This window comes from Haemorhous mexicanus, chromosome 15, assembly GCF_027477595.1.
Source record: "Haemorhous mexicanus isolate bHaeMex1 chromosome 15, bHaeMex1.pri, whole genome shotgun sequence".
Lineage (NCBI taxonomy): Eukaryota > Metazoa > Chordata > Aves > Passeriformes > Fringillidae > Haemorhous > Haemorhous mexicanus.
This window is the reverse complement of record NC_082355.1, coordinates 12,846,322-12,918,410: the sequence shown is the minus strand read 5'-3', so window position 1 is coordinate 12,918,410 and position 72,089 is coordinate 12,846,322. Positions and strand designations below refer to the sequence as shown.

Genomic DNA, 72,089 nt, shown 5'->3' with positions numbered 1-72,089 from the left:
TCTCCAACCTACAAAAAGCCTCATTTCCACTTTAACCTCACAGATATGAGGCACAGCAATAGTACTTTATATTTTGAGTACATGGGCTTCTTTAGTCTAGAAGCTCAGGGGCCAGCTTCAGCAGAGAAGAATAATTGGGAAGGAAGAGATATTTGCTGGTTTCAGTGTTTTTCATTAGCTGGTCACAGAAGGAGCCTTTTCAAAATTTCAATATTTTTGAAACAATGTCATCATATTAATCTAACAGCTTGAAGGAAAGCATCCACTTAAGAGTTTTCTTAAAAGAAAAAAAAATATAGCAAACTACAACACAATCAGTTATTGCTTTTTAAGGGTCTATACAGGCATTCACTGCTTGTCTTGACAAAAGTGCACCTCTACAACTCATATCTCATATTTCTACCTTAGCTATTTACCAGCATCTCAAGTCTCAGCAAAATCCCTATAATTTAATGTTTAAACCCACAACTATTGATAATAATAATAAAAAAATAATTCTCTAAGCATCACTATCAAAAAGAAACAAGGCAATAAAGAAGTCAACCCAGTTTTCTCCATAAGAACATATCCTCAGCCAGAGCTCCACAGGCAAGAACACAGAACAGTTTCTTAAAAAGATAACAGCCAGTCCATAGCACTGAGACAGCAGAGAAAACTACACAGTAATTTCAGAATACATCTTATTTAGGTAACCCTCTTCCAATAAATACTGAAACTTATCATTCATTTCAACACAGATTCCAGGGACCAACACTGACATAAAATCATGGCTGATATAAAATCTATCCAATATTATCTTTGGAAATTTATCTACACACTCATTTGGCACAGGCTGAGACTGGAGCCACACTCAGTTGAAATAATTTGTGATGACATTACGCCCAAATAGGGCCCACTGGAGTAGTCTGTATATAGAAACTACCCATAGTAAGCTCAATATATTTGATGTCAAACCAGTGCCTGCTACACATAATGGAAAAAAAAAAAAAAGTAGTTTAAGAGAAAAGTTTTTATGCAGGAAATTACTTCAATCCCCTTTGCATCTCCTCCCAGGCCCAGAAGAGAGAGTAACACTTCGTTGATAATGAAGAAACCAAGTAAATCAAGCCTAATACAAAACCACTGGCTGTTTGACATTATCTGTAATTAAAGTTAAACTGGAATGGGAGTATGTTTCTTCACACAACTCCCTCTCACTTCCCTTCACCCCAATCAACCAATGCACAGGGCTGAAGTCATCCTCTGGCTGGGGATCTTCACACTGATAAGCTGAAGTCCTAATTACATAAGGTGCTGCAAAGTAGGTGCACTTGCTACCTAGTCCTTGCTCATGATTTGGGAGAAACTGAGCTTGTACAAATAAAAAAGGGAGAGATCACAGAATATTCTGAGTTTGAAGGGTCCCAAAAGGACCATTAAGTCCAAGTCTAAAGTAAGTGGCCCATGTGTCTACCCCACAACCACACTCTAACCAGATGATCAGGAGGTACCTTTCACACCCCTCAATACCCCCATCACAGAACATTAAATATAACTCATTTCTTATGCAGTACCTGTTGTACTTTATGGGATAAGTTACAATGTAAAGGGAAATGGTGTTTGATAGCACTGCAGACTTGCCTTCTTACTCAAACAGCCCATGGAGTAAAACTCTTTCCCAAACCAAGAGAGTTTGGCCTGGCAGCAGTTTCACAGCCACAACCACACCATTGCTATTTTCTCTCTTGAAAGTCAAGTGGATTGATAAAACTAACATCTACTCATTCCACTGGGGATCTTTCACTGACTTTCAGAAGGTATTTCACAGAGTAGCTGCTGTACTAAAAGAGGCCTTGAGAAATGCACTTGAAAGCGAGCAGGAGAGGATGGAGACAGTATTTCCACACTGATAAAACAGACAGGAGAGAGCATGAACACTGTGTCAAGTAGTTCCATTGAACCACCTGCACCTTCAAAATATAGTGGTTAATTTGGGAAAGAAACTTTTTACTGAACTCATTTCTGGAGATGTTGCTTTGCCAGAAAAGTTTGGAGTATGAGTTTCAACAGGTATGTCTGGTGAGGATACTGTTGTGAACAATATCTGCACATTAAAAAATGAATGCAAGCACCTAAAATCAGAGTATTTATGTATCAGAGAAGAAGAAATGTATGTTTATGGCTCCCAAACAAGATGGATGACAAAACATCGAGTTTATTTAATTTGCAGAGGCACTGCAACTAAAGATTGCAAATCCTCAGGTAAAAACCCCAGAAAGAGGCCTGAGGATGTCAGTAGTCCTTGCAGGTGCACTGATCTGCCATTCCCAAATGCAAAGCACAGGTACTACCTGTGAAAGTGACCCCTGCAATGTAGGAATTGGTGATAGATGCAGCACTTTGCTCTTTGCCCACTAGCACCAAGGTAGCTGGTGCAGTGCCTGAGCTGAGTTCCAGACGTGCTATTTTATTGAGATTATGCACATGTCATTGTGCTCTCCAGGTAAAACACAAATGGTATCACAGAGTATCTAACACCTGATGGATTCCCCACTTGGGATCCACACCTCTGCTCACGCAGTATCCTGTGTCACTGCTGCACATTGCCAACAATCATATCTGCTTCATGGGGAAAAAAAACCAAGCCTGTTTTTATTTTAACAATAAACAGCAGGATTTAAGAGATGAGAGATTGAAAAATATTGGCAGTACCAAAATCTACTTTGTAGAAATTGCTGCAACTGTTTGCTTGTATCCTGAGCAACCTTTTTTAACGCCATTGATTTTTTTTTTCCAAAGTACCACTAACAACCTAAGGAATCAAGCACAGAGCTAGGGGTCTGAAGGGTATGACTTGCTTAGGATACATTAGCATCACATCTTCCAGTACATATATCTTCAGTCATACAAAGATTTCTCAATTGGTTGTATGAATTTGTGGGCTATCATACATACTAAGGAAAGTGTGGGCAAGAAATCACAAAGACTTTCAAATATAAAAAAAAAAAGGAAGCATGAAATGAAAGGTCAAAGTGAGAACATAAAATTACAATGTAATCTTAATGCAAAACAAAGTTTTTTGATTTTTAGAAAAAGAGTAACAAAAAAGGACCTAATTTCATGTGCATATAATCACAAGTTTCTGATGATTTTTCTAGAGTTATTACTGCAACTTGCTCTGAATCTCCTACTTATATTGGAACCAGCAGCTTGTAATGAATTGAATTTTCATTTCAGAGATCCCAGGAAGGAAAGAAACAGAATTCTTGCTGCTCAAAGCTTGCAGGCAAGTGACATCAACTCTCCTGTGTCACTTCACTACAGATGGATTCACAGTTCAATAAGCCACAGGCTCTTCATTACCAAGTTCTGCTACCTTAGGCTGGGGATGCACCAGCAAAGTCAGAGCTTTCCCATCCAACCCTGTCTCATCTCAGCCCTTTTCATCCCAACAGACCTTGGGAGATGCCATTTCTGTCAATTTTATCACTCTCTGTTCAATCTCTGTGAACTGGAACAAAAAAATCTCTTGCACTGGAGGCTCTTGGAGGGGCTTCCCCACCTCCAGTGGGTCATTTCCAGGAACTGTCTTCACCTCTCCAAAGCAGAGCCTCATGCTCTGAGGTGGGGAGTGGGTGTGAGCTTACAGGGAACAGGGAGCCTCTGTGGACAGGGGTCATGCAGCAGTATAGACTCTTATTTTAATACATATACACTTCCTGACCATCAACATTATCCAGATTATTTACACACATTATATATATCTATATATATATATATATAGATATAGACTCTTATTTTAATACATATACACTTCCTGACCATCAACATTATCCAGATTATTTACACACATTATATATATATATATATATATATATATATATATATATATATATATATGTATGTATAATGATATACTGAAAGATTTTTTTTCTTATGAAAAAGAGTAATGGGATATTTATGGCTTTAGATTAAGTCAGGCATTATTAAACACATCTGTTAGACATAAAAGGATATTTAAATAGATCTACCAAAAAAGTTGCTGATAACATTGAAGATTAGGAAATAAAAGCTATATAATAAGCCTAGACTGAAAGAAAGAAAAGGATACACAGAGGAAAAACCTTACTAATTTTTTTTTTCCTGCAGTCATTTTTTTCTATTTCATATGTAAAGCATCCTATCTTTCCAACCCTAGACACAGATCTAGTAAAACCACTCAGGTGTGATGCTCTAATTCATAGAGACCTAGGCAGATTTGGTAGATGCAGCACTCCAGCTTAACAGGTAATTGTAGCAAAGATGTTCTCTACTTTCTTTCTCTGATAGTGTTAAACATGTATTGACAGGATGCCTCTCTGTGCTGCTCCATGTTTGGCACTTAGGAGAAGTTCAATTAAGCAACCTTTCATCTCTATTTCCACATAAAACACAGCTTTGCTTTCCTGTGCTAATTGCTAAGCCCAGAGTCCTCACTGCCTCTACGATTCTGAAGCCTGGCTGTTCACTTGGGAGCACTAAGCATGTTCTCTGCTGCAAAGAGCTGGCACAGATAACCTGAATAACTTTTCACACCAGCTTCTTGTCCTCTCCCTGTGGAAGCTTTTGTCCACGCTGGCTGGAACAAAGAGTGTGCCTAATTTACAGGACTCCCTGCACATCTGCATTCAGTGAAGTTAACACACCATACTTAATCCTGAAAGCATGTGGGGACTGTATCTCCTAGCATGAATGAGATTTCAAAACATCCACATTTTATATAAGGATAAAAGCCAAATCATACTTGTAAGCCAATTAAAATGTTGTCTCAGTGCTCAGAGGTTAACATGGTTGGGAGCTTAGAAGTGGATACTTCTAGTAGAAATAATGAGTGGATGGCAGACAAAGAATTAATAAATTATCTTAATCTGTATTTGTTTACAAATATACAATCCCTGCAGATGGTTTTGAACAGAAAGGGGTTTTAGTGGCATAATTTAAGCATACACAAAAGTGATTATCAGCCAACACTTCAATCAGCAGCTTCTTCTTGGACAATTCCCTGCACGTCTTTGTTCCTGCAGAGAGCAGATTATTCTCTGAACAGCTTCATTTATATTGCTCTCTGTATGCTTTTGCTCAGAGTTCCAAAAATATAACTAATAACTAATTCTTCAATCACATTCAAGAAAAGTTTAAAAGTTTTTCCAATATTTTTCCTGACAAAGAGGGAGAAAGAGTTTTGTAGTGTCAAATTTAGCTTAGGTAATGCTGCATGGTAGGCAGCATCCTTGTTAAAGTACCAGCATCTGAAAACAACTGAGGAAATAGAGTTTTTCATTTCCATGTAAGAAAGAGATTCAATAAACATTCCTAGCAATGCAGCTCTGGACAAAGAGGAATCCTGAAAAACTGAGTGAAATCACTTTCTGAAGTTCAGAAATCAGAGAATAAATATATGAAATCCAATATTTTATTATTAATGCAAACAAGAAGGTGTTATTTTAACACCTGAATTAAGGGGCTTGTAACATTCCAGGCTGCCCTGACTTCAATTACAGAAACCATTCAAGTTTCCAAGGTTAGAGTTTTCTGACCCATGGTCACACTAGGAATGGGATTTCAGGAGCTGTACTGAGTACTGGTTTTTAGATTGCTTGGAAAAGCCCTAAAGGATTCCTTTTGCTGCTCCTTTTAAGAGTAGGTAGCTAAAATAAGCTAGGCAGCCTTAACTCAGACATATCAAGAAGCACAAAGAGGATGATGCTACTGAGCATGTTACCAAATAGAGCAAAAAAAGTTTTAAAAAGCACAAAGACCAACTTGTCTGCCACACAAGATGTAGAAAAAGGATGAGTTATGACTAAAAAAGCTTTTTTATTTCCTCCTCCTTAAAAGAGGAGGAAAGTTTCCTGAAGTGGACAAAACATCAAAAACCTCACTAAAGGTATAATTTTGGTCTTTTTCCAATTTTCAGCATTACAACAACAGAAATATTTTATCGTTAAACCAAGTTCAGGACAAAACATAAACTACACCCTTTAGGAAGATAAAGTAAAAAATTAACAACAAAACCCCTCTCCTGTGATCATAGACTCTGACTAAACAAGTCAGGAAGTTAAAATTACAGAATAATCACATTTATGCTCTGAAATGTAAGTTGGTAGATAATTGTTGGAAAGTTCACACCAACAAAACGATGTTAGGAGGGGCCAAAATGCACCACAGCCTTCAACATACCTTACAAATTATTTTTCAGGGGAAGAAGACTGTGACAGTGAAACACAGCTCTGTAGTTGCATTAAGGTTGTAAGAATATTCTTCAGGAGAGCTTCTGCAAGACTGAACCACTATTGCAGTCTGTGAATACAGAAATTAAATAGAAGCTTCATTGCTTCATTGAAGTCATTCAAACCTAACACATTTATCAGCTTTTGGTGACAAAGAAGGAAGTAGTATGATCTAATCTTGACTGCAGACTACTCCAAAATATTCTCATTTCCCTGAAGCACCAGTGGCTTAAACCAATCTTGTCATTATGGCTAAACAGCTTCCATCCATTCAACAACACAAAATAATTTTAGCATTTTTGTATCTTAGCTATCAAGTAGAGTACTACACGGCACAGACAGTAATTTAGCATGGAAAATCCTGCATGAAACAAGTGACTTATTCTTCTTTGAAAAAGGAAATTTTTGTCAGCCTTTCCTCTTGTCATACAAACAACTCCACTAATTTCCACAGGAACAGTAGGAATGGGTTGCATATGGTTTTTTCATTGCCTCTGGCCCCTTTTATGAGTCCGTGTTTTTACAATTCAGTAGCACTGAAGTATTAGCCCATGTTCCTGGTTCTTTAATCATTAGATTGGAAGATGCCACTTTCAACTTTTCTAGCATAATGGTACAGGCTAAGTTTGCTTTCACTTGTATTTCATCTGCATTTAATGCAAGCTTAAACAAAAAAAAAAAAAATTGCAGTACAAGTTCAAATTATTATTAAAGAGCCATCACATTTGCTTACATTCCAGACACCTGAAGCACAAGGGGTTAATTGAAAGACAACAATCCAAAACTGGAGTCTCAGCTTCCCTGTCCCAAACATGCCTTTTTTCATCTCAGTCTCTCTATCATCCTTGCCTCTGCTGTTTGCTATTTAAGGAAGATATTTTCCAAGTGAATATATGGCATAAGTGACTGAATCTGTCAGCAAAGATTGATTAACAGTGGGCAAGGGGAAAGACTCAGATGGCATATGAGATTACAGACTCCAAGGCTATGCCTCTTCTCAAAAAGACACTGCTTAGCTAGAAATGAAACAAATTCTATAACAGTGCTGCTATGGTGGATTGAAAACATTTTCAAGTGGCAGAATCTGCTCAATGTGTAAAATCATTCTTATTTGTCAATTCTCTGCATAGAGCAGGGACTAAAAGATGACTAGCAATTTTTTTTTCCCTCTCAAACAAGGGGATCTATTATATAACATTTGGTCCTGCTCAAAGGTTTACAGACAGTGTAGGAGAAAAAAAAGGAGCTTTGAAAGAAACAAAAACAAAAAAAGAGGAAATTCTAAATTGCTGCCAACTATTTGTTTCCCAATTCCTGTTTAGTCTCTGAAATTTTCTACTTCTCACAGACTGGATAATAAAATTGAAATTGATATCAAATGAACTCTACAAAATGACAGTAGCTATCTATTAGCAGTGTATTTTTAACTGCACTATTTTCCTTTAGCCTGTATTTTAGCAATAACATGCTGTACGTGTTTAATTATTTGTTTTGTTTTAAATCAAGATTATATTAGTTTAATTGATTATCCACACATGTATGCTTGGCAGACTAATTTGTTCTGAGCTCTTTTGGGGAGATACATTTGAGACTCTGTTCTGTGATTTGCATGACTACAGAACTGCCTGGAATCAAAGCTTAGGAAAAATATATCAGAATAACTATACAAAGTTGGCTAATTATCCCAAACCATCAGCATGTAGTTTGGCCACCCTTGGAGCTGGAAGAATACTTAATTTCCCAAGACTGCCACCTCCCATTTCAATACTCCAGTATATTCTCCACCCAGGTAGAAAAAGGATGGAAAGAAGAAATACCAGTTAAGCAAGTTCTGGTAGTTAATTAGAAACCTACCAGTTGAATAATAAATCCCCACATCCTTGAGACCTTTTATTACCATATATTTAATGAGAATAATTGAGTTATTAGAAAATGACTTTTACCTCCTCAGCTTTATTAATGCACTTAGGCATATTTCAATTTTAAAAGTCACTATCCAAAACCAGCATCAAAACAAATCAGCTGCAGAATTTAAATCTAGTGCAGAAATGTATTAGATGGATCATGAGAAGAAAAATGTATCATTAGATTAATTAGGCAATTATCAGAATTCACAGCTGCTCTCTGTGACAACGGATTCAGCGGCTCTGAATTACTAAGAGATACTTCCTATCCACTTTCTACAAATAGAAGTTTATAGAAACATTGGTTTCTTTGATGTTTGTCAGGAAAGCTAATAAAAAAGAGATTGTACACTCAAGCTAGGCTTCTATTTGAGAAGTATGATCAAAAGGTGGTTCTTATATCAGTGCTTCTCTAATACACTGCATTCTGTAATGAATTGAGAATGCTTATGATATCCATTTACTTCAAGGGAACTTCTCTGTTTTAAAGCTTCACTGAAGACAGAATTGGGCCCAATTTGATTTTTATAGCCAGTGTGTTTTTCAAGCCACTTCATTCAACAGAACAGAAGTTTGTATCATGCCTTGTTAACAAGATATCTAAAATATAGTAATGAAATGTGGCAATCTGATCCTCACACTGCAAGGCAGATATAAACTGAGATATCCCAGGTCATCACCTGTTCAATGATCCTACTCAAACATGTTGGTGAAGTTATGGGACAAAAATCCTCAATGTAGAATGAAGTTGTTTATTCAAATCACACTTCTTGAAGCCCACAATAATCTTGAAAAGCTAAGAAACAGAATGGGATTCCTGCTATTCATGTCCATTTGGAAGAATCCTTCAGTTTATCCTCCAACTTTTTACTTCAATTCAAGTTGAATTCATTTTTATCATCTACTTGTATTGAGATAAAAAATACAATCAGTTTTTCAAACAGCAAAAGCATTCCAAGAAAAATCCCTAGGCAAACCCAAACCATCATTTGTGTTTGCTTTCATATGAATTTTCAAATTAACATCTAAATACAAATTCAAATACTTTTATTTTTCATTAAGTGGGATTGATATAAGGGTAAGGATGTTCTGCTCTAGCGCTCTGAGAATAAAATGAATACCCAGAAAAATTATCCAAGCCAAAAAAAAAAGCCCATCATTAATGTATTAGTGAGAGATGAACACAGGATTGACACAGATGAAATGAGGAAAGTTGAGTTGACTAATGGCCAAACAAGGAAACTGAAATATGTCATAGGGAGAAGTCCTTGCCCTGGGAGAACTCAAAAGCTATTTATTAATTTTATGCTAGGCAGAGCCTTTGCAAGCTCTCAGCTTTAGTCAGCATTTTACATAATCTCCTTACTTAAAGCTACACAAGCCTCTCTAGCAAATTCTGAAAGCTGCTTTTAGATCTTGTACAAACAGCACCACCCTCCCAGATTTAAAAATTTCTGCTCTGGGAGGAATGATTCAACTTTCTTGGCCAAATCCCTGTTGAATTTTGGGGATATTCATGAAGGATAAATACAGCTCACAAAGGACAAAGCAAATTTGCTTTTCCAGTTAGTAGGAAGGATTGCTCAAATACCATTAACAGAACAGAGAGGGGGAAGGGATACATTTCTTCAGAGAAATCCTGAAGAAACTTCTTTACAAACTCAGAAAGGCTGAGTTTATAAAGCAAAACCTTCGCAGGACAGTTAGAATATAATTTTGTAATTCCAATAGAAAATAGAGAGTGATTCTACACTTAAATTTATGTTATCTAATTTGACTGAATTCTCTTCCAGAATATGAGACTCAAAAAACATCATGTAAGAACAAGCAAAGAAAAGAAACCCCAAGAACAATAAACACCCAGGGAATATAATTTGTGACAGTTGTAGCAAGATTTAAGCATTACCTGTCATTCTTTAAACTACTATAAATATTTAAATTGCTACAAGTTTGCCACATTATAATCTAGAGAGAAGTGTCTTTCTTTACAGTTACTGCTTCACATGACAGATCTCATGTTCCACTTTTATTTTTTTAATCCTTAGCCTTAGTGTTGATGTAACAGAAACAACATATGCTGCAGTAATTGCTGCTGGCTTTTTTCTCCTGCATCTCTGCCCTTTTTGCCTCTATGCAGGGTATGTCAGAAGACAGTAAAGAACCCACATGACTCCCTGTAATCTTCCAAGATGTTCCTTAGCATGTTCAAAGGCACATGATTTACCTGAACTCATGCAAGCCCTAAACATACTGCCAAAGGAAAGGCAACCAGGAGCAGGGTAGAGGATGCTGTGCTTTCACTGCTCAAGGAAAAACCAATCCCACTGGTTCTTGGACTGAGCTCTACTCTGAACATGGAACTATGCTCTACATGCTCTCTGGTCTGAAATTCCACAAAGACAATGAAAAAGGCCCCTCCTGCTCAGATTTTGGCTAACCGAGCCTGTGTTCAGGTCTGATGGATGCTGGGAGCACCACAGGACCAGACCTGTGGGCAGGAACACCAGGATGAAGGATGCAAACACTCCCTAAACAAGGAGGGCAATCTGTATTAAGAAGCATCAAGGTATCATCACTAGGTTATTTCTACTTTTTAGGCATTTTAGTCTTTAATAGTAATATAGCTACATAGTTAAAATTGCAAACCAACTAATTCACATCTCTTTTCCATTACGGGAAGCAGCATTATTCAGCTTATAACTCAAGAATCCAATATAGCAAAAGGGATTCTTTCTGTTCCCTCTAAGAAATAAAGCACAGCCTCATATTATATGATGGCACTCCATGGAGCATGTTGAGATGGATGAGCAGCTCTAAAACTACTTTTGCTGTCACAGGAAAACTTGTTTTCATCATGGGATAACTAATACCCAAAAACTTTCTCTTGCAAGAGAACACTGGAGTCAAAGCATTTCACACAAGGTAAGCTAAGCAACACGAAAAGAACACATCCAGAGGAATGCAGTTTATCCTGCTGCTCTTTATAGCAGCCCCAGAGGAATCAAAGAACCCTGCTTCTATTTAAGATTTTGCACTGGCAGAGCTGACATCATTTATTTAATAACAAAGTAAAACAAACTATCTGGAGCCCAAGAGGAAAACTGAAGTTAACAAGTACTGCAGACAGCAATAAGCTTTAGAAGCAGAACCAGTATGTTTGCAGCACAGCCACCAAACAGGCAAAAGGTAGAATGGCAAAAGCAACACAGAGAAACAAGCAGCATTATTTGTCAAAACAAAACTTGGATGGATAGCAAGGAGACAAAATGCATTATTGTCTCCTGATTTATGCCACAACATATTTTTTCCACTAGTCACAACTACACAGATATTAAATTATTTGTATTGTCCACAGTGGTTTCCAAATTCCACCCCTAAATCCATTCCACTGAATTTCCAGGACACCTGCCACTGCACACTTGCAGCAGCTGATGAGCGAGGTAAGAGTACTTTCTATTCTCTAGGTTTGTGAAGGGAAATCCTTGAGCACAACAGAACAGTCTATTTCTGGGCTTTGCAGCATTTCCTAGCCATGGCCACATCTCCTGGTTTCTGCACATGCAGCTACAAGCTGTTATCTGCCTCTCACACTACTGAAATGTGTTCCCCTCTACACAATGGGAGCTCAAAACAAGAATGTGCTCATTTGTGCACAGAACTGAGGAGGGGGGGTGAAGTCCAATAACCTGTGAGCACCTGCATTTGGCCATATCAGCATCTTCCTTCTTCCCTCCTTATGCCACCAAGGAGTTCTAATGTTCCATGATACCCTGAAGAGGGTTGGATGGTAACAGAGCACCCAGAGGGTGTATTAGTGGATGAATAAATGTATGAACACCAATGGGAGTCTTACCTGGTAGAATTGATGTTCTGACTTGAAATCTGGGGCAATTTCAGAGCTGCTTTGGGTGGGGTTTTTTAATCAGTCTTTGAACAAGGTCTGAAAAGCTGTCTCTGTTCTTCTAGGAAGTATTCCCCCTGGGAAGAATAGTATAGAGATCTAGCCTCAGAGGTGAAACCATGCTCCCTAATACACTCTCACTCTCTTCTGGTCTACTGAACCAAAAGCAACTTCTGCCTTATAACACTCTATAAAAAGAAAAGTTAAATGTTGCAAACTCCTTTTCTTAACCGACAGCTGGCTGAAAATACAGCTGATGTGGATATAAATATCTTGAAAGGGACAAGGCACTGCAACAAAAGCTGTGCTTCAACCATGGCATAGCAGGAGGACACAATAATTTTTTGTGCTGAGAAAAGCAAAACAGTAGCTGATGACCTGTGCTTGGTGTGTGACACAGGAAAGATCCAAGCTGTCTGGTCCTTTCAAGAAAAGGCTTTAGAAAAGCAATCTACCTTCACATAAAAACCTTCTTTCTTTTTTAATTCCTTATCACATACCTATGAATTCTGATCACAGAGATATAGAAGAGACATTTTTAGGACTGCACATTTCACCACTTTTCATTTCATCACTTTTCCACCTTCTAGCACTCAAATCCCATCTCCTCTTCTTATCCTTATGAAGTGGATTTCTCACTCCTAGAAGTGAAAAGATGCTATTACATAAACCCTGACTAATGCATATCTAGACAAGACCCCCACTTGGAATGAAGAAGTTAAACTATCTCTCTGTATATCTGAAGAAAGCAGATCTACTTTGGAACACTTTCGAGACTCCATGACATAGCCAGTACCAATCTCATTAGCCAGTTAATTCTCTATAACCCCTTGAAAGCTAAATTATGTTTTGGAAAAGAATCACTTCAATTGCCTAAGCTTCAGCCTAGTCAAGTAATTTGCACATCTTGAATTATGAGGGATTAATTCTTTCATCTATCTTATTTTTGGCCAGCTTGAAAAATGGCCTAATCTCTCCACACTTGTTATCACCTTCCATTTCATCCTTCATCACACTGGACATCAGTTCTTCATTCCTGCTGAAGGTTTTTTAGGTGGGAATTCTTCATCATTACCTTCACATTCTCACCCTCACTATCAATTACTTGGATACTTTTTTATTTGATTGCCATCATCAGCCCAATGCACTTCTGCCAGTTACAGAATCCATGACACTCCCTTAAGGACATGGCAACTGGAATATGGCCCTCAGTTGCAACTTTCCTTGGGGATCAATTCTTTCATTGTTTTCTTGTACAGTGTTTTGGGGTTTTTCTCTTTATAATTTTAACAGCATAGTCATACCTTTCCAAAAATCAATATTCAATTTAATCCCTTTCACTGAACATCAGGCCACATGATATAAAAAGAATATTTCTTTTGCTCCTGAAACCCCTCTTTTTAAATCATGTTCACATTCTCTAAAGTAACTTTTCTCCAATTCCTTTCTTGGTTCTCAACTTTTTATATTAATATTTCTTTTTCTTTGGATATCTTATTTTTTTTTTAATAAAAGATTTGCCCACTGACAGCTGAATTGCATTCTGTCCACTTCAAGAACAAATATGTTTATCATACATTGTTAGCCCAGTTCAAAGAAAAAAAATATCAGCTCAGACTCCAAAGTGTTTTCTGTGAAATAACATGAATAATGTCAAAGGAGTTGAAAATTAATATTTTCAGAGAGAATTGATTTGCATACACCAAGCTATTTCTTGGCACATGGCTGAAGCCACCACTTTACTTTAATGAAACTCCCCTGGTGAGGATTTTTATTTATAAAACTATAGTCACAGATGCATATAGAATTTCACAGATCAGTGATTGCCATGTATTCCAAACTAATGAGAATCATCCAGAAATATATATAATTTATATATACACCTAAACAAGCCCCTGAATATATGCAATTGAAGTTTCCATGACCTTGGACACATCAGATTACCATTAACCCTCAGTAGGAAGGAGATGGAATAATTGCCAAATTGTGAAATAATAACACCATGAGTTTTTTATCCACTACAGCTGCAAGGCACAGAACAAATCAGGTTTTGGTGATAAGAATTGACCTTACAAACTAATATCAGAAGAGGTCACAACTCTGTTAAGTCCACCCATAGCTCTCAAATGAAGTGTGGGGGCTGTTGTTTGGGGTTTTTTTTTTTTTTTTTTTTTTTTTTTGTTTTGTTTTTTTGCTTTGCTTCATATCATGAGGTAAATTAGCTAATTTAGAAAAAAAAAGTTATTGCAGAGATGCAACCCAAGGAGATTTCTGCACTGCAGAGCTCTGATTGTCCAACCAGACAATGAGATGTGTGTGCCCTTGACAGAGGCCGCCTGAATGAGCTGCTCACTGCTCCTTCAGAGAGTTTTTTCCCTCTAAAATATCTGCATAAAAGTGTACTATAGTTTAAAGCTCTGTGGAACGTGAAGATCTGGAGACACTGAAGGAAAGATTTTAACCAAGGACATTTACACATCTCACAAAGTTTGGGCCAAATCTGGACTTACAGGAAGAGAGAAGTGACTCTGAATGCTGTACGAGGCAGGAAAGTTCTATCAGGCACAGGAGAGCTCCTCAGTGATGAGCAGGTGGGATGGGTAACCCTGCTCACCAGTGCCGCAATTAGAAACCCACCTAAAACTGATTTATCGGTCCTAAACTGAGGATTACAAGGTTCCTCCTTGCTGGGAGGAGGAACGATGTAACCTGACACTGACAGCACCCTGAGGAAGCAAAACCTCAGCAGCAGCAGCAGATGGGTCAAACTCAGCTCAGAGCGTAGGGAACCAGGGGCTGGCCCCACAACCCTGCATCCCCTGGTGCAAGATATATTAAAGAAGTAGAATAAATAGATAGTACATTTCTAATTAGACCAAACTGCCTGAGAAATGGTGCTGCTCCAGACTATGTCTCACTGCCCCTGTTCAAATTTTTGTGAGACCATGCTGTAAAAGTGATCAATAAATTGGAGTTAAACCCAGCAAGCAAACGAAACCCAGAAAAAAGCAGGAAAGTACTGACAGGAAGAAAGCATAGCACCTCTATTTATATTTTTCTATATTTACCTGTATAATTTCCTAAAATTTATATGCAACTTTTTTAATAGAAAATGTCTATTTCTATTTGTCAATTTTTAGGGTTGTTATCAAACTCTATTAGTGTCTCCCATTAAAAAGGTGCCTTGATAAGTAACTGCAAAAGCAGCAAGCGGTGCAAGAATGACTTAAATCAACTATGCCAATCCCCCTTCAAAATTGCACCAACACTATACAAGTGGAAAAAGTCTTCAAGATGAGTGTTAATAACTTCCAATAATTTTACTGTCAAGACAGATATGCAGAACTTTCCGTATCCTGAAATGCAAAATTTTAAGTCTCGAATTTCCCAGATTTACAGAAATGCACAAGATATTTAGTTGTTGCAAAAAAACCCTCATGTATACATGTACCTGTATATATATGTATAAATCCAGAGTACAAACCCTCAAAATAAAATAAACTAAAGTAAGCACAATATTCCCCCCTTTTCCAAGTTAAAATATACTAATTTGTATTTTCATTTTTCCTGTACTGGGTTTAGAAGTGCATCAAAAACTGAGCTAAACAATCCTGCATTTCTTCCTCAGCTCCCAGCCTCAGTGCTCTCTATGCCACCAGCACAAGTGAAAGGGTGGAGAGCCCAACTGCTGCAGAGTTGACTGGCTCCTTAAAAGTCCTTTTTAGTTTGCATGCCACTTCTCCATTCCCAACATACAGAGGAAACATCACACAATTTCTTTGGATTTATTTAGGAAAATTTTAAATAAAACTCAAAAATCGTGACTTTTTATTTCACCACAAATGCAGCAGTATTCAAAGAAGCTATAAAAAAGCTCTAGATCAGCCCAGGAGTAATTCAGATACAAATCAGCTTTAAATGGGTAAGCCCTCCACGTGACTTTGACCTGGACTAACTTTTCAGCACACAAAATCTTTGCTGAATAAGTAAGAGTGTGCATGAACATCAAGCTTCCAGAATATTCATAATACTCTACACATGAAAATAATAATGAAAAATGCTATGCAATTTAAAGAAAAATAAAACAATATTAAGACTAACATTATTCTAAATACTGCTATTTGATCCAGTAACTAATGTAATGATACAAAAATATAGTTTTAATTAGCAGAAATTCCCATCGTAAAGTTCCCAGGTCAAAACTTAGATAATGCAACATTTTGAATTAATTTTCATATTTCTCAATGGTATTTTAAATTCTTTAAAGAGTGATCTTCAGAGCCAATATTTCTTTGGATATGTTTTACCCCCAAGATGAAGCTTTTCTTACAATGGCAGGCAGAGCCCATACAACAAAAAGGTAAAATAAATACTGTGGAGTTTCATTTGTTTCTCTCATTGTAGTTATAGACATATTAACAAACACAGCTTCTACAGTTTTAAGTCACCTAGACAGCTTGTCAATTAAGTAAAATAGATCCTGTGTGTGTTTATTTAATAAGACCTGTGATCCTTAAACTTTTGAGAGGCATTTATAGCTAACAGCAACAAGAAATCATACGAGGTTATAAACCTCACAAACCAAAACAATAAGATTATTTTATAGCTACAAAATAAAATAAAACAAGTCCACCATAGATACAATTTGGAAATTTATTCCAAAGAAACCATGGGATATTCTGCATTCCACAGTAATCCAAGGGAGAAGGGGCATGTAGTTAAAAAAAAACCCAAACCAGCAGGTGCTGAAAGGAAGAGTATGAAGCTGTACATAACATTCAAAGAACAAGACTCCCTACAAAGAACAATTATCCATGGGAAACACAGTCTCAAATTATAAAAGGCTCCCAAATTATAGCGGTGTGCAGTCTCCAGCAGTACCAAAAATGACAAATAAACGATAAAAGCATCTTACTTGCATTACACAAAGCCTTCAGAATATAATTATTCACACCACAAAATGACAAACAAAAATGACCTTCCTTTTCCTGTTTGTTGTTTCCTCCATTCCTTGGTACATGGTGCCTTTTCTGGCACCTGTAACAAGTCTTTTACTTCAGGCTAGGAGTTTATTATTATTGGCTATTCTATTCTTGTCCCAACAAAATGACCATTCCTACCAGAAATTACAGCTTCTGTGACACACAAGGGCTTCCAGAAAGGCACATTTCCCTGAGAAAGGAAAGTAAAAGAATGGGAAGGGCAAATAGTTAAAATTATGTATGAAACCAGTACCCATTGCAACTGTTACCTAAAATTTCAGGAGTGAGCTCCCTATCACATCATCTTAATGTTTTAATTTTAAATTTTACAGGTAGTCTCCTGCCATACATATTTTTTTTAATAGAAAAAATATGCAAAGAAAAGCCCCTAACCAAAAATTGGGAAGGTGTTCATGGCAGGAAAATCTACCTGGTAAACAGAAAGTTGTAAGCAAGCACTTGATAAGATTATCTTAAGGCTCCACTGAGTGTGTTTTTCTTAGTGATATTTAAACTTCTACAAAAAACCTAAAAATTTTCCATCAGAAGTCAAGATCATTAATTTAAGATTGCTGATTACCTCCTGATAAAATACAATGAGACATCAATGGCACTTTAGAATTCTTTTTCCTGAAACAAAGCAGCGAAACAAGAAACAAGCACAGACAAATAAAAACATGCATAAAGGTTACTTCAGGTTTAACTGCAGCCAGTTTGTATCCTCCTCACTGTTAAATAATGTTGTTATTTTATGCAGACTAAGTTAGTTGTCTGTAGATAAGTTGCTAACTGAAGTGCTTGTACTCAGTCCTTTCTTCAGCAAACACAACCTATGGTGTGCACACTCCTGCCTGTACAGACACCCACTTAGGGTGTGTAACAAGTTCTCACCTTACACAAGACTGTTCTCAAAATTACTTCCCTTTTGGAAGCTGTAAACTTTAAAATCAATCACATATCAATCTATGAAAATAAATACACTCAATACTTCTCCATTTATTCAGAAATTAACTGGTTTGCGGCACGGGGTTACCTTTAAATTCATTCACTTTGTCCAGGCATATATGTGGAAGTAGGAATGCATTGCTACCTTTCATGCAGCATTTTCTAATCTTTCTGTATTATATTACATATTCTCCTCTTGAAAATGTAATCCCTTCAAAGAATTATCGGACTAAGAAAGGCATTTTCCCTTTTTTTCTGCTGTACAATTCTGCTTTCACCAGTTGCAGCAAATGAACTCATTCACACTTTAGTTTCCCCATTAAATGTATGTAAAATACGTCAGCACATACACTTTTTTTCACTTACTTCACTGAAATTGCAATATTGTAGATATAAGTGCAATAATTTTAGCAATTTGATGTAAAAATGTTAAAAATAAGGACTCTTACATTCCCTTAAATGTATTTATTCACACTACTAAAATTGCATCTAGTGCTGTACATTTATATCACAGCATGCTTTGCCATGGTGTTCTGTAAGTAGGCAGATCACACTTTCACTTAGAAATAGTATCTTTAATTAGTCCAACAGTTATACACGGAGAATTAGTAAATCACTGGAAAAACTAAGCTCTTTGGATGTTTAAAATAAAGTCTGTTAAGAATGTTATTTTAAAATGAGGATGGGTTTGATTCAAATCCACAGGAAAGTAACAAAACTAATGGGAAAGTGCTACCAGCAACAGGTACACAACCAGGCTATGAATCCAGCAATGCTTCCTTTGGAGTAAAGACTGAGCTGGAGTCAAGATCATCTTGCTACACTCACAGGTCAAATCCAATATAGAAAACAAGAACAGAGGAAAAAGAGACCTGAAAAAGTTAGTTGTGTTTGCTAGCAAAGCAAATAGGAAAACTCAGATTAAACAGAAGATAAAAGAAGCAGCAAACCTGGATCCAAAGTGTTAAACAGTTTACAAAAAGCACCACAGGTAAAGGTACACTGGAAATATAAAGTATCAGACATAAAGATGGGACATTGGATTGAAGTGTACAAAAACACAAATAGAGCATTAACCCGTGACATGCAACATGGATAACTGAGGAAAGTACAAAGAATGAATTAAAGAAAGAAAAAAGAATTAGAAACTGAAGCAGATGAGAGCCTCTCCCCAGCCCCACTGTGTGCAATAGCCATGAGGGATGATGTTACAGACCAGAATGCTGAAGCCATGAGATAAAGCCACTCATACTTTATGTACCAGTCTCTGAAGCCATTGGAGTGAGTCCATAGTTATCTCTTGGACAGAAGATCACAATAAACTGAATTGTCTTAAAATATTCAAAAGAAAATGTCACTAAACCTAAACCAACCAAAACCAACTCAAACTAACAATCCAAAGTTTTACTTTGGGAGACTGTAGCAAACTACTTATGACAGAAAGTGCTAAAGGTTCATTGACTGAGCAGTGAAGAGGCCCTCAGTTCTAAGTCAAAGAGCCACTCCCTCCACATCTGATTTCCACAAGTTTGGAATAGGCTCAGAGCCTGATAAAAATATGCACTCCCCATATGGTATCTCTCCATGAGGCATCCTGCCTGGGTAAGAAGAAAACCTGCCTTGCTGCTGCAGAAAATGTAGTCCTCCGCTGAAGAAGACCTTACACTAAATCTTGTGAAAGTGAAACTACAGCACATGACAGAAGAAAGAGCCCAGCTGCACAGCAACCCTTATTCACTTCCTTTAACTTGGTGGCAATATAAGATAAAGAGTACAGCTCTCAAAAACAACCTCCAAGGTTAATTGGAATGTGAATGGAATAAAATACAGAGCACTATATCCTTTTGTAGTTTTATTTTCCCCCTACAGTACTAGATACAGCATTTTTAGCTTCCTTTTGCATCTAATGAATATACCAGGACACTCAGAGAACAGAGCAGACTATTGTTTTTCACAGCCTTATTTACTCAGCTTTTGTTTATTCAATTGAAGATAGCTGGGGAGTTTGCATTCAGCATGACATATTTACTGGTGCTGGTAACAGGATACTCTGGAAGATATTAAGTGTTGAAATAAAGCAACTGCTTTCACTGCTTAAGTGTCCCTGGTTCACTTACCATGTATAACACATTTCAAAGGCACACAAAGAGCACAAGCTTACAGAATAAAATCTTCTACTGAGCATTTTCACATAGGTTGAAGAAACTGATTCTCTTCTCTGTCAGAGTAAATCAATATTTATACTAAGAACTGACTAATAATAGCATTTACTGAATGGGCAACTGAATTTTAGATACAAATTTAATAAAAGTAATACAAGATGGGAAATAAACATAGGTAGAAAAAAAAAAAGCTATTTCTATTTCCTTTAGGCTTCTGCAACTGAGAGATTTCTAAGTAGTTGTAGATGTTGTGTTCTCTGGCATGTAACTGTTCAAAATTTAATCACCATTTATTGTTTCCCCCTCAGAACATTTACAAGCATAAGGAAAATGCATGCAGATAGAACTCACTAAAAAATTACTTAACATAAAAAAGCAGAAGCTACTGAGCAAAGACATGCAGGGTTTGGAGATCTGGATTCACTACTCTGATTAAATGGCCTCTGCATCCTGCAGTTTTCATCATTGTTCATGTCCATTGCATTCAGAAATGACCATGCCATAGTAGGAAAGGGAGAGTCAGCCTCAGTGGATGTACATTCAGCCAACCAAAGCTACAGACAGGAAACATTTCTGGATGCTAGCGCACTATCATTTCAGTTTTCCAAAATGCTACTGTTGTACAGATCCTTCATCTGGCACCACTTTCTCCCTGCTCCCTGAGCCCCCCAGTAAACACCAAGGTTCTGTGCAATGATGCTTTTGCTGTTCTTAACTCAAAGTTCTATTTTGCAGCTAAAACCATCAAATCCTTAGCTGAATTAGAATATCCTCAAAAGATGTTCCTGCATAACCATGCTTCCTGCTGGGCTCCAGACAGCTGCTGGCATGTGCACCTAGGCAGCCCAAAACACTGACCTATCTGATGGAAAGGACCTTCCCCTAAGGAAGCTGAAAGAACTCTTTATGACACATCACCTCTCCCCAAATGGACAAATGGAAACATCTTCTGTGCAGGATCCAAGTCTCAAAAGGATTACAAAGCAGGCATCACAACATCCAGCCCTTCTGGAATGGTGGAGAATAGGAGCCCTTTACCTCTGCTCACAGCTCTGAATCCCAAGTACAGCTTCCAGGCCTGCTTCCAGGCCCCAAAAGTCAGTCTGCTGGCAGCTGAAGACTCCTTCGGACCCTGTGCAGAATCTCAAGGATTGTTTGCTGGATGATTAGGCCTAAACCAAATCATTTGGTAGTTCCAGCTTAGTCCCAGTGCCCACTTCAGGGTCACAGATTATCCAGTACCCTGTGTAGGAAATGCATTCTGATTTGGCATTCCTTGTTACAAGGTGTCAGGCAGGACACCCAAAGAGACATTCATGTTGCAGTTGATGGAAGTGTGCCTTAAATTGTACAGAAAATTCCCTGGAGACATTTTTTTTAATTTGTACTTCTCCAAAATTCAAGTCAGTTTATATTCTCAGACATTTTTATATGCCTAAAAGCCACAAAGATTTTCCTTTCCAATGTTGCCTGAGATCTAAAAAGCAGTAGAAGCATGACAGTTTTATTAAATGTTTACCTAGAGCATTCACTGCACTTGGGATGTTTTCTCTGCATAAGTTCCAGCAACACTGATTCCAGAGGGATTCAAGCAGGGCTTTAAACACCCACAGCCAGCAGAGCCCCCACTGCCTGTACAACACAGTGTACACATGGAGAAAAGAAAGGTAAATCTGGTATTAATCTTGTCTTATAAATCTGGTATTAATCTCTGGTCTTGTGGGACTGAAGAGAGAAAATACTGTTTTGAAATACCTTTAAGTGGAAACGTTGCTACAAACGCTCACTCAGGACATTTCAATCAATGCAGCTTTCAACAGAAATGCCAGATGGGACAAACACTTCACCTCCTTTCATGATTGCCACTGCTTCATATTCAGCTTGAATAAAATGAAACTCATTTTGATAAGTTTCCTACATTACTGTTAATTTAGTTTGAATAACACATAGTACTAGAGTGAGCTAGAGTGAGAAATCAGAGTCCTGTTCCAGAGGAAGAAGAAGGCTTGACCTACAAGAAACAGAAGCAAACACAGAAAGTAAATGTCTAACTCTGTAAGAAGGGGCTCCTTCCCAGCTGGGACCATGATCACTTACAACATCTGAAAAGGTGAGCTAGTGGTCACTAGAAATGTCACTAGAAAAAAGTAGAAAGGTTTGGGTGTACATCTTTCATTATTAACAGGGCCAGATGAAAAGGCACATCTCACTAGCTGTTCATCTCAGAGAGGTTCCTCAATCAGCATTTTCTTCCAGTATCTGCTTCACTCCTGAGCATGCGCCTAGAGGCAAAACTTCATACTTGTTCCTTCCAGTCTTTCATAAACATTGACCATTGATTGGCCTGCTCCTGTGCCTCCTTACTTCCAAAATATACAACGCTATTGATTTCTAGTTTGGCACTTTGAAAGTACAAGGTAGATTCTGCCTCATTTTATAATTTGTCAGTCCTCACTCTATGCATCCATCCATCCATCTTTTTATGACTGCCTTGCAAGCTCTCTCTTTCTCCTACATAGCAAATATTGCTACTTAGGCAATGTACTGACAGCATTTAATTTTTTATGTACATCTCAGTACATCCTGTGTTCCTTACTGCTACTTTATTACATATATATATATATCTTAGACTTCTTATGTACCAAACTACTAGTACCGCATTTCTTTAATTCTCACATGCCTTTATTAAAAAGCCATTTGATTTAGACATCAGCTTGACCACCTACACTTTTACACACTCCCAACAAGCACACATACAGTCCAGTCAGACTTGGTTACTGTCTGAAGCAGATATTGCCTGGTTTGTTTATGATTAGATTTTTAGCAGGATATTTCCTCATGTATAGCCATGCCCAAATTTATAATTTTTTCACCCTTTTAACCCATCTCCACCTAGATTTTAGTTCTCCTCAGTAGAAATTTCAGCTTCTGCTGTGTTGGGTGTCATTTCTTCAAGTTCTGGAGCTTTGGAAATAAACCTTCAATGCAATTTACTTAGACTGCCAACCAATGTTATCATGGACCAGTACAACACTAAGGCAGAGGCTCAATAAATGATACAGTTGTGCAATTCATTACAAAGTCAGATGAGCTCTTTGTCATTTAAGTAGACAGGAGAGACTGACATTAAAATACAGTTCATTAGAAGTGAATTTGAGCCTCAGCATTCACTGTACCAAAACATCTGGAGACAGCCTAATTCTTACTGGAGTGCCTCAGAAAATATTTGATGTTCTAACTAAGCGCAGGGGATTTGCCTGTAAAAGGCTGCCTTTTTTGTATCACTTTATACTTCAGGGGGATTTATTTTATGAATATCACAGTACCTCCCATCAACTGCAAAACCATGGACCCAGCACTGTGGACTGTTTGTATTAAGACACATTATTTCAGGAAATACTGCAAACTGTTTGCTTTGGCAGGTTGTCCAGGGAAATATGCAGTTAAGCTCATATGTTCTTTAACATATTTTAAATATTTATCACTTTTGTCTAGAAATTAAAGTAAAAAATCAGTTTATTGCTTTTTGTCTATTCTGAACAGATGATGATATTTTTGTGATGGTCTAATTTCCTGACCCTCATGTTTCATTATTATTTGGTACCTTCTTGGATCATTAGGACCACAGACAGGTCAGATAAAGTAAAGGAGAAACTTTAAAGACTTCAGTAAACAGATCCACAATCTAGCTCAAAGAACCCTTATAGATTGATAATCAGGTTTTCAAAGTGCCTTGGAAGCAGCTAGCATCTGTTTTGTTAATGCTTTTCCCTTTTCTTTAAGAGAAAATGTGTTACTTTTTATTAAAAAAAAAAAAGTAGCAAAGGAAAAAGAGTGAGAAAACACATAACTGAAATCATCCCATCAAGGCAGGTGGGTATATGAATGAAATTCTATACTTCTCTCTAGACACACGTTTATTGTGATTTGTGAATAGACCAGAACTGTTTATTCCAGTTGAACATATGTAGCTTCACACTCTCTTTTGATCAGGAAAGGCACCATGAGAGGCAGAGCCATGAATGCTCCTGTAGGATAGGGAGGGCAGTTTGCAATGCCAGCTGATTTCAGGAACCAAAGGAAAACACTCCAACAACATAACAAAGCAAACAATGATATGTAGCTACATGCTAGGAATACCAAACTCTTTCATTTCAACCTTGATTTGCACTTGTCTATTTAAGCTTGTTTAAATCATGAGATCTTTCCTGAAACCTTTTCTGCGAATTTATATTTTAAAGTATTTTAAATTCATGCTTTATAACCTATATTAAAATATATTCTAATTTATGTAAGTTTGTAATACTGAAAAAAGTAGTATGGGTTACCTTCTGATCAGGAATGGAATATCTTGGGATTTTGGGGTGTTTTTTTGGTTTTTTTGAAAAAAAAAGATCAAGCTTCATTATCTTTCATAGCTCAGTCTGTCTTCTTATAGCTATTTATCTAGGAAGTTATTTCCAAATGTGTTTATTATTAACTGTTAATTTTAATCCAGCAATTTTAACGATAGGCCTTTGCATTTTGCAAATTATGGAGCATGAAACACCCAAATGCACTGTGCTAATCACTTCACAGTTCAAAGGTAAACCTTACACTTTTTACAACAGTATCAGCTGTTGTCAAGATGTAAAACATATGTGAAAGCAAACAACATAATGCAATTAGTTAATTTTGGTAGATTTGCACAAGTGTTACCAAAGCAGAGTTTGATCCAAATACATTACAAAATTACAATTAAAAAAATTCTGCAGATTCCTGAATGTGCAAATATATTACATTTTATCTTTGATATCACTTATTTCTGTATCACCGAACAAAGGAAGAAGATAAATTGTTCAGTATTGGTTCTTGAAGTGTTGGACAGAATGACTCCCTATTGATTTTCCTGCTGCTGTTCTGTTCAGGGTACAATTGAAAGACATGCAAGTACTTTGCAGTTTTCTAAAGGAAGTAAACATTTTGACACTGAAACACAAAATGAGACCTTGGAGGTAAAGTAGCTGAAGAACACAGAACAAAGTAAATCAGCAGCCTTAACACTGTCTACCTGAGAAAGGATTTAATTGAAATTTTGAACAGCCATGTGGGCTGTAGATACAGATGTGATCTAATATCAAGTAGCATTTGGGATTTCACACTGTTGAAGTGAATGTCATACAGTTTGAAAAATGACCAAATGAAATTTCTAACCACAGATCCACAGATTCTCTCCTACCACTCTCAGTTCTACTATTAATTACAACTCTTGCAATTATTAGCAGAAATATAAGTGAACTTAGAACTGACAATTTCCTGTGGTGTGCCTTGATGCATTCCAAAAGCACAGTTGTGAGCACTACTTCTAATTATCAATGCCACTGATAAAACATATACAGAGCTGTTTCAATATCAAAAGCATCAAAAACTGTACTTTGGTTCAAATGCATTTTTCCATGATACTTATTGCATAAGCCTTAGAGCACAAAGCTACTTTTATTGAATTTCCAAGTGTGGTTTCACAGCTGTTGCCCCCGGTAGCAGTCAATATTTGTATATTACTTTAATGAGTTCCTGGTAACCCAGACTCCTAAGGCACAGCTGTGCTCCTGGAACCAAACATGCAATTCCCACAGATTTCAGTTACCAGAACTCCACTGCTTCTTCCCCACCTCTTTTATTTTAATTTTCTGGCATGTCAAATTAGGGGGTTTTCCCCCTTCTCTTTCCACCATGCTTTTCAAAGGAGTCCAGTGAGAAGAGACGGCTCTATTGAGCAGCTGGGAGACCTTGATATCTGCTGGAGTCCAGCTGTAAATGTGGAGAGAATGGATGTCAAAGCCCAGCAGACTACAGTTTTTAAAATGCACAGGGTTTTTTTCAAGGAAACCTGAGCCAAGCTTGTTTATCAGAGCACAGCTCCAGAGAAACTAATCTTAGCAACACCTGTCAATGAGTCTTGACCACTCTCAATTTTTGTGAGTTTGGGGACCAGTTTACACATTCTCCTAAACTTTCCTTTGGCTGTGTGTGGAAAGGTCTTGAGCACTAAGAACTAGTCAAATAATGCAGAGACTTATTATAAATAACTTTTACGTTAACAAGAAGTGCTGCTTTTTTTCACTGCCTAAGAAAACTATTTCCCTTTCCTTGTTATAGTGAGAGGCCAATCATGAACCCAATCATTAATGAAGCTCAGCAGTACCCAGCACAAAGCTCAAAGTGAGTATCACTTTGAGGCATCCACAGCAGGAGCAAATGGCCAATTCTGAAAGAAAAATCTGTTTAGAAAATGGGAAGAAGGAATTCTCTCAGTCTTTCCTAAGCACATACATATTTACTTTTTGATAGGCAATGGTCAAGCACTTCTTCTAAAGATTAAATCTCTGTTTTCATTAAGATCAGTTTCAAATACCTCATAGTGCACAGTGAAGGATATCAATGTTTCTCCCACAGTAAAGGATATAAATTCACACATATTCCTCAGGTCTTTCCTTGCTATTCCCACCACCAAAGAAAACCCACAGGGTGACACTTATGTTAGTCTGTGTCCAACCACAGCTGTGCTTAGCCAAGTCCTTCAAAACTGTCAGAGCTGTGTCAGAAGGAAGACAACACTGAGCACATGGAACAGAAGTGAGGGAGGGGAAATGCTTGAGTCTCAGAAATGGAAAATGTAGTTGTACTCCAAAGTGAAAGACTTTTAGTGAAATTTCTCTTTTTTTATCAGATTCACTTCAAAATTGCTTATATCTTTCTGCAGGCTTAAGAGGTAACATATATTTGATTTAGGCTTTTTAAAATTAATTTGTTTTTCATAATTCCTAGTAATGCTTCTGTCAAATGTGGAGTTCAATGTCCTGTATTTCACTAATAGTGATCCACAAAACATTAACAATATTTCAGTAGATGGATACACCAGATGCAGTTCTAACAAGCAATGACCACTTAAACAAATCCTAGATTATTCCAGGCACTTTGGATAGTTGAAAAAATTCTCTTGGATAATCAATAAAACTGTTTAGAATGAATATTGCCTCTTCATCCACACTGGTTTTATTTAGAAAAAGCAAAGTTTGAGAAGAGCTAACCTATTCAATAGTGATTAATTTTGGGAAAAAAAATAAAATCTAAGCATATATTGAATTTTATGGAAAGTCGTTTTAGGTTTTTTGATGCAAATGAAAAGAAAAATGTTATTTGGAATGTGGGTTCCTACTTCTCTAAACATCATAGAGAAATATGTATCAGGTTTCACCATAATAAAAAAAAAAAAAATGTGGGGGAGGAGAGGGGGAAGGGATTAAATGATCTTTCAAAAGAATACAGAAAATCCATCTAGAAAGTTGGCTGCTTCATTTAACATAAGCTGTTTGCCTGGCTAAGCCTGGGGAAACTCATCAGTGTGTGGCACTTTCTTGACTCTTCACTGCTGATCAGATTTCCACCAAAAACTCGAGCCAAATGAACTAGAAATCATCCTCATTTCCTAAACCTGATCATCACATAACAGTTTCTAAAAATACCAGACAACCCATCATGGGTGTGACCTGTGGCCTTGAGTTGGATGGGACCAAGCTACTGCAATCAGCCAACCCCTACATAAATACTTTTCCTGTTTCAGAGCAAGGCTTTTAAAATTCAAGCTTGAATGGAGCATCAGAGCATCTTGGTGACTGTGAGAAGGGACAGGAAAGCAATTTTTTTTTTGTTTCAGTTTCATTCCCTTTGCCCATATGAGAGGTACTCATACCTACTTGTCTGGCACTGCTACTTTTCAAAAATAGCACAGTTTCTACCTCGAGCAAAAGCAGTGCTTCTTATGGTTTGTTTAGTGATGAGAAAGATGATGGGAAAAAATAGAGCATGGATTTCATGAAACACACATCATTACAAGTTCTCTTTTACTTTCAAAGGACTTTCAAGACATGCCTGTTTAAAGTAATTTATGTCTTCCTATAATCAGAGATTTAATTAATTAATTTTCATGTGCTTTTTTTTCTCATCACGTTTTCCTGTGTTAGTGCTGGGTTCTCCCACTTAGTCCAGAGAACCTGCACCACTAGATGTCACTGCAAGCAGAACATTGCGAATCACACACTCATACGGAATTTACAGTCCCCTGCTTTATTGCTTTTTTTTTTAAACAAAAGTTAGAAATAAGTTATTTTCTAGTCATATTTGCTTTCTCATTTAGTTGAAGGTAAACAGCTGCCAAATTTCAAATATGCATTAAATCCCCAGTGTCTGACTCTAAAGGCGTGATGAGTAAAACCACTGACAATGTAAGAGTTGAAGGATGGCAATGATTACAAAAGCTACCAGAACCTTATTTACAACCTGATAACTTCCTGCACAGCAGTCAGTTTATTATTGTTTCTTAAAAAGCATTTCAAGCCTCTGTCTCATTAGAGAGCAGAAGCAGCACATCGATTAATGTGCATATGCTACAACATTAATTAGAGAACAAGATTTTGCAGAAGATTGATAATTTCACAGTGACAATTGTAGCTGCAATTAACTGAATCTTTTCTGGAAATCTTCTGATGAGATGAAATAAAGAGCTATGAAAAGAAAACCCAAATCCAGCTCGAGGTAGAAAGAAGGTGGGAATTATCTTCAGCATAAGACAAAAATGCCTCTCAACAAAGTGGAATTTGCACTATGATTTTGCAATTATATTCCATTGTCTGCACTGGCTTCTAATGGAGAAAAAGAAAAATCAGGCCACATAAAATAACGTCCCAGCTTGTTTTTAACAACAAACAAAGGTTCCAATCAGTAATATAAGCAATCAGCAGTTAAAATATCCTTAATAATAGGATAGCAGCAACAGAATAATAGTGGGGAAAATAACTATTCAAATTACTCTGCTCAACTGACATTTAATAAATTCATATTTAAAAAATGACATTTAGAGAACTAGATGATAATGCAAATGAGGGATATATTTATGAAGGGGTGAAAAAAACAGCTTCTAGTCTCAAGTATAAGAATATCCTAGGTTATGGTACCTGGCAAAAAAACATCAAAACTTGCTGATGGATAGTGATCTAGTGCAATTATATACTATTCTGAGCTAAATGCCATGTATTCTGCATCTGCCCTTACTGCCATGGCAGAAATAACTTTCTAGCACAGCCTCATTCTTGTTTATCCACATCACCCTCATGACATGAGGTGCTGTTTTCTGAACACAAAATGCTCCAATAGGCCAAAAGGAGCTGCTGTAATTTAGGAGCTTGGACACTGCACTGTTCCAAACAGGAGTCTGGCTACTAACTTTCCCATCATAATTCAGAATGTGCATGTCTCAGTCCCTTTATGAATATGTATTTTACATTTCTATCCTGCCTCACAGTTTCCACTATAACAAGGATATTGCATTTCCTTAAGAGCATTTGCATTGTCTGAAACAGTCCTCTCAGATTTAGCAGAGGTTTTTTGCATTCCCTTTTGCTCAATCTCAAAAACAAACACAAGGAACATTTTCAGCATCATAGTCAAAGTTACTCAGTAGCACTCAAAATGCAGCACACTGGTAGCACTGCCCTTGATCCCTTCACCTGTCTTGGAGTGAGGAATCCAAAGAATTCCCTTGAGCCAGGTCATGGTTTTGTTTCCCACCACATTTTTCCAATGAGTATTTAAAAAAAGCCCAACCCAACCCAAGAGTTGGATGCTCTCTTGCATTTCATTGTTACTGTAAGCAGTGTTGTACTCCCAGCACTTTGCTGCTAAATGGGTTCACTGGTTTTAACCTGACCCAAAATTCCAGATAATGCCTGGTAATGGATTACTTTGTCTCAGATTATGATAGAGATGCCATTTCCTTGCTCCCCCACTATCCCAAAAAGGATGGTATTGTTGGTCTTGGGGGGTTGTTTCTTAAAGCAAAGATGTGTTTGTTTAGCACCAGTCAGTGCTGAGTATTAAGTGACAATGACATCATCTAATGCTGGGTTAAAAACATCGAGTTCATTTAATAACTGTATTTTCAGAAAGTCTCTAATTTATTTATTCAAAAACAAAAGTTGCTTATCTTTTATTTATACCCTTGAAATACATTACAAAAACAGAGGTGAAATCAAACATATGAAGTCAAACAACCTTAGGTTTTCCTCTGGGAACACTGTAATTAAATCTTAAACAACTTTTAAGAAGCCTAAGCCTTGCATCATACTCAGCTTGCAAGTCTTCTCATTGCACAGCTGAGATTATATCTGCTTCATAGAAGAGCCACTTCCACTTTCTCAGAACACAAAAGTTAATTAGAGCTTCAAAATGCACCTTTCAATTTCAGATAAAAAAAATCACCAATAAATAAATCAAAACAAAGTGGTCAATACAGCTGCTGTAATATTTGTGGCATTCATTCCAATAGCTAGATAAAAATTCCAGATAAAAACGTCTCAAAATGAAACAATCAACATCAATCTTTTAAATCAAATTGAAAAGCTTTCAGACTGTTTAAGACTCATGACTACAACTGATTAAGTGGGAACTTCAGGCATAACATTTAATTGCAGAAACAAACCCCAACCTCTTTGTTTGTGTTTCACTTAGTAATTTCTTTTTCAAATTATTAATAAAGCAGTATTTGATGAATATAAAACTCTAGAAATATAATCTGTCAAAGTCTGGAAATCACCTTAAAAACCTGGCACTTGAGAAGAAGGGAAGAATTCAATCTCTCACAATTAACACTAGAGCACATTTTCTAGAGATTCTTGGAGGTTCATCCTCAGGTGTGACCTCTACCAGGGTATGACTGTAATGTGTTTTTTATTTGGAGGAGCTGGAATTCTGGTTCTGTTTCACTAATGGATATCAAGCTGTTCCCTCCCCCCACCCCAGTCCGCTCCCCTCCCCACAGAGTCTTCCCCAGCTCAGATGAAAACATTACACATAACTGTCAAACCTTAGATTACAAAATACTGTATAAGACTAATCATCGATATTTATAGTCTGCACAAACTTTGTTTGCTCATCCATGGCAAGCATTTAATAAAGCTAGTTCATCTGGAAAGAAGTTAAATTAAATAATCCAAAATGAACGTGATGCATATTCAGAAAAATATGGTGTTCAGAACTAACAATAATGAAATTTAGGCCTTAGGAAAAAAAAAAAACAAACAAAACACAACAAATAATTTGTAACAAATAATAAATGTAATTTGTTGCATCCTTTCCCCTATTTATTTCTTCCTACAACTAAGGGGAAAAAAGTTAAAGGATAATATTTTACCAGCTTGGTAATTTTTTATTTATTGGAAGTTGTGATAATTGTCCCTTTCTATTTAAGTGCCAACTAAGATTAGAAGAAGGATGTAAACTATAAATTGAGAAATTCAAAAGTATGATAATTTTCTTCCCAGGAAAAGACCCAAAATGCTGAAACTTGTCAACCCATTCCCTGCCATAAGCACTCCATACTGAAGCCAATAGCTAAGGACCCAGAAGAGAAAGGAAAAGGTGAGCACATCACAAGGAAAAGGTTACAAAACAGGACATGTGGGGTGCAGAACAATTTTAACTGCTTTATGGAAACTCCTTCTGTGCAGTAGCACTCATCTTTTCTGTTTTCTGTAACAACTAAATCCACATCAGGAATAATAATCATGCAATTTGACTTTTAGGCTTTGAATATAATAGCAATATATTCATCTTTTCACATGAGGTGTGTTTTCTTTGTGACTGTAAAAAGATGCATGACATCGTGCTGTGCTGGCTGCTAACTCAGTCATGAAGTGGTTTGCATACACTGAGCTCAGGTAGAAATTCCTTAGGGCCAAAGAATGGTAAGGATTTCATTTCATAGACTGTATTAACAAAAAAAGGTCACAATTATCAAGCTTATGATACTTTCAGGAGAACACACAAGAGTGAAGACATGATAAATATTAATATCACCCTACAACTTCAGAGACCTTAGAAGGCATAACCTGCCACAAACACACCTACTGCTCTGTGCTATTTATCATAGAACAATTTCTAACTTATTGTATGGTACTCCCTGTATTTATAACTTTAAACCAAGGCTTATTTCTACAGTCCCATATATCATAAAATAAAATATATAAAGCCATATTTTACATAGTAAAATCTAATACAATTGCCTAAGACATATTTTTTACTTTAAGAGACTGTTGTGTTTTGCTGTGATTTGTGGTAACTTTTGGAGCAACATGAAAATCAAGAGTAAGAAACTGAATATGGAAGTTCTGTCATTCAGAGATGCAGACATTTCATGCCAGCAATGGGGGCAATCTGAACTAAGAAAATGTCACTTTTCCTTCAAAGAAGTAGAAGAAAAGAAGGAATCATCATGACCCAAAAGATACCTCCACATTTTTGCAGCTAGGATTGGGGAGTTAAAATGACAGGAATTATTTCATTTCTGATGGGTGCTCATGGGACCTTCAGCATACTCACACATCCCACAAGATGAGACAGTTCTACCAGCTGTACTTTGAAAAACAATGTCAAAGTTACTATGGATTTTTTTAATAATTTTTTTCTCCCTTTCTCTTAACAATACATGCATTGAAACTTCTGTTCTTCAACATTGTTCTTTGCTTCTTGTTTCAGTTTATCAGGATAACAAATATCCCTAATATTTGTTTAATACCATTGTGCTCATCTATTCCAAGCTTAAATTAATAGTGATACCTATACATTTTATAGGTGGTGAATAAAAAAAATGCCACCTAATACTTACTGACAGATCTGAATTTTAGATTAGCTTGTCTCATTACATCTGTGGTAGATCTGGGCCATTCTACCTACTCTGACAGGTTTAGCTTCTCTGAGCAATATCCCCCTGAACCTGCCAGTGTTCAGATCAGGGCACACACTCGCTGCAGGTGGCTGGAAAACTATACTGGAATTTGTGGGATTTATTTCCCTTGAACGTAACACAGGGCCCTTTCTCTAGAACCATAGTGTTTTGATTGTGTATGCATAATGAAATTAATTGTCAATGCCAAAAGTGAGCCATTCCCACCCAGACAAACCTGTTCATACTTTTTTGGGTACAAATAGAATGAGTCCTGTCCCTCATCGTGAAAGGCACTTGAAGTGCCACACACAAATTTTCCATATTGGCATTGGATAATCACCTCTGGGCGTGCCTATGTTAGGACTCGTTTGGTTTGATTTTAATGCTAATTTCACAATTAAATCTGGAGCATTGTATGAACCAAATACAATCAGGGGACAGAGGGCACAAACAAGATGCTTTTCACCGGCCAGGAAGCGAGAAGGTGTGCCAGATTTACACATAAATCCTTTCCATCCTCAATGAGGGCTCCATTGGGAAACCAGCCTAGGAATAGGACAGAGTATAATCCCTGTAAAAAAATTATAACTGCAAATGCCATGCCCAAGACACCATCTCTCACTTTGCACGTTGATTCTTTAGCCTGCACTGCCTCCTAACGTGAAAGTGGACTTTGTCACTGAGTATTATCATGACCTATAAAGATTGGTTTGTCATTTTTTTAAAAGCACCAGAAAGAAAGGTTTAATGTTGGTTTACAGATAAGCATTATTTTTTTAATAACCTGGCAGAGTTCCCGTTGCAGAAATACAGTCTGGTCTTGAAACATGACTTGAGTTCCCAGCAGTCTCCCTGCTAGGAAAGCAGTTCTTGGGGTAGTCTTAGCACTACTGCTCAAAACCCAAAAGATTTTATTTGCTTCCTAACATTCACTTCAGTCCCATCTCTTGTGGAAAAATAAACCCAAACCCAAAACACCAATAAAATCTGAATACAAGTTACTTACTGTTGTGCATAAATTATTACTTGAAACTGGAAAAAATGTGCTTTCATCTAGGATGCTGGAGCAAAGCTTAATATTTTTATGAAGTAATCCTTGTATCACTGACTTCAAATTGGCCATGAAATATCATAATTCTAGGGATCTGGATACTGTCAGAGCATATTTTTCTAATTTAACTTCAGTATCCAGCTCACGTAATCTACAATTTAATGACAGTGGAGAAGATAATCTTGAACTGTTCTTCAGGAAGATCGAGAGCACTTTTAAAGCTATTAATATCATTAGTATTTGCTGTGCATGCTAACACATCATCTCCTTTATTTTTACTGCTAAAGTATAACCCTCCAGAAGGGGAACAAGTCAACTACATCCAAAACTTCTAATATGCCAAAACATGAGGCAGATTAGCTACCAAATGCCCTTCAGATTCAGGGGTACCCTAAATCAAATCCAATACCACACAAGTGCAGCACAATCCAAATTCCAGCTTTTGCCCTGGGACACGGCATGACTAAAAGTATGCAAAGGCCCTGAAGTTGTGGATAAATGAGGACCATCAGGTATGCTCAGTTCCCAAGCTCAAAAGTTCTTTTTAGCACTTTGTTTGGCATCTCTACTCTTTGTGGTGGTTTTGGTACATTTCAAATGCAAGCTATGGAAAGCTTGTCTTTCTTTTCCAAGCTATTACCATATGAACATTCTCCTTGGAGCCTTTTCTTTTACTTTTTTCTTTCCCCTCCATTCCCAATTCTTAGGGAAACAAAAAGTATGGAGCAAGAGAGAAATTACAGGCAGCCAAGTATAAGAGACACAAGGGATGGGAGAAATAACGGATGGAAGGATACAGAGAAACCATCTAGGTATTTTTCAGCAAATAATGTCAAATCCAACATCTAGTGAGCTATTTATTTGGCTTTACATAGACAGGATATGATCCCTGTGAATTGCCTAATAGGTTTCACATTCCTGAGTAAAACAAAGTAGAATGTGTGTGTCCTGGTGTAGACACCCAGAAATTAAATTGCATCTACATGGAAGCATGCAAATAGATGTAATTGCAAGTGGTTAACATTCTGAGCAGGTTCCTAGAATGTTTTTGCAGCATGTTAGTAAGATTAAAATTAAAACCAGCCATATATCTCTCTATCCTTGCATCTAGTGGCAAAAACGTCAATGTTCTTCACCTCTCATGGTTATACACTGTATGGCTACGTGCATGACTTGAATTATTTTCAGCCTGTTGTCCATTTTACAGCTCTGTTTCATTCTCCCTCGCCTTAATTTAAAAATGAAGGAGTCACATGCACATTTTTCTGTGTATCAGTACTCCTTGTTAAGCGCACAACCCTGGAAACCTCACCTCATGGGCATCAAGACTGAAGTAGATAAGCCAGTGTTATGTTCTTAGTAAACAAATACAAATAAGCAAAACTACACATTTTATTCTTTCTTCATTCAGTTATTGTTCTAGGAGAAGTTAGAAGTCCATATGCGAAAGACTTCCAAATAAAATGGAAACACTGTTCTGTAAATTGTACTATAAACAAAATAAATGTCTCCTAAAAACTTCATAGTTCTGAAAAATCAGGACAGGAAAGGATTCCCTTTGGATGTACTATGAATAGTGCAAACAGGACCCTACAGCAAAATAAATGTTTGGTATTCAAGGTGAGTTTTGGTGGGATTTTTCTTATTCCTTTTTAAACATACCTGTGATTTGTTTCATAAATATGAAAATACAAGCAAAAATGTGGTAATTCTTTTCTTTACTAATACAAGTATTGATAATACTGCCAAAACTTACAACACGAGATCATGAAACAGCCCTACAGACACAAGTGTCTCCAGGGGCATTAGTCTATACATGGGTCATACCCCAGAGTGTTTCTGCATGGCTAACTTCAAAGGAGAAGTGATATTCCTGTTACTGCCACCACCGAGGGCTACTCAGAGAAATAAAACACGTCTATAAAAGATACACACAGAGCGAGACAACTCCCTGAACTCCCTTCTAACACAGAAATAACAGCGGGCAGCCTCCTCCTCCACCGCTATTGCTTCATGAGACTGTCGGCTGGAACCCGCAGAATTGTCCAGCGGCAGCCCCAGAGCACATCTGCACAACAACCCGTGTGGGCAAGGAACACAGACCACAGCACTCTGCAAAGCCCAGGCTGCATTTACGAGTGGTGGTTTTCAGCTCTGTACCCAGCAGTCCCTCAGCAGGGTCACCGAGCACAGCTTGTTAAAGCTCTCCTTCTTAGGCTGCAGCATCTTGCCAGGAGCTCTGCCCGCACAGCGCTGCCAGCGGCTGCTCCTGGGGCACCGGGGCTCCTGCTCAGGGCCGCACCGAGCTCGGCCCCGCGCCAGCCCCGCAAGGCCGCACCGAGCTCGGCCCCACGCCAGCCCCGCAGGGCCGCACCGAGCTCGGCCACTGCCCAGCACAGCCCGCCACGGACATCCCCCTCCTCAGGGACACAGCTGCTCTCAGTGTCCCCATGGTGTTCCCCACCCCTCCTCAGGGATACAGCTGCCCTCTGCGTCCCCGTGGTGTCCCCCACCCCTCCTCAGGGATACAGCCGCCCTCTGCGTCCCCGTGGTGTCCCCCACCCCTCCTCAGGGATACAGCCGCCCTCCGTGTCCCCGTGGTGTCCCCCACCCCTCCTCAGGGATACAGCTGCTCTCAGTGTCCCCGTGGTGTCCCCAAGCCCTCCTCAGGGATACAGCTGCTCTCAGTGTCCCCGTGGTGTCCCCAAGCCCTCCTGCCATGGTAGCCACTCCTCAGCGCTGCTCCCCTGGCCTGTGCTCACTCTGCCACACACATTTCCCAGGCCTGGAGCAGCACTCAGTGGCACATCAGTGATTACTGTTTGATACTGACTAATGTTCAATGGGACATGAGGTGCTGGCAATGTCAAGGTTCCATGGAGAACAGTGATCCCAAAGGCCTTTCTGACATGGATAGCTGTGGTTCAGTGAGCTCCCTCAGGCAGCAGGTGCGATGCAAGCTGCCACAGTTCCAGGAGGAACCTTCTAGAAGGAGACGTCCAACAGCTGCTGTTGAACGTGTTAAACTCTGAAATGTTCCATAAATGCCAACTTAGTGTCAGGCATAACATTTGCAAAAATTTCAATATAAATGCTTTTTTTCTGCCTCTCGCCCAGCTCACACATCGCCCCCCAGCCGTGTGCTGCCTGAAGCAGGGCTGGGTGTCAGCCCTCACTGACTCACTGCAGGCACTCACTGACCTGAACCATGGCCACATCAGACCTTTTCTAAATTACACTGCGGTAAAAAAAAATGCTAAAATTCCACATGTAGACAGCCAATTCCTGCTTTGCTGAGTACAAAATGGAGGAACAGGTAAAAGAACACTAATTTCTGAATAGCACTAATTAAAGCAGAGACTACTAGAATAAATATGGTGCAACACTGTGCTAGGAATGCTGAGGTTTCTTTAGGCTCTGCCAAAAACTCCAGGGATCTAAAACCAACCTAACTTCTAAAAAATAACACAAACCACCAGCTTCTGAAGTTTGGTAACTCTTTTGCTGTATACCTAAACATTAAAGCCTCTAAGGAAAGCTGCAGCATATTTTAAAAGATGCTGTGAAGATATTGAAAGAATAAAAGGTCATGGTAACCAGTGATTTAACAGATTGTAGGTGGAGAGGTTTTTGTGCTTCTGATAATTAATTGGCAGGTTTAGAGGGCACAGTTCTTAATTAAACTGTAAATACGTGTTGATGAGCATCGTGATTTAATAATGATTAATGGCTTTATCCTGTTACCATAAGAACATAGAAAATGGATTTACTTCTTCCATAATTAAGCAGACACATTCATAATTTTTCTCACTAATTTCATAGAAATAGGGAGTCTCTTTCTGTAAACATAAAGGCTGTGAACTTCAGCGTGAAGGTTTGGCATGAATCATGTGCAATGTGGATGGCTAAAACCAGTAAGCAAGATGCAGAGGGGGAAAACTAAGTATTTCTGATGACTACAGTGTACATGAAGGTGGGTGAGATGGCATGTTTGTTATTTTCCTTTCATTTCCTTCAGAAATTTATTGTTGGTGCTGAAAGACACCAGCCTTCTGCAGCAACAGCAGCTCTGTTTTGGTGGAGAGGTTGTTAGAAAGGAGAACTAGCATACCTAAACCTCATTTCTGTTTCCACATGCATAGGAAACCAAATCATGCACCACAGGAGACAGAGCGTGGGGGATAGTCTTGAGTCTCAAGAAGCAGGGGAAAATTCTGCTTTTACAGAGATAAGTCAATAAAAGCAAGAGTTGCAAAGTTCCAACAAATCTTTTATTCAGCCTACACACAATTACTGATTGCAAGCTTGTTGGAGACAGAATTGGAAACACAGCTAAGTTTTGCAAGAAAAATTTTTGATATAATTGTTCTAACTCAAAGGACTGCTTTTTACAAAACAAACAATAGAATAGTCACTGAGAAGGAAAAGGAATATTTCTGGCCTTCCCAAAGATTAGCAGGAAATTGATGTAATGCTTAGAATTGTCTCCCATGACACAGCATCTTCCTTTTTCCCTAGCAAAATTGAAGAGAATGAGACTTTTAGGTTGTTGGTTGTTTGTGTTTTTTTGGCAAAAGATGCTACTGCTAAAGGAAAAAAGGAGCATTCATTTGGATTACTCAAGGATTATGCTTTAAAGAGAACTGGGATCCTGCAATTTTTGCAATTACGAAGGGTATGGACCTGGAAAAAAAACTCCAAACAAGCAGAAAAAAATGTATAGAGGCTTGCAAATTACTTAAGCTTCTAAACTGCAGCCGGAATATATGATTCCTTTAGCTAGAAACTTCCACACATATTCTTCCTACTGAAAATGGTACAAGTTTTCTGATGGGATCTTCGAGAAAGTTTGTGTCAATCTCAAGGATTTAAAACCTGCTTGAAGAGTATAACTTGAGCTTAACTATGGAGCTGCTAAATTCTCTCTCGATGAATTTTACATAAGTTTACAATGCCACAGCGTTGCCTGGTGCCTCACACAGCGAGTTAAAGAGCAGCCCCTGCCCACAGCTCACAACCACAATTGCCTACGAAACGACAACTTGGAGGGGGTAGGAGGGAAGACCAGACTCTACAAAACCTCCCTGTGGTATATCACAGTAATTTATTCTGAGAAACACTGAGCTTTTTCTTAGGAAAGCAGTATTTTAAACAACACTGCTTTGCAGTGCACGTAGATGGTGAATAGAAAGCAGCAGAACATCTCAGAAGCCTGCAGTAAACAATTCTTGTTTGGCAATACTTGTGGAGGAATATAGGAAAAGAGTAACTGAACAAATCTTTGACTTTGACTGCAAGAAAAAGCTTACTTTACTCTTGGACCATTTGCAAAAGCTGTAGTGAAGATGATTAAAAAGGAGCAAAAAGGAAACAGTATTTGCATTCATTCTGATAATAGAATATGAAATTAAAGCATGAAGGGATTAATGTTTTAAAGCTTGACTTGCAGTGATAAAGCTGAGGTATTAGAAGAGACAACATAACCGTTACAGGATAGACAAGTAAAGAAAAAGCAGCACATGCCTTAAAGATGAGCAAGGCAACCTAGAATGGAATTACAAAATGATTAATCAATACAAATGAGAAAGTGTACAAGGAAAGAGAGCTTGGTGAGGCTTCTTATGGGACTCAACACTGCAGCCGCTTAAAGATAATGAAAGGAGCATAGCAAAGCCAAAGAAATGCTTTCATTCAGTAGCAAAGTCATTTGTGAACAGTTTAAATTACCCTAATCACCTCCCCTCCAGCCGTCAGTATGCTCTGTCTCTTTAGTTATTTAAAAAAAAGAGTTTGGGGAAATGAGTTCTGCAAATCTAAGCTGCAAAATAATTATACACACACCGTTTTAGCATTTTAACAATGCAATCCCAAACATTTGTTCTCATTAGAATGCAAATCGACTCATTTAATAATCCCACATGAGAATTCCACCACACTCAGCTTAAAAAGCGCAGTGGTATTCAAAATATTATTAATAAATGCCAAATATGGAACAGCCAGTTTGTTTTGCCAGCAGCTGAGGGTAGATAAAAGACATATAGAACATTTTTTCCAACCAAATTTGTTTAATTGAAATTTAACAGTGAGAATGGTCTGGGTTGGTCTTTAAAAATATGAAGGTGACAGCATCCTCTTAACACAGATACATTCACATTCACTACAGGCTGAGCACTACAGCCTGTCCTACAAATCAATGACATCAATTTGCTTCAAGTGGTGTCCAATTTCAGTAAGGCACTTCACTATTAATAGTTTTAACCTCTGGTACCAGTTCAAAGCACTGGCCTGAAATGTGTCATTTCCGATTTATCAATCCAAGTGCTGGTGTCATATTTTTAGTACTACTGCAGAATTTGGATAATTAGAGGACTGAAAAAACCCTTAGCAGGGGAAACAAACAAACAAAAAGGCTTAGTGGTACTATAATAATCAGAACTTTTCTATGGTATTTGCCATTCTATTCTTATCCTGGAATGCTGTACACTTCTATTGCTCCATAAAGTATAATATTTCATAGCCATCACAAGGAGAAATAGATTAGACGAGAAATCAGATATATCTAAATGGAACTTTCTAAATCATTAAGAAACCAGTAATGACCAGGACTAATATAATTAAACAAAATGTGACCCTGAGCCATCTGTATAAATTAGCAACTCTAATGTCAATATACATGAGAAGCAAGGTAGATAGCAATCATACTTTCTCCAAATTCCTAATACCAGTAAGAAGTTCAAATTAAATACAACCTGGGCCATTCCTGGAGTGTGCATAGAGAATTTTAGTAGATAAAAATCAAAATGATTGCTCTGATCTGCTTGCAAGCCCACGATTCAGGCCCAATTCACGATGATTTAGGGAACAATTTTCTTTTTTCTGAGAGGGACAAGTTGTGTCCCTTTACTCATTCAGAGCAGCATGTTCTGAACATATCTAACTCCACATCCCACACAGCAGGTCAGGGCCATGGGCATAAATGACTGGATATGCTTAGAAGCACCAACCAAAGCTGCTGTTCCCTGCTCTGCTCCTCCAAGTTTCATTGATGAGGATTCTGCTCCTTCCAGAAACTAACATGGTGCAGAGGAACCTCATCTAGGGGTGAGCAGGGAGCAACCCAAAATACATGTTGGGCATATTGTGTGTACTCACTATTCAATGTTTTCTCAGTACTGATTAGGGCAACGCAGCAGCTGCTGAAATATTAAAAGTCTTTTAGAGTTAATACAGTATGACAACAAAAACAAATTAAATATTGTAATATGACATGGAGTATAAATTGTCCTTGACACAAAGTTATAAATATCTGGAGAATCTTTATTTGTTTTGAAAATGTCAGCTTGTCAGAAATTTTCTTCTGACTGTTTTAATTACCTCTACACTGATGCACATTTAAGCCACAATAAACATTTTTAGAAATCTCAGCTTTTGGTTATGCAACTGTCTTGTTAAGTACCCACTTCTGAACATTTTAAGACAAATTAAAAGGATCTGAGGTATTCTGCCTCAGAATGCTGATACAGAACCCACTTCTTCCTGCTACATAAAGCTCTCTATCACATGCTGATCACTCAACCAGGCTGCAGACACGTATAAAAAAGCATTCATCTACAGGGAGGCAATGCCAGCTCTCTTTCTGTTAATCACAAAGTGTGTAATGAAGTTCTAAGAATGGTGTTTAACTCCTTCTGAGCCTTGGCTGAGGGAGACAAGACAGTGTGATGGATGAGGATGCTGTGCCATGAGCTGTACCTCTGTCACACCTCCGAATTCATTATTCAGTCTTTTAACCACTAGGTATTTCTGCTTCACATGAGTAAAAATATACTGTAATGTAATTAACTGAATATCCTAGAGACACATAACCCACAGATGGACTAATTTGGTTTACTGGCAATGTAATTGCCCAGTAGCAGTGAAGCAATGGATACTCATCCATTGTAAGCTACTGTTAAGTATGTCCTAATAGATTGATTCCACTGATTTTTTTTTCCTGGGTACTTACACAACCTCCTCCATGACATTTTCTGAGCACTTAAAACCTTCAGTGAATTTGTCCTCACAATTCTCTAAGAAGGTAAATAGCATAATCCTCACATTACTGAGGAAGAAATAAAGTGAATTTATTCCAAAGCATTCATGTGCCAGCTGGGAACTGAAACTTTGCACATTCTGATGTGTGTCAGTAGAGTGTTCTAGAAGAAGATGGGCTGTGGCATTTGGATGCACAGGGTACCTCTACAGGATGAATTGGCTCTGGTCAAGGAACAACACATTTAGAGTCACATAAAGCACAGGCACAGTGTGTTTGAAAGGACTGTGCTTCTGGAGTTGGGCACAGCACGACAGCCACAACTCCCAGTTCTCTGCCTGTCCTTGAGAGGAAAGAACACTCACAGTGGACCTAATCATAAAAATCCACTCCTAAGGTCCATGGAAAAAGAGGAATACCAACACAGCAGTGTTTTTATTTAATTAAAGATGCCTGCTTGCTTATGTTTTGTACACTTTGTGTAACACTTAGCCAATCACACATGACAGTATACAATTATTCTAGGAAAACTTGCTTAGGCTATATTTGCCTCATGCTTTCAACCATTCCAGACATGCAATTATTACACAGTTGTGTCTGCGAAATTATCAAAACAGTATGGTATTTATAAAAGCGAGAGCAAGCCCACATACACATTATCAAATTAAACCGTGGTAATGTGCTTTTTCACATGACTAAAATTTTTATAACATAATTCTGCAATATCTTGTTGCTTCATGGTGCTCTTGCACTTAGTCGGTAAAAATCTCTCATTCCCATTTTTATGCCCAAAACGTTGCAGGTTTAAAAAGAAGCTTTTATAACTTCAATTACTTGATTGATATACAATGAAATAATGAAAATCATGACCTTGCTAGCCTCTGAGCTTAGTCCATCCCAGTCTTCTGGCAGCATTCCATGCCTCATGGTTTAACATACAATTTCATAAGGAATTAGAGAATTTAAAAAATGCATCATAGCTTTCCCACAAATCACCTCCAAGAGGATTTACAGATTTCAGGCATCTGAAATTATAATAGTCCTTTGTTGTTGCTGTACCCACACCTTTAGCTTTACTGTTGCTATATCCTTGGTATGTGCCTGGGTACAGCCAGTATCTAATGCCTTAACACTGTCAATATTAAAGTCCATGGTGCTTGAATTACTTTTCATGCTATGTAGTCATGACTATAACCTCTTATTGAGTCCTGAACATAATAATCTCTTTGTCACATAGCATTCACATGATGGAGAGGAGGAGGAGAATCAGAGCAAAATGAATTGTGTCCTTCCACACCCACTTCCCTCTGTCCCAAGTCAAGTAACACAGACTCCACATTGGTTGAGTGAAGCTGCTGTGCACTGTGAAGCTCCAAACTCAGTTCAGCATTGTCCTGAACTGGAAGAGCAAGGGTTTCTTGAGGCCTGTCATCTAAACCTCATTAAATGGAAGGAAGCCCAACTGTTTTTTGCCCCTGAGGGAGTAATGCACTGGTTTTTTAATTTTTGTTTGGGTTTTCTTTTGGGTGAGGGGTTGTTAGGGGTCATTTTTTTGACAAGCAACTATCATTCCAAAAGGAAACACCAGCTAAAAGTATAAAGTATCATTGGTAACATTTTTTTTATTACTTTCCTAATATTCCACAATGAACATGACATTTTTAAATTGAAAGAAAGGCGCTAAGGCAGCTTACTGTTTACTTTTTCTAGCTGAATTGCATTAATGTAGTCTAACTTAATATAACTTCTACTAACACATTTTTGCTTATGCATCCCTCTAAGAAGAAAAAATTACAAGAGAAAAAAGATTTCTTATTGGAAAAAATTACAAGTTAACATTTGCCAGAGTTTCTTACTATTGACTTCTTCCCCTGGAGGAAGTTCTGCTGTGGAGATTTCATGGCAGGCTTTGACTGTGGCAGTCCTTTACTCCCATACAAGAGGTTGCTAAATGCTTTGTTAGTTGCTAAGAGATTCATTATTTACATTCACAGAACATCTAACGAACTGATATTCACCAGGATTCCCAATAAAAACAACACCATCAAATTTTCACATGAGAACCTACCAGAATTATATTGAGAAACAGAAAAAAACTGTGATTAAATGTTCTCATTCTGTTTCCTAAAGTGGACATCCCATCATATCCCACTTGGGCTTTTTTCCAACATTTTTTCTTCTGCAAAATATTTCTCAGCAAAATTAATACAAGTAAGCTGTAGCAGGATGTTTCCTATTACAAATTGTAAAGGTCAAGGTTGCTCAAAGGTGGCAGGATAGGTGCTAATTGTCAATTTTAAAAGTTAGTATGTCCAAAAGTTGTTCAGGTAAATGAACACATAGAGAGGCAAGGGGGCTGGTTCTGCTCTCTCTGAATCCTCAAAAGAAGAAAATTTTAAAAGGATTTTACACATCCTTTTCTTTGAGACACAGGATACAGAACTCAGAAGTTCAGAAGATGCACCAGATAATTAAGAGCTATTAGACAGACCTATATTTTTTGCCAATTGTCACCATTTTTTAACAATTACTATTAGGAAATAAATTTGTCAAAAGAAAATCTGATATTTAATGAGCATCCTTGCTTAGTGTATCAAATAAATTATTATACATGTATTGGTATAGGGTTGGGGTTTCTTTCAGGATTTTCTGAATTTAGTTCATTATAATCATGTGACATAAAGGCACTGGATGTGCTGGAGTTGCTGTGTAACTATTGGTTCAGAATGCACAGGAAGGCATCATTGATAAAGCAAATAAAAAAAGCACACATGCCTCTTTCCATGAATGTATTAGTAATTTGTTTTAAAATTCCATTAATAGCCCATAGCTGAGTGCAGGCCTCTCCATGATAAATGTCTAAAGACTGAATGTCTTTACCAAAAGATCTACACAGACCACATTTTAGTAACCTCAACCAATAAACAAGTGAAAAAATACCCTAATCATCTAAGAAAGAAATTATGACAGGTTCAATAACTGTCTCTATTGTCCTTTATTACATTAGTTATTCCTGTTACAGTTGTGTTAAATGTATAGTTGCTGGTGGGTTTGGGTTTTTATTTTTAAACATACATATTACAAATCAGGAGGCTCATCGGGAACTTCAGGTAAAACTAACAACCTATTTACAAATCCCTCCTTTCCAACAGCATTAAAATTCTGAAGGCTTCTGCTTCTTAATTGTACATAGGCAGGACAATTTGCTCCAAGGTTTTATTACATTAATTTTGTATAACATTGTTATGCATTATTAGAGTCTTGCTAAGCTACACACTGCTGAAGCATGAAGTAGAAAGTTCAGACTAAAACCCATCCCAAGTTTACACTACTGGTCTAAAAAGTTTAAAGTATTGCACTTGTATTTTAAATACTCATAACCACGTAACTTGGGGAAAAGAGAATGCACAGTTGAAGGATCATCAGTGCAGTAGAAGACCTTGTAAAAAGAACAGAAAATCTATTCTAACTTTGGAAATGCATGCATATTCTCCTGTAACTAGTTTGAAAAGGAACAATGGTAATATATGCTGGTATAATTGAAGATATCCTTGTACTCTCTTTGGAAAAGATAACAGTTCTAGGCAAATTTGATGTTTCGGAATAAAATAGGAGATTACTTAGGAGACCGAAAAATGTAGGGGGGAAAATCCCTGTTCTGTTAATTGCAGCACATCTGTTTGAACAGTCTTATTAAATTCTTCATGTTTATTCTAAGGGGTTCTTATGCCCATACCACCCAGTGGCCTAAGGGGATGACTGTATTCAGTCTTCACCCAGCGATTTGCATCTTCACTCAGAATGATCTTGAGGATCTTTTGCCTCTGCAGATCTGAGCACAGTTCCTTGAGGAAGCCCAGACCTCCCAAGTGCTCTCTGTTGGGACAGGAAATCAGAACAAGCTGCTACCTCAGTACCGCTGGGAGAAGCAGGGACAGGACTGAAGGTGACAGGGAACAGAGAGGGGAGAGGAACCAGACTCCTCCAGCCCGACAGATGCTGGAGTCCAGTGGCTGCTGTGAAGTTCAAACAGCCCTGCTGAAATCAAAATGCCCCAGAGGCTCCCTGCAGCCACACTGGTGGGACATGGACAGGACAAAAGGATGGGAAACTGCCTGGGGCTCAAGGGTCTGCTTTTGCCAGTGGTGCACAAGGCAGTTGGTGACTGGTGTCACTCAGACACTCATGCCAATACTGTTTAATGTCCTTATTTTCAACCTGGATAATGGGATGAAGCACACTCCTTGGCAATTACACTTTCCAGCTGGCTTAGGAGCTTTTTTTAGAATTGATTGAGAAAGTCTTGTTATAAAAGAGGAAATGAGATGATTGGCCTACTTCTCTATATATACATTTTGTAGAATAACTAACTGATTATACTGTCTATATCAAATACGGCCACTTATATGTTTCACTGTCAAAAAATAAATTATTCTGTTTATTTAAAATGTTTATAATGAGCACCTTGTAGTTGGAAATCAGTGTCTTTATTCAAGTGTTATCTATTACTATAGAAAGACAGTCTGGTATTTAGAATTGCTTTTGTCAGATACCTTCCATCATCACTTTTGCAAAACTTATGCAAAAATAGAATTTTTTTTTACCAATAGCTATGATATGCTAGAAAAATTAGAAGGTTCAGTGCAGAACTGTGGGTTTGATTAATGCAGTTATGTATATATATATATATATATATTCAGAATAAATGCCTAATTCAAGCTCATTCAATATGATGCTCACTCATTCACATTACTCAGAAAATGGTAAAACAAACCAATGATGAATATGATGCTGGAATCTCTATTACAGTAAAGAACCAATGAGGATAAAACCTTTAAGATACTCTAAACAAATGAAGAACCAAAAACAACATTTCCAAAAGGTTGCTTGGTAAAAATGTTGCTGCCAGAACTCATACACCAGTGCTGGCACACACATATTAATTCGAAACCCAGAATATTTCTAAGGGAAGGTATAATTGTTCATTACAGCTTGATTTGTGATTGAAGGCAGAAATATCACAGTTCAAAGTAGAATGCAATCTCAAGAAACCATTGCAGATATTTTGTGTAACTGAGATAACTACTGGTTAATGCTTTAGGGAAGATTTTTGACTTTTGCAGGTCCATGAATCTGTGGGAGGAGGACAGATGAGGGGAAAAATGAAGGAGCTGAAGTTATTTTTTACTGGACCCAAAAAGGTGTTATTTTTTGGAAGCTGTGCAGGGAGACAAACTCATGAGGAAAGGTGATCTGGTTGTGCTTCTTCACAATTGAGTCTTCCCATTGGCAAGGGAAGCATAAGTTTTAGAAGAAATCTAAGAAATTTATTCTCATGGTTTCTATAATATTTTTCATTACCAGAACCCAAACAGCAATACAAATACACAACAGAAACAAACCAACAAAAATCCAAACAGTTCTGTTTCAAAAAGACTGTTTGGTAACCAATTCCCATTACTGTCATCACCCAAAGGGAAAAGAGCATCAGTATTTAATCTAAAATTAAAACAGATTAGATGATTCAGGGATTATCCAAGGATAAAGCTCTATTGAGACCCTATTGATGAATAGTGCTCTGAGACACAACTAATGAATGGGTGGGGGAAACCACCTGTGCTGAAAATGTGCAAAGAGCAGGTCAGGAAGTGGGAAAATTAGATCAGGCTCACCCTAATGGGAGCTGTGTCAGTAGGGAGACAAACTTACCGCCACTTTCATAAAACAGGAAGTATTTCAATAACATATTGTAGTTTATCCTTACAAAGAATTTCTTTGAAGAACACCATAAATAAAGGCAGTCTGAAAAGGAATAAATATGCAACTTTCCTGGATAGTACTGTCATGGTTTGACACTGGCCAAACATCAGTCATCCATGAAAGTCGTTTCACTTCCCCATCCCTACCACAGCTGGGCAGAGGAGAGGAAAAATTAACTAAGGTTTGATGAGTTAAGGACTGGGAGAACACACTCCAAGGGCAAAACAGGCTTGGCTTAGAGGTACAAAATGAATTTATTCCTAACAGAGTCAAAGAATTTTTCTTCCTCCAATCCCTCCCTCCTTCCCACAACAGTGCAGGGAACAGGGCATGGGGGTTTTGGTCAGTTCATCACCCAGTTTTCCTCTGCTGCTCTGGCAGAGGAGTCCTTCCCCTGCTCCACATGGGGTCCCTCCCACAGGGACAGTTCTCCATGAACTTCTCCAGCATGGCTCCAATCTCATGGGCAGCAGCCTTCCCAAAACTGCTGCAAGGCGAGTCCCTCCCAGGGGCACACAGCCCTCCCCAAACTGCTGTGACGTGGGTCACTCTTCCACGCCACACCTTGGGGGTGCAGCCCAACAAGGAAAGGCTGGAAGCCAGGACCCCTCTTTCCCTGGGTCACAGCCTCCTCCAGGCATAGCCTGCTCTGGCATGGGCATGGGCTGTGCATCCCTGTGAATCCCCACGGGCTGTGGGTGGATCTCTGCATCCCCTGTGGATCCCCAGGAGCTGCAGGGGCTCAGGTGTTTCACCATGGTCTCAGCACAGCTGCAGAAGAACCCCAGCTCTGGCCCCCGGAGCTCCTCCTGCCCCTCCTTCCCCACTTGGTGTCTCCCAGCAGTTCCCCTCATGTGTTCTCACTTCCCTTTCTTCTCTAGCTGGAATTAACTCTGCCCCCACTTTGTTTTGATTTTCTTCTCAAATACGTTATCACACAGGCATTACCAACCTCTCATTGGCCCAGCCTTGGCCATCAGCATGTCCATGTTCAGAGCCATCAGGGACTGGCTCTGCTGGACATGGTGGAAGCTTCCATCAGCTTCTCACAGAAGCCACCCCTGTGGCCTCCCACTACCAAAAACCAGGCCATGCAAAACCAGTGCAAGTACTTACAAAAGTTATTCTAAAGCTAATACATTGCAGAAAGGACTAGAATAATTTCTCAATACTGTTTTCAGACTGAAAGGTTCATTTTTTTTTTACATCACTAAATGCCGAAAACTTGACTAATTATGTATTATTTACTTGTCATATTTTTAAATGGCTTTTTGTTGGCTTCCTCTGAAAGATTATGCTGTCCTACCTACCATTATCATCACTGCTAACACAGAGGTTAAATGGTCTTTCTTCCAAACAGAAAGAACAGTAAAGGGCAGTGGAAAGGGCAGTACTTCTTTTTAATATGGTTTTGACTTCCTAGTATTGTTGAGTAACTTACCTCATGTCTTCTAAAAAGCTGAACAAATTATCCTAACAGAAATATCATATTCAACTTCTACATTTATATTCTTTTGTCTTTGTGCCAGTAATAATTACTAAACTAATTTAAGTGTCTTGCTTATTGAATAATTGTTTGGTGTGTTTTTCTTCAAGATATAAACATTCAGAATGTAACCTTTCAAAACACACTTCACACAACATGCTTTAATTCAGGCTTTACAATAAACTCTCAATTCCAGTCATGCTTTCAGAATTCTATCTTTACTTCAGCACTGGTACTGTCACTTCATATATTAGGACAGTGTTGGCTAGAGCACTGACTTAAATTTCCTCTCAAACTAATTTTAGTTGTCTGGTGGGGGAAATAACATAAACAGAAAGAAATTAAGAGATTTGGAGCAATATTTTCAGACAACTAACACAAACATTTTGGGAACTGTGTTAAGGAAGGAAGGGATCCACTGGATACAGCTCTAGCCAGACCTGATACCGTGCCACATGGAAAACTCCCTTCTCCTAAACTGCTGCTTTTTCTGGAATAGAATCAGAATTCAGCCTCTAACTCCTTGAAAGTCACCAGAGAAAGCAGTCAACTCTACTGGCACTCTTCTTGCAGCAGCTCATTTTCATCTCCTATTACCTCAACTGCACGCTTGCCTTGTCTTACTGCATCATTTTGTGCACTTTTATTGCAAGTAAAATAGAAGCAGGCTCTGTCCCAAACAAGTCAGTGCACAAGAATAGAAGGAAAGGGCATCTGATGTCTTACTTCCCTGAGGAAATTGGCAGAAAGAGGTCCCATATGCCTTGTAGTAAGAACAAAAATTCCATATCAAGCAGACTTAATGTTAAATACATCATTTGACAAGGCAATCAATTCCAAGATGCACACATTTTTGGGAAGGAACAGCAAGAAGTTTGAGTAGGATTCTGCCTCCAAATGTAACCCTCCCATGAGAGTGAATAAGTAAAATGGTAGATTTTTAAATGGCCAATTCCCAGGTTCTATAAAAACATCATCTCTAAGAGGGAATTTGACAGGAAATGTCAGATCTGCCAATGGTATGGAAAAATGATAAAAAAAATAATGGGGAAAAAAAATAAATGGAAATTATAAACTTCAGGGAAGTAGCTGAAAAAATATAGAAAATGCTATTGAAGTAATTTTGTAAGAAATAAGAGGCATTAGATCTGACAGGGTAAAAAGCACTTTGGGGAATGTAGAGGTCAGTAGAATAAGCAGGCTGTTTACGCTTTCTCCTAAGACACTTTGCTAGTGGTTTCTCATGACACAATGACAGCATTGCATTCAACAAGGAAGAAGACAGTACCCACCAGAGCCACTAAAAAAGATAATAACCACTTCACCAGGACTTGATTAACTTGGGTGAAATAGGGTACGATTTCATCCACATGTTTTTGCAGTACCTAAGAAAAGGCTTGGTAAAATCAGATATTGATAAATGCCAGCTGCTCATTCTCAAGACCTTCAATTTATTATTGTGCACATCAGTGACCCATAAAGAAATTTAAGACAGTTGACACTGCTGATCTACTTTTAAAACTTTTCTACTTATTTAGCATAAGTACATCCTCTTAGTACACCTAAATGTACTCCCAGTGCACCTAATAGTTCTTTGCCTTCAAAGATGCAAAAAAGAAAGATAAAAAACAGTTGTGCTTTTTTAACTTGCAGGGAAACATTCTGCCAGTGTGATTATTTACTCTTTACTTAGAATCACAATTTGCCCTGCTGGCTTTATGTGAGTGGCTTGCAGTAATGGAAAATCTATTTGCTTTTAGTAGAGCAGAAGGTACTCAACCACCATAAAGCTTATTGTCAAACTAGTGCTGGCTCTGCACAAAATGATTTCTAATGTTCTTCATTTTACTATGTTAAATGAATTCTCTAGTGCAATTATTTTGCAGTGGATCATGGGGGTAATAAGCTAATTGTTACTTGTTTTAATTGCTTAAGTTTGAAGTGTCAGTGATTTATAAGTAATGAAGAAGCTGAGATGAAGTCATAAAATACTAAACGCCCATAAGATCAAGTAGTGCACTTCTGCAATGAGGAAGACTTTATTTCCCAATGGCAAAATTGCTGTATGCTCAGCCTCTCAGTAGCAAGCTAAGGACAGAAGGAAAGAATTGTGGCTCCTTCCTTCAGCATAGTTGCTTTTCAAGCAATGGCAAGTTGCCTTCAGTGAAATCACTGCCACAGTGTTTACAGTACACATTTCATACGCTGCACACAAAGAGGATGACATGAACATTACTCTGCAGGAACTGGATGAAAACATTTTTGCAGAGCTTTATGCAGTCAATGGACCTAAACCAGTGTTCAATTTGTTGCACCTGTTCTGAACTGGAATACAGTTGCTTTAACAAGTGATTCATATTAGCATGATCAAGGGGAATTTAGCTTTGCGTGATACAGAACAAAGTCTTATTATTTGTTCACACTGTTTATAATGAAGCTGTCATACAGGGTATGCTTCTCCTTGATCCAAAATATATAACTATGAAAATCAGATGGAATGCGTAATTCCCTATTGCACTGGTCCACAGAGATGGATGAGGGAAAAGCTGGTTTGTTTCTTGACTTAATATTTTAAGCAAGGTTCTAAATTTCAAAGACTTGCCATAAATAAATCTCTGTGTGTGAATTTACAAACTATATTTTAAAATATTAGAGGATTGATGTTCAATAACTCTTCAAAACTGTGCAAATTACAGAAAGTAAAACAAAATTTTACAGCATCAGAACAAGTTGATAAAATACATCTTTTACCTTACTTATCCCTAGGGTAAGCTGTAAACATACAGAACACAGAACTTAGATTCTAGTCCATAAGCTCAAGGAACATGGGAAACTTTCATCCCATCTAGTCTGAACTTCAAGACTTAGGGCTTAATCATTTTGAGAAATCAAATTTCTGAAATATCATCAGAGTATTTTTTACATAGAGTATCTGAAAGAAGAACATGTTGATAAAATGATCTGAAATTCCTCCTCTGTTAAAAAAGTGAGAATCTTCTTTACAATCTTTGGTCAAGTAAAAATATAAATGGAAACTTATTTGCTACAATAGACAAGATCTTTTTGTTGGTACAGGTCAGAAGATTTCTTCCCATTGTTTCTGTTGAAAATAGTGTTCGGCTCTCACTGAGTTTTCATGCCCAAACTGATGTACTTTGTCAGTGCCCCCATCTCGGGGTAAATCATGAACTTTAAGATCACAATAGGCATAAAAAGCCAGGATTTTTTTTTGTTTTGTTTTCTAGGTTTTTTTTTTTTTTTTTTTTTTGAGTTTAAAAGGATACCTTTCACATTGCACAATTCCTAATCCTTTCAAAGGTATAACACTGCACGTGTCCAGAGCTGTGTGAGCACAGCACGGTATCTGAACGGCTGTTTACCTTCTGCTATAGTGCTGAAGAGGAAATTGAGCTATATATGTTTTTTATTGGCTTGGGATATCTATCTACTATCTGAAATTACTTCCATTTCCATATCCATTATGTGAATTGGATGTGGAAATTATAGTCTCAGGTTTCTTGTGGCATCTGCACACTAATGCTGATAGCATGTGGACTCAACACCCCTTGGAAATAATTGTATGAGATCACTCACACCATTACATTTGATGCATTAGGTCCATTACATGCTCCCAGAGATCTGTCCTCAGTACTGTAAGCAATATCCTTGATAGTGCTGGTATCAAGGAGAGGAATTCACCTCTTATTTAATCATAATAAATGTGATATTTCAGGGTAAAAGCAGTTCCTGACAGAAATCAACTTCTTGGTCACAGCAGATTTGCTGATCTCAGCCTACACAGGAGGGGCATCTTTTATCTCTTTTGTAATAATGAACATCAAGAGGAAAATACCCTTACTGATCATCAGGTAAAGTTGTTTGGGCTCTCTTCAGCCAGCAGAAAATCATACACATACATTAGTCATGAAATGGTGCACAGAGATAACAAGCCAAGGTAGAAGTTCTGCTTTGAGGGCTGTAGTACCTAAACCCAGCCTGGACTGAAAATGAGCTGCAGCGTGCTGTGTTTCAGGCTGATCAGGTTACCAAGACGATGTTGTGGCAGTGTAACTATGTGTCTGTGTACATAACTACTCAGATTTCATAGGAAAATTCTAAGAGTTGCTGGTAAAACATGGTGATCCCATGCCTAGCCCTTTGATAACAAGGCAGGGAAGTTTAAGTTTTATTTTTTGCAAAGGAGTTGCAAACAAACAAACTTTTCACACAAAATATCATTTACCTTCCCTGAATTTCCTTGTTCCTGCTTTTTCTGGGAAAGTAACACCACATGCACTGCTTCAGGCTACAGTGATTTAAATCAAACACATACAATAAGTCTCCTCTGTGTCCTTACTTTGGTGGCTTGTTTCAAGTGCTGTAAGGATTTTTTGAACTTTGGAAAGGCTGAACAGTAGGACACAGAATATACGTTCAGCTACTCCCGCAGATGAATCAGGATTTATCTGAGGACAATGGCTTCATTCATCAAATCCAAAGATGAAAGCCACATGATAGAATAGGTACCAAAGTCAGTGTGGGACAGTTCACAAAGCACTTTCAGTACCAGGGAGAAGGAAGAATACTTGAGTGCAAGTGAATTCAAAATTCGGAATAGTTGCATTTGGACAAGTATCTGATAACTGACCATGGTTCAATGTTAGAAGATCAACTCTGGGAGTAGATAATGTTTTAGAAAGACAATCTATAATTTTCAAATCTATAGCATTTAACTCCTAAAAGATGACTTGATTTTAATTTCCTTTTATAAAGATAATTTTCCCCTTTGGAACATGAAAGGATGTGCTACATTTGACTAAATGCTTTGCATTCTATAGACTGCAGTGATGTGTTGCTGTTTTCAAAGCCTTTTCAATAACACAAACGCCAAAATCTCCAGAGTTTAGGATGAAGCAGGAAAGGGGGAACAACTTGGTTTTGGCTTCATTTCTGTGCTGTTCTAGTACAATTGTGTGTCCCTCTGCTTTGCTGAAAACAGATGTGTGAGAAGAGAGAAAAGTAGTCTAGTTCCTCTAGTGCTTTAGTAACCAGCAGGGTTCTGAGATAGAAATCATTCTGAAGGCATAAATACCTTCATTCTGATTTTTTAAAATTCTGTTTATAACAGATCATCCTAAACACATATACAACAGATGCCCCATACAGACACATTCCCCTTTGCTCTCAAAATTATATAACAATAAGGGTAAATATTGTCACCATTTAACACAGTGAGGTTGATTGAAATAGAATGAGAAAACTCAAGATTGCAAGACTCTAGCAAACCCACTGTTAGACACTAACCACGATTCACAAAAACAAACAAACAAAACACTGTTGAACAAAACAAACAAAGACAAAACAGCAAGCCACGATCAGTAGTCCGAGTCAAACCAAGTCACCAAGATCAGAAAGACTTCATGCAGCTTTTATGGAAATACTGAAACTCAGGCCAAGAATATTTAGTGAACTAACAGTGCTTAGCCTAACAGCGAGTCTTAACTGGAAGGATTTACGGATTGGGGAAAAGAAAGAGAAATGAGAAAAAAAGAAACTGGTGTATAGAAATCATGTTCCTTTTCCAGAGTCACATTGCATTTCAAATGCAAACACACAAAGGAGCAAAATGCAGTTTGCTTCAGAGTACAGGCTGAGAGGGAGTCTGTAAACTGAGACCACTGCCAAGATACTTTGCATATCGTTTGGGCTTGATTTCTTTTCCAAGCTTTACAGGGAAAAAAGGAAATGATTTTCTCTAGAGAGATTTTTATTTAGCATTATTTTTTGAGTGTCATGTTAAGAGGAAAACATCACAGACGTCATAAGAAATTATTGATGAAGCTGCATTATTTCCTCACCATATGTTATTAAGTGACAAAACATCAGTTGAATATATCTTTTCAAGAAAGATTTTGAAAGACTCAGGAGCTTTGTCAAACTAGTATAATCCTCTTAGATGTGCCAACACTGAAATAAATTTTATTGCTTCTGGAATTAAGAAGTATAAAAATTGAATGGGGGAAGAAATCATTAGATGGTTTGATTTTGTGTGTTCTTTTCCCCATCAATCTCAAATGTTCATATTCAGAAGAACTCTTACTTTATCTCTCAGATTTTAAGTACTAGCCATCTGTATTATCCACAGTGTTTGTGGGTAGACAGATATGAACAGTGTTTATATGAACATTTTAGAAGACATGATTTGCACTTTCAGCTGTTAGAAAATATTAGTTGAACACGTTAAACATGATAATATGAATTCAAAGTAGATGTCAGCTCTCATCATGTGCTGTCATCTAAAGAGGAACCCAAAATTACTGTCTAATGAGAATAATGACTAGGTTAAATCTGTGCCAATGCCCACTTTCATAATCATTTCATCTGCTTTTGACATTCTCTTTCTAAAAGCAGACCTATGGTAGTTACAATTTCTGCTAGATATTCTGACTTAAACCTGCATGATATCACTTGGACCTTTCAAGAATCTGGGGAGGCCATTCCACTTGAATTGTGGGTTAGGTGTTAATGTGGTCAGAGGCAAAAGGAAGAAAGGAATGGACAGCAAACTAGAGAAAATATAATGAGAAGCATTTTCTGTTATATTTCATAGAGGATATTAGATAAAAATTCACTATTTTTTAGTGAGGGACTGCTACTAAAATGGAAAACAGCACATGCATTGCAATGAAAAATATTTAAGGGTTTTTTTAGTGTTAATTATAAATGAGCATTCCCTATGGATATCTCAGGAGATATGTCTCAGTCTATTTCCTATTGACAGGTGGTAGTGTAAACCAAATGTGGTATTATGAATTCAAATTGGATTTCAACTGCTCATCATTCATACTCTGGCTTCAGAGCAAGCTGAAGCTGTTATTGCCTAAAAGCCATAATGAAAATGAGTATCTTCTCTGCCATTTTCTAGTCTCTTTTCTTATTTTTTTAAGAGGACAGATTTATGATGTCCATTTAATATTTATCATCTCAGAAATGTATTATTCTGGATTGTATACATGTGTTACTTTTGATAAGGTGAAGCAATAAATGCATACTCCACAGTACAAGTATAAAAATATAGCATTTGGGTGGGGGTGGTATTTCCCATGGACAAGTGTCAGATCCAGAGGATTAGTTTTCAGTCATTAGGCATAGAAATGTTGACGTAATGTTACAGTAGGGGTTACTAGTCTCAAAATAGCTCTAAGTCCCTTGGAGAAAAATAAATTTTATGCCTATATTCCAAACAAAGGCTAATTTTGTTAGTCCTATAAACACATGACAGGTGCAAAAAAACTCCACACTGCATACTCCACTCCTCCTTTCGCAATTTGATTTCTATCTTCTTGACCTTCCAGTTTGTTCCTTGGTTTAGAATTAGGCAACCTGTAACCACATTATTATGCCAGAGAATATAAACAGCAACACAGACCCAGAGATGTCCCTGGTAACAATGCAGAGAGGGCACAGAGAAAAAAAACACTTGCCTCTAACAGTGAAAGGGAGAAGCTACTGTCAGAAAGAGGGAAAATATCCCCACTAAACTTCTCTGTCGTGCTCACTATGGAACTTTTGCCCTTATCTTCTTGCTTATCTCCGTGCTTCCTGCTGCTGGCTAAAGCAGCAGTACAAAGTCTCACCATAACAATACAGCTGGGAAAGAAGCAGCTGCAAAATGTGCTGGGATGGCAGCCCTGGAGAGGCAGGAATCCGTGCAGACACACAGAGCCCACAGGAGCAAGGGTTCACTGAGATCTGCTCTTCCAGAAGGAGCTAAAAATAGCAAAGCTTGAGCATTCCATGGGTGTAAACCATCCAGGTGACTCTGGTGTGACTATTGCCATGCACTGAGTTAAGCTTATTGTTTATACACACAGACAAAGCTCCAATTAGGATTTTAAAGCCAGCCATGCCAAAACTGAGCTTTGCAATTCCCCAGAAAGTGTCTGTCCTACAGTCTCTGCTCAGTGCAAAGGACAGACAGATAGAGCTGATTAATACCAGCAGCTGTAATGATTTTACAGCCACAGAATCAACAGTTTGTTACAATGAGCCTCAATCTCATTGTTAAAAGAAAACTCCCACTACCAAAGTATTGACTGATTTTTAATTATTTGACAGGGAATCCATTGTTAGCATTTCATGGGTCTGTACAGAATAACTCAATCTATCATTTGAAGTTCCTTTTACTAATATCTTCATTAACCAAAGCAAGTGAAAACTATCTGATTCAAAATGAACAATAATAATTTAAAAACCCTCTCCTTGTGTACAATTCATCTCAAAAGATTAAGGTGTTTACTGTTGTTAATAAAATACAAGTGTTCATGACATTTGGAAAGATGAAACATAAATGCAAGAAGAGAAAGTTCTGCTCAGCCTTTCTGAAGATGCAAAGAGCTCATGTACCTTTCTAATAGCCCCCTAATTTAATTAATATATTCCTTATACCATCTGGTCTGACTCACTCAAAATATAACAAAGTAGATCACAATTAAAACATTATAAATCTAACTCAACTTTAGAGTGAACACTTTGGATTATACCATCCTGGTTAAAAGCTGGGCTGTCAGCAACGTGACAGATGATTCCACAGAAGCTAATTCAGCAGACACTTTACAATGCTCTCTTTGTTAAAAGCATCTGTATATTGATTTCCATATTTGTATTTTAAGGCAATCTCATGCTTAGAAAACAAGATCTCAATGTATAAATGAGGCATGGAATATCTGTCATTTGTCAGGTCTGGAATAAACTTGGAGACAAACTGTCAGGAAATAAAATGTTTTACATCTGCAGCAATTAACCAGGCAATTATTACTCCATTTCTTTTCTGGAAAAAATGGCAGAAAATGGAGGGAAAAACCATATTTGGTTTAGTTTTTATATTCTTCTCTTTCCTTTTAAACATCAGCATAGTTGAAAATAGCATAGTTTTGAGATGTACATACCTTCTTTCCCATTAAGTTTTGCTATAATTCAAAACTCATTTTGCATTTTTCAGTATTAATTTAATTTCCATCAAAATTTCTACAGATGGGCCTTACATTATCAAAGTCCATGACCAGGTCAACAGATGAAGGAGACACATATTAATTGTATTTATCTATTTTTGGTCAAAAGTGACTCAGGTCACACTGACAGAGCTAGAATCAATTTGTAAAAACCCTTTCTTGTTTATTCAAATGCAAAATAAGTAAAATCAGAATGACAGTTATAATTACTGTTATTTCTCTAGACCATCTATTTGCAGATAGGATGTGAAAATATATGGATAAAAACATTTATTTTTTTGCCCATCCCAGGCTCACCCCTCATTTGAATGAAATACAACACTGGGTTTTGTCACAAGCCAGGTCATTTTTCTACAAAGTGGGCAGAAATCAGTAATTTACAAACCAGTAATTTAAAAAGACTTTTCCCAAAGTCTTGGGAAAATGGTGGGATTTTCTGTATGATTGATCCCCCTAAGACACAGCAATTCTCCCAAACACAGGCAGCTGGGACTAGTTCCACTGTGCAGATTATCACATCCTTCCCCAAATTGCTACTGAAGAAGAAAGCTCCTTAATTTTGAAGAGATAAGTAACACAAAAGAAAAATATCACTTGGAATAAGCTTAAGTATCACACCTTAATATATCTATACCTTAAGACATAACAATATATAAAGAGTGATCCTCAATACTTATTGCAGCATAAGTAATAAATTCTACCCTGGTCTATCAGAAACAGTAAACCTGAGGGGGGTTTTGCCTTTTATATGTACATTTTTTTCTGCTCAACACCTTTCACTAGAATTAAAAACCTTCAGTCCATAGGGCTTTTGAAGTCCTTTTAAAATAGGAAAAAAAAAAAAAACAACTGATAAATCGATACCAAATTTATATTTGGACAGGACACAGAAAAATCTCTCTCCTGGGTGTGATGCCACCTATTGAGAATCTGTAGGGTGTAAATGGTAATATTTGCTTTATTTTTTTTTTTTTTTTTGGCTTATCTCTCAAAGCACAGAAAAAAGGAGAAAGTGAAATTACAGATTGACATAACATTGTCAGCAGCATCCATTTCAGTGCTGCAGGTGCATTTCCCCAGTCTAACTTTGGCTCTGCTCGGGCTCTAATGGAAGAATGCAGTTGCATATTATCACAACCCATCAGAGAATCAGTCCTCCCATACCCTGCCAACCCAGGGAAAAAGAAAAGTTTTTCTTTTCTACTAACATCAGTTAATCTATCCTATTTGAAGTACTATAGTTTTGAATTAGATGTAATTGAAAGCCTGCAAAACAGGGTGAAATGGAGTTTTAGCTGAAAATGTAAATAATGAGAGATAAAGTGATGCATGTTACCAAGTACCATCTATCCAGATTCCCACCAGTTAAACAAATGTCAGGGTATTGATCGGTTCATACAATAGCTCAGGGGGCCCTGTCTTGAATTTCCTGTGGCTCTCAAGAAACCCAGCAGCAGCTCTTGTGCCAGGGCTGTGTCCTGTGGCTGCCAGAGGGCTGTGCTGGTGGGGGCTGGGGCTTTCCACAGAGGTCTGGCTGCTGCAAACAACACACAAGATCCAATGGATTTCTTTCACAAGCTTCATAGACTCACCTGCACACTGAGGTAGGACACACAGAACCCTTGGGAGAGCAGGAGCCCTCAGCAATCTGATCCCAGAGCTCTCCCCACGCCCCATCCTACTCTCTGGTGTAATAAATGCACAGGACTACACCCCTGCTTTAAGAACCTTTTGGCCTTCGTCCAGTTCAGCACAGAAACTTGGCCACCTCCACATAAGACACTCAACTGCTTTTATGTCCTGTGTTCATAGCTCCTGAGGATTCAGTAAAAGGAGCCAAATTCTGAGAGTGGGCTCCCGAGAAACAGACCATGACAAGGACAAGGCAGAGCCCAAGGTGGAAGGAGCTCCCCAGGCCACTCCCCAGACCAGCAGAGGGGGCAGCTTCTCCCTGCTGGGAGCTTATGCATCCATCACATCCAGAGCACATTTCTTCTCCAAACTTCTCTGCATGACTGTGGCACTCAAACCCCATTCTTTAGGGACTTCTGTGAATCAGCTACTAATTATTTAAAAAGTATATATCAAGTATACCTGTGATTCAAACTAGCCTATCCAGTGCTCTTTCACTTAAATGGAGCCAAACACAAAACATCAGCACCATCTTATTTTGAATATCTCCTCAGCCTTTTTATGAGCTACATTTTACTGTTTCAGGCAGGCACCACTTGATTTGTGAAGAGAATTTAGCAGCACAGGAGATATGCTAATTTCCCAGCTTATTATCCTGCCTGACTTACCCATTATTTTTTCCTTTTCTTCCTGTCATGAACTGAGAAGGTCCCAGATGGAATTTCTAAATGAAAGCATTTGTGTCCACTGCTCCCAACAGAAAAAATGTTAAGGGAGAAAGTCTGTGGGAGTACAAAGATTGAGGAGTTAAAGGGAGGACAAAAGGTATCAGTGGGAATATAGATGAAAACAGGCAGGAACTGAGAAGAACAAAGACAAAGCATGAAAGAATAAATATTAACTGCCCTCCTATACATACATGCCCTTTCCACAGAATATGGAGCTCCTCCAACTACTTTTCCCCCCACTTCCTACTGAAAGAGTCAAACCCGGTTTCCAGCTTTTATTAAAAAGTAGATAAATAGCTCTTTCAACAATTAATCTGAATTGTATTCAGTTATCTTTGCTTACAATAAATGCACTTCTCAGTCAAAAATATTTTCAGCTGCTTTGCACCATATTCACTTTTAAATGCAAACAGAGAGTGATGTTGGGAGCAGGAGAGGGGGCTTTGCTGGCACTGGGAGTTCTTGCAGCTGCCTTTAGCAGGGCTGAGCCCAGCCCAGAGCCCAGCCAGGCACAGCTCTGCTCTTTCACTTCCACCTCCCTGAGATTTATTGCTGAAAACTTCTGTTTATAAGCATCACCACCATATTTTTATTACAAACACTTAGTGTAGGCAAAGTGCATTAGGGCAGTATTTTGCTTTTAGCTCTCTTGTTACTTGTAATGACCATAACAGGCAATAAAATCTGTTATTGATGTTTAGCTTGGTTTAATCAACACCAGACCACAGCAAGGCACAGAAATGCTGATCCAGTCACCTCCCTGTGCTGGCTTTAGGTCCTGCTTGCTGGTGATTTCCAGCTGCTTGTTCCCTGGCCTGTATTAAACTACAGTGAGCTGACTACTTGCAGAATAATAACAGTAATTGAGAGACTATTCTGCAGCCTCAAGGGAAAGGGGAGAAAATGGATTCTAAAGGACTCTTTTGCTGGAGAGGAAGTGGTGGGGCTTTGTGTAATAAACTTGCATGGCACCATGGAGAAATTCTGGCTTTCCCCACTAGACAGACACCCTGCCACCCTTCACCCAAAGCCCAGTGCATGAAGCCAATGGCTCTGCTCTGGTAGGGAGAGTGTGGAAACAAACGGGATGAACCACATAATCCAGAGCCACCTGAAATCACCTGCAGAGCTGCAGGAGATGAATGTGGAACATCCATACAGATTTTACAGTATCTTGCTTTCCTCCTGGGAAGGAACACATAATTACAAGCAGTGATTTGCTTTAGAGACCAAATGTGGGTTTCTTTTGCTATTCACTCACAGGTATGATTAACTTTGTGTATGAAGACATACATAAAAATGTAATCATTTCATTGTCAGGAGCCTAAAGCTAATGTTAATTACAGTTTGAAACTTTGATTATTAATGCATCTTTATCTATTGAAGTGTGAAATAAGCAATAGTAGTTGGAATGCACCAATTAAATTAGCTTCTGAGATTAGAATTCATAAATAGGCTACTAGGTTGTATTTACAGTTAAAATTGTAACACAGCATGCAAGAGGTGGAGGGTTCTTTATTCTGAACAACAATGCACCTTAACATTCATTCAAAGAAGGAAAAATGTTGGCCTTTTCCATAAACCTATTGCTAAATTATAAATATTCAAGCTTTATGTTCTGTGGAAGCAGATGCTATGTTTATTCTCTCCAGTCAACTATTACAAAATTCAAATTCTTCTTTTTCATAAATCTTGCATAAAACACACACCCATGCCCCTTATGAAAGCAAATGGATTCTATAGCCAGAACTAAGCAAATATTGAATACAGGTATTCAAGAACAATAATTCAAAGAATTAATAGAATTCTCTGTTAGCTAATAACTTTTTTTTTTTGGTCCATTTTCTAAGTTTGTTCATTTTTCTTTGTTGAGTTGGAAAGTCAACAGTACAAAAATGTATCAGCTAAAAAGTTAATACCATAAATACTTGAAGGAGAAAATGTGTGTACAAATTAGAGGGAAGCAATAATGTTTTACCTGTATTGTAATTGTTTAAGGACAGAGGAAAATGAAATTTACTTAAACAAATAAAGCTTTAAAGAACAACAGACTTGAACTTCAGTAGAACATATAATATCTGTTTCAATTCCTTTCAAAGTTCCAATTCACTTGTGCCAGTTTTTGCAGTTCTCAAAATGTACTGTCTTTGGTCCAAGCACAGAACAAAATTCCCTTGATGTCCTTCTCTCCTCATAAGTTCTCTCTCCCTCTGTACTAACAAATTTATTGAGTGGTTACTTCCCTTCCAGTATTTATTCCAGATTATTGCTTTTTGAAATTAGTCTTTAATCAATTTTCATCTTTCCTTTCCCAGTATCCCTATCTTCCTTCAGCCAACTTTCCTTCCAGTACAAGACACCTAGGAGAGGCAGTGGGATTTCTAAAAAGCTGCACATACACAGCTTTAGTGAATATTGGGAGATCTTCCTGATCCTGCCATATAAATTAAGAAATCAACCATCACGTGATGAGCTTTTGGACACATGCTTTGAACAAATGCTCACTTAGGAGAATGCACTTGGTAATGGGATCATAATTTTGGGCACCTGTTGTATTATATTTTACATGTTTGTTACTACTGAAATTGCCCAATTATTATTAACTCAAATCAAACTAAATTTCTACAGGAAATAAATTGTTACAATTTTATTCCAAAGAGAGATTTGAGCGATGTTTTTTTCTTTCTTCCTAAAGGACTCTTGGCCTTCTTACCTGATTATCATTGACAGTGATGAACTCTGCACCTCACTACCCCACGGACAGCAGACAAAGCATTGTTTGCTTAATTGACTCATCTGCCATCAAAAACAGCAACTTTTTTTGGACATCAGTCCTTGCATGAGTCCAAACATGATTAAACCACAAGTGTTTTGAAGCTTAGAAATCCTCACCGTGCACATTTTAAGTTGTGTGGTTTTTGGTTCTTTTTTTAAGAAGCATTTTGTGCAATAAATTACTCATTATTAGTTACAGACAGCTTTAATTACAGGTACTGACTTAGACTGAGAGAAAAAGTCTGCACAAAGTGATCTAATAAACTAGATCTGAGCAAGAATCATGAAATGACAACCTGAAATTAGCAACATAAAAGCAAATTGTTCTCCAAATTTTCAAGTAGATCATAAGCTTAAACTTAAACAAAGAATATCTATTTTTAGTGCCTCTTAGCAAACTCACTCCTTTGAAAGTGACACCAGAAAACTTATTATTCATAAGGGACCAAAAAATGAGGATGAATGAGCAATAATGAAGTAGCAGTTCAGAGAAGGATTTTCAACAGCTTTCTGAAGGCAAGAGTACACTAGAGAAAAATCTTTAGAGAGTGAAAAGAGTGTGGAAATAATTCAAATCCTACAGAAGACAAAACTTAATCCAAGATAACGTTAGTGACATGCACAGATGACATCTTATCTCCAAAAAATCCTCATACAAAATTAATCAGTCAAAACAATTTTAATGCTTTTGACTTGGAATTATTGCTCTTGGGGTTTTGTCTCACTGTGTTGCTGATCCCCAGTTTCAGTGGATGACAGGAAAGAGGCAGAATCCAAAGCAGAGCTGTGGTGACAGACAGGGGTGTAGAAGGAGTCAATGCTGCACTGGATTAGTGGACAGAGTGATTAATTAGTTACTTTGTCAGTGTGCTGGTGATGTTAGGGGAAATCTGCTGTTTGAGTGTCTGGGGGATCCAGGGCAGAGCTGGGAACTGGCAGGTCTGGCAGGCATCACTCCCTTTGCCCTCCTAGGTACTCCTGTCCTGTTTCATACCAAACAGCCAAAATTCAGGATGGCAAGTCTGTGGGGATAAATACAATTCTCAAACAATAATGACTTGACACCAGCAACCTTCTTTAAAAAATATTCCATGTCCTGTAAAACCATTCAGGAAACAAATTTTTTTCCTTCCTTCAGAGTTTTAGGTCCTCTGATTTTGTTCTTTGGGGCCATAATGCCAGTGTTCTGACACATCCTTACTGCCTTCCCTGAGCCCTTCATGTAAGAAACATCCCCTGAAATAACAAAGCCTCAGTGCTCATATAGCTCACCTTCCTGAGCAGCCCTGGGCAGAATCTAAACTTTGGTTAATACCTCCAAAGCTTTTAATAGTTCCTTGCAATTTGGTCAGACAGAGAAGCATAATCCCCCACCTCAGCTCCACTCACCCATTCCTCTTCCTCTTAGAATAATCCAGTAATGAAGCTGGACCAAGAAATTATCAAATTTCATCACAGATTTTATTTTGGACCCAAAAGGACTGTCTTAATGAAAGAGAAAAAAATATGCCTTTATGAGAACTTTCAATAACTGTCTTTCAATAACTGAAAATTCCAACCAAAAACTCCTATAACCTTTCAAAGAACTGTATAAATATTTTTCATTGCTCTCCTATACCAGTGCAGCTCAGGTTAAATATCTCCTGACCTGAAGATGTTAACTTTTCTTAGGTTTTGAACTGACTTTAAAAATTATTTCTTTTTCTGCCTCACAGACCAGCACTGTGGCTCTAACCTTGAGTGAGCACAAAAGCCTTTGGTCGGTGATTCCTGTGTACAATGATTTCAAGTTGTTCAATCTTGAACACAAAGCTCTTAAATATGTCCCTAGGTTTTGGGAACACGATCATTTAAATTAAATCTTTCAAACTTTGCCATACCTGAGCTGCATTTCTTCCATGCCTGCTTCTCAAACAAACTCTTCTTTTCCTCTTAACTCCCAACTTAATGCCTCTTCAAGCCACAATCAATTTTTCAATCCTTCTCATCTTTGCTGCCTGCTCAGAGCAAGACTTTCTCATCTCCTACTATCTTATTTGCCAAGTTTCATCCCTTTTGCCAAGGCCTTTGCTAAGTCTGGCAGTTCCATCCTCTGAGCCAGCCATGCTCACTGAGTAAAACTACCATGGAAGTAACAGAATATTTTCCCTGGTTTTATCAAGTTCTAGTTTCAAAGGCAGTCTGTGTCCATGAGAGTAAAGTCAACCTTTAAAACACTTTTGGGGGGAAATTTGGTATTCAAAAACACTGCTGAATATCTCATGGGACCATGTTTGAGTAGCAGGAAATTGTGCACTGCACAGAACTCCCAATTTGGAAAAACAGTTTCAGATCAAGCAAAAAAAGATCAACAGAGCACTGCTACCAAAGATCCTTAAAACCCTACACAAAAATGCATATGGTGTTTCTGCATTTATTTGAAGGCCTGGGAGCATAATGCAACTCTCAGAGGACTGCAAAGGTTTCAGTAGATTTTCAGTCAAGCCAGTTTATGGGTCACGTGTTTATGCTCTGCCTGATGCAGGTCAGTGCCATACACTCACTTCTCAAAATGCTGAAGGGGTTCATTAAATTTTGGAAAAAGAAAGAAACACTCTAAGTCCAGCTTTTACCAGCAGTTCTTGCGATTTTGCTGCATAATTTATCTCCATTCATTGATGAATAACTCAGTCACAATTCAATGCCATTACTCTCCTAACAACCTGCTATGAAATGTAGCAAGAAAATATCTCAGGAAGACATAGGACTGGCTGAAGTCATGACCAATTTTGAAAAATGACAATTAAGATAGAAAGAAGTTAGAAACAACAGTAATGGATGAATAGAAAAATCAATGAGGGCCACTCAGTTTTGGGCAGAATTTTGACTGACAGAGATGAACTTAATCTTATATAAACTAGCCTGTTATGGAAATGAAAAACATTATTGAGCTCTAATGTCTTCACCAAGCCTAGTCTGAGTCCACCTATTGGTATTTTCAGGAGATGCTGGATGATGGATTGGTCCTCTCAGCAGTTCCTACCTTGTCTGAATGCCAAAACCCCATGGCCAGCTGTGTGTGGGACTTTCATTAGGGTCAGATTGCAGAGACAGAGATAATCTAAGAAAAAAGCTTTGGGTGCAGGTGGGTTTTTTTCCTCCCATGCATTCTCCTGGGCACACAACATGACTTAACAATCACACAGCCTTTGAGACCGTGAAGGTTCACAAAGTGTGAAGGAAGAAAACTGGGAGATGACCAAGCTTGTTTTGTACCAGTGTTTTCTGAAAATCCAACAATGTGCATTAAAAGCATCAATAAACCTAATGAACAGATGTATTTCTGTAAGTAGCCATTGCACAAAACCACAGACCTGGATTATTTCTTTTTTTCACTATTGAATTAAAAAAAAAGGTGTTTGAAATAGGGAGGAAAAATGAAAAAAATTTAGAAATAATTGATGTTCCATAATATACCCAAAGAATGAACAAGAAAAGTGAACGATGCTTCCTTAAGTTAAACTCTCTCACATGAGAAGATGCCTGGTAGAAAAGAGCTCTTCCATTTAGCAAACAAAGCAGAAATCCTAAGTTCAGGTTTCAGGCGGAAGAGGGAGCCAGGTATCACTTAGAAGTGATCAGAATAAGCAGAATGTCTTAATCAGAAAAACAACCAACACAAACAAGCAAGCAGAAAAGTAAGCAATGCCACAGAGCAGCTCCTGTAGCTCAGCCTCTCATCCAAGTGATGTTCCTCCCCCTTTGAGCATGTAACCCTCAACACCTTGGTGACAATGGCTCATAAAGGTCTACAGTATCTCTGCTTCAGAAATAGCTTTTAAGACACAATAAGATAACATGTAATATACAGTTATATAAGCCTAGATATGATAAACAGTTTTGTCATGGTCTTCTTCAACAACCAGCACCATAATGTGACAAGATTTTAATTATTGGAGGTATTGCTTGTAAATCCTTATTATGAACTATGCATCTGACTTTTCTAAGTACTACTAAATAACCTGGCTTTCAGATTAATTTCTTTACAAAACTTCTGCTTCTTTCTTAACTCCTACTAGAATGTTTTAGCTCAGAATTGGTCCTATTAGAAGCAATATTTTCAAGACAGAAAGCCAATTGCTAAGGTTCAAAAATGCAGTGATGATTAAAAACAAAGCACATTAAGGTATTAAGTATGGCCATCAGTTAGCATCCAGTGACTTCATAATGTATTTTCTTTTTCATTTCAGCATAAATTCAGAGTAGTACTTGGTTCATGATTTAGTCTTCTACAGTTACACCACCATCTTGGTCACAGCAATAAGTGATAAATGGGTCTAAAACATGTATTAAAAATCTGAATTACATCCAAATTGCCCAGCCTTCTCTCAAAACCACTGTGAATCAGTAGAAGAGATAAAATCTTAAGTGAGTACCATCAATTAAATGCAGTTGTAATGAAATAAGCTGTATAATAATGTCATTTGAGCAGTGCAAGCCTTGCAGGATGAAACCTCAAACGAGAAAATGGTGCAGGGAGAGATTTCTAACAGGATGTAGATAAAACTTGCTCACTTTTACTTGAAATGAGGAATTACAATCCCATTTTACTTTATGGTACAACTATTCCAGCTTCTCCACCTTCCTTCATGCCCCCAGAATTTGTGAAACACCTGCAAATCCGAGTGCACCTACAGCAAACCAAATGGGACACACTTCTGACTATAAAAGAGAAAATCTTCAAGAAAAGAAATAACTTAGCATTTTCTTTGAGCTCTGTGTTATGCTGCTTCTGTAAGAGAACAACTCCAAAGAAGGATGCAGCTGTTTGAATATTAGGGGAAATAATGAATAGATTTTATTCCACTTGTAAACCACACTGGATCACTGATCAGAAATAAAAGCAAAAAGTGGAAATCATCTCAGTGTACTGATGTGGCCTCAGAAGATTTCCTTCCCCATATTTGTTGCTTTGGGTTATGTCAGTTTGCTTTATAGCTGCAGTAATTTTAAATGCATTTTTCTCTCTTGTGAGATGCACTCTTTCAACTTTCCTTGAGGAAGCTCGAGGCACTGATTTATGGTCAGATCTGTGTGAATATATCTGACCATAAAACACATCGTGGTTGAGTATTTACTGCTAGAAGACAGACAATATTCCAGATTCAGCCTCTGAGTTATGTCAGCCCTCTCTCTTGCTATATGCAGGCTGCATGCAGGTATCATAACATCCTGTTAAAAATAAAACTGCATCTGGTTTATTAAATTATTTCTAAAGGTTTTGCACAGGTAGGATTTCAACCTCTGTTAGTGGTAAAAGGGAGACCTCCAATATTCCAGTTTTACTTACAAAGAGGTCTTAAGTCTGGAATTTTCAGCCCATCTATTGTTAAAATATGGATGCTGAAAATATTTGAAATGTTCATTCTCATATTTAAAACAGATTTTTTCTCATTATAACTAATAAAAAGTGAATAATGGTATTAAGAAGTCAGCAATGTGAAGCTGCATCTGAGCTCAGGCTGTGGGGTTCTTTGGCCATTGTGCTGCATTTGCTACGTGGTTGTGTGGTGGGTCTGTCATTCTTGGTCAGTGGAAGGGTAAAAGTAAATTATTTTCTTTGAATTTCATTCATTATTTAATGTACTAACATTTGAATTACTAGGAAATACAGACTCATTCATGAAACGTGACTAGAAAGAATGAAAAATTGCTCTGACTTTGTAATTATATACTCAGATTTCAAATACTGAACCCTAGATGTGCTGTACGATCTAGACTTGTGACTTCTGTGAGAAAATAGTGAATAATGCAGCATGAGAACTTGAATCTTATGAAAAAGTATTAAATATGTGAAGAAAATATTTTCTATTAATAAGATCTCAATACTATTTAGAATAGCAGCTGTGTAAAAACTCACAGGCAGTAATTAAGACTTTCACAGAATCAAGGAAAAAGCACCAAAACATAAAATCTCTAAAGGATCAGTCCCTGTCCTATCATAAGACTATAAACCAAATACCTGTGATTGCAATGTCTAAAACTGAGGTAAACTCTCCAGCACACACAACTCATGTTTCTAATAATCTACAAGTTTTCAGTTTAGCTATATCTTTTGAAAATCATAACTGAACTCACATGTGGCAGAAAGTGTCCACAAAGCACCATTTTCAGAGCTGCTTCCCTGACCAGCTGTTGCTCCTGTTTTTGTTATCCATCTGCGGTCTGTCAGGTGGCAACAGCCATAGATGGCAGTGTTGCAAAGTGCTGCTTCTAACAGCAAGGCAGACAAAAAAATTCCTCAGTGTCCACAGGCAGCTCAACAATTGTCCTGTGCCTTCAGAAACATGACTGGGTGCTTCTTGTTAGGGTCAACTTTCAGGCTGCTTGCTTGGAAGCAGGCTTGTCCTGTGGGAATCAGTCTACAGAATGTTCAGAATATTGCCCTTTCCCTTGTCTTCTAACTGAGGGACATTAGAAAGAAATGTGAACCACAGCAGGTCCAAAAGTTATAGGGAATACAGATAACCCAAGGCATGTCTTGTGTGTGAACTTGAGGCCAAATCCTCATGGTCCATACAGTTAAATCCCTGTTCCCTGATTCCTCATAAGCTTACAGGTACTTTCTGTGAGAGGAACAGCTACAGGCAGCAGCTTAAAGCTGGAATGAGACTGAATGCTTCATGTGGAATAAATATTGCCTGAATTCCAGCCACTGAACTGCTCTGCATTTATCTGCCCTGCTAGCTGCATGTGCCAAGACATAACCATTTATAAACCAAATTCTTCTCCTTAAGTACAGTCAGAAAGAACTCATTTTGGCACCAATGTAGCCATTTAATGTTAAGGGATGTGTCAATAGCATTTAAAAATCCAAACAAACCACAAACAAAAAAACCCCAAACCAAACCCACCACCAACAAAAAAATCTTTATTTTATAAATTTAAATTTAATTTAAAGACTTAGCTACTTAAATCACAGAGACAGTAATAAGTAATTTGAACAGCTATTGTGAACTGTCATTTCTCTGCTTCCCTCATGACATGCATGTCCCAGCACTGTATACACACTTGCACAACAAATTCCAAATTCCTGAACCTCCTGAGGGTATCAGGCATGCAAGCAACAGAAGCACAAACACATTTATTATTATTGCCTTGATCTGAATAAAAAATGACCTATACGGGAGAGAAGACAGGCCAGAATTCAGACAGCACAATGTGGGGAGGCTGGAAAGGGGGTCAAGCTTTCTAAAGTCCAACCTGAGCAGAACAAGGCTTCTGTGTTCTCATGCAGAGACATCTGTAACATCTGCATTACCACTGACAGGTCTGATGTGAAATTGCTGTTTATTAGCAAATGCCTGCCTTGCCAACCCATGGATTTTTGGCTTAGAGCCTCTGAAGTTAAGATTTGACCCACAAAAAGTGACACAGTTTGGCCAGACTTGCTGTCATAAGGATTCCTTGTGTGAAGAGCAGTTCCCACAATACACCTTGTTTAGCACACAATACACATTATTCCCTTTTTTTATGTTACAGCTAACAAGGTTCAGGATTCACTGCATCTGAGCTTTTATGTGTAAAAGCACCTCATAATTCAGAACCTTTTCATATATAAAACATATTGTCTCAAATGCAGAAATCAGGCTGACATTCAGGCAATTGCCTGCTTTGTTTAGCCTCTAATCCATTAATGGGAAAACTCCTTAATTTTTTCAATTGTACCTTCCTCATTCCTCCAAGACTTGAAAATGCTACAATGATTTTCTAACCAAGAAGCTGATAGACTCTTATAGAATACTTGATTGAGGCATGTTTCTAATTTCTACAACCCCTCCATTATGTAAACGAGAGCAGTGTAAGTGGAACAGTTTGCATCACTTAATGCAAGAAAGCATTGTGGAAGCCAGTGCTTGGCTGACAGAGAAAGCTTCATTAACAAGGTATCTGGGTAGCAGCAATAATAAACAGGCTTTCTTGAATTGTTCATTACCTTTTAAAGAAATCTTCAAGAAAAAAGTTACCCCTTAAATTTCAGATTGAAGAAAATACCAAGGGAGCCTTTTCAGCTCATTTGAAGTCTGAAGGCTATTGTACACATTTTTTAAACCTGATCAAAATTCAGTCTGCTGTTTGTTACTAAATTATGTATCTCTGAAGCATAAATGTGTTAGCTTTAGAAAGTTACAAATTAGTGTATTTCCATACAGCTTGGGAAAAGATAATTTTAACCGCTTTGTTTTGGGTAGGAAAAATATTGCTTGCATTATGAACACAGGGGAGCTGTCAGTAAACATGGCCAGACAGTTCTTTTGGCAGCAAGATTCTCAGGGCCTCACAAGCAAATTACATAGAATATTAACAGTATTTCATATAATGGCTGGTTTTATCAATTTTTAATAGAAATACACATTTATCATTGAATAGGCTATATGGAGATATTTTATTTTAAGGTCCATTTTTTTTATTCTAAAGGAAACTACTTTGACCCAGACTATTTGCTTCCTCTATGTCTACTTGAGTCTATGAACTCTGAGCATTTGTAACTGAATATTTTCCTACTCGTTTATCTTATAGTGACAATTTGGTTACACTGCCTGAACTCTTCAAGCAGAACTGATGACTTCTGAAAGTGCCATCAATAAAAGAAATAAGGGCCAACTGTTACTGTAATCAGAAAAGGCTGCCATGGATTTCAGTGGCTTTAGGATCAGGACTTATGGCAGGAGG

At 37.8% G+C, this 72,089-nt stretch overlaps 1 protein-coding gene across 1 annotated transcript; it reads left to right on the top strand.

Annotated features, from left to right (window-relative positions):
- Positions 1 to 35,966: 35,966 nt before the first annotated feature.
- Positions 35,967 to 36,779, top strand: LOC132334459 (uncharacterized). Its single transcript, XM_059860533.1, has one exon. It carries the CDS (start codon positions 35,967 to 35,969, stop codon positions 36,777 to 36,779), a length of 813 nt encoding a protein of 270 aa, XP_059716516.1.
- The last annotated feature ends 35,310 nt before the right edge of the window (positions 36,780 to 72,089 follow it).

What these genes read in the sequence shown, in the direction of transcription:
- LOC132334459 (XM_059860533.1), top strand. Translation starts at nt 35,967, where the DNA reads ATGAGACTGTCGGCTGGAACCCGCAGAATTGTCCAGCGGCAGCCCCAG.